At 46.3% G+C, this 71831-nt stretch overlaps 2 protein-coding genes and 2 long non-coding RNA genes across 6 annotated transcripts; 2 read left to right on the top strand and 2 right to left on the bottom strand.

Annotated features, from left to right (window-relative positions):
- Positions 1-46602: 46602 nt before the first annotated feature.
- On the bottom strand, positions 46603-47951 carry LOC134462539 (uncharacterized). Its single transcript, XR_010037540.1, has 3 exons — positions 47462-47951; positions 47175-47377; positions 46603-46792 (listed from the first exon to the last, which is right to left on the bottom strand). It is a non-coding gene; the product is annotated as an uncharacterized LOC134462539 (long non-coding RNA).
- Positions 47952-53664: 5713 nt separating this feature from the next.
- Positions 53665-55249, bottom strand: LOC134462531 (uncharacterized). 2 transcript variants are annotated; one of them, XR_010037538.1, is made up of 3 exons: positions 54760-55249; positions 54473-54675; positions 53665-54090 (listed from the first exon to the last, which is right to left on the bottom strand). It is a non-coding gene; the product is annotated as an uncharacterized LOC134462531 (long non-coding RNA). The 2 variants fall into 2 exon arrangements; XR_010037539.1 differs by having other exon boundaries at positions 54473-54831; positions 54916-55249.
- Positions 55250-56754: 1505 nt separating this feature from the next.
- LOC134464518 (uncharacterized) lies at positions 56755-58643 on the top strand. The gene is made up of 3 exons (XM_063217955.1): positions 56755-56939; positions 57463-57571; positions 57891-58643. Exons 1-3 carry the CDS (start codon positions 56755-56757, stop codon positions 58641-58643), a joined length of 1047 nt encoding a protein of 348 aa, XP_063074025.1.
- Positions 58644-68790: 10147 nt separating this feature from the next.
- LOC134438969 (monocarboxylate transporter 7-like) lies at positions 68791-71455 on the top strand. Of its 2 annotated transcripts, XM_063188736.1 has the most exons (4): positions 68791-68807; positions 68994-69087; positions 69293-70135; positions 70919-71455. In XM_063188736.1, the coding sequence occupies exons 2-4, from the start codon at positions 69054-69056 to the stop codon at positions 71197-71199; spliced, it is 1158 nt and encodes a 385-aa protein (XP_063044806.1). In that variant the 5' UTR covers positions 68791-68807; positions 68994-69053; the 3' UTR covers positions 71200-71455. The 2 variants fall into 2 exon arrangements, with proteins under 2 accessions (XP_063044806.1, XP_063044797.1); XM_063188727.1 differs by having other exon boundaries at positions 68799-69087.
- The last annotated feature ends 376 nt before the right edge of the window (positions 71456-71831 follow it).

The following is a 71831-nucleotide window of genomic DNA, read 5'->3' as shown; positions in this document are numbered from 1 at the left end:
GACAGCCTGGGTGAGAGGATGAGATCTTCCTCGGCTGGCGAGCGCTCAGCATGTGTGCCCACGCGTTATCTTCTCTCCCAAGACCCGCCAGTTGCTTACAAGTCAATTTGAGCACGAAAACAGCAAAGACAATGTGATATTTCATTCAAATAGGGCCTACACACTCCAAATAAAACATTGGTCGGAGGGATTTTCAACCGGACCGCAGCGCGAGCAGACAGTCAGTGTGAAAAGCCAACTCTACCGGGAAAATCGCCGCTCGCTTACTATCAGTGCGCGAGCCCTGAAAATCGCAGCTCGCTTACCATCAGTGCGCGAGCTCTCGAAACAGTGAAGTGGCATATCGCAACAGCACATGCGGATCAGCCAAATCATATGCAACAAAGTCGCCAACAAAGCGAGGATTTAACGTTTAATAGGCCTATGCCAACGTTGTGTGAATACGGGAATTGGACAGCCATGCACTGTCCTTTCAATAGGTATAGTAGAATAATAGGTATAAGACCGCTTCGGTTTCTTTTCACCTAATGGGGAAAGCATAATTTCCATGCACTGCACGAAACTACTAAGCATAAAGTTAGCGATCAAACAAAAAATATTGGTTGTTGTCATTACAGCATTTAATAGCCTATGCTATGGCTGTTGTTTAAAATAGGCATTGGATTGCCAACCGTCCCTTGTATTAAGAAACAAACGTATGGATATGAGCTGACATGGGACTCAATGTCGTTCAAATGCAGGGAATTGCATCTGTTTTTTTTTCCCTTTTGTATTCGTTTGCGTAATTAGGCTATAGTTTTTCTGTGCGTTCCGGGACCTCTGTCCAACTCACCGTCGCTGTGATGTCATATGTTTTTTGCGTTCCGGTACCTTGTGATTTACAAATTAAGCATTGATTACGGAAGTGTAGGTTAGGTTATCGCCCCAGCTGTTGGCGATGTAAGATAAATAGCCAACGCTTAAACACTCAAACGCGGCGCTGTAGGTTACTGCAGTGAGGTTTAGGCCCCCTATTGCACTCTCCATAATTTTTACGAAATGAAAAAAGTATCCACATCCAGATAACAAGTTTGAAGTTGCAATATTAGACGTTTCAAATCTTGCGATGCGAGAATCGGTATCGGGGCTTGTGGCTTCAATTTACGTCTACACATAGGCTAGAGCTTGCACATTAATAGCAATTCATCCGATCATCATAAAAAAAAAGAAAAGAAAATTCATTAGGCTATTTATTCTTTTTATGACTCTTCTTACTTCCTGGAGGTGTTCTCACACAATTTAATTAGGCATGTCGTTATCCGCTGAATCGGTGCGTGCTGGTGAATATGAGCATATTAATATGCCGTCAACATTGTCTAAAATATTCCATATGGTAATAAATGTTGCCAACACATTTGCGCTTCTTCACCACTCTGTGCTATGGTTATCTGATATGAACAAGAGAGAGAGAGTGAGAGAGAGAAAGAGAGAGAGTGTGTGTGTGTATGTGTATGTGTATGTGTATGTGTGCGCGCCCGTGTGTGCGTCTGAGTGAATGGGTATTGAGCGAGCGCTCCCAAGTGCCACCCGGCGGTTGTTTGTGTACACTGCAGCTAGGCCCGGTACGTACCGAGGTGGATGACGTGGCATTACCTCGGTAAAGGGTGTGCATTGTAGGGGGACCGACTGTATGTTTAGGGTCATTGTAATCATGGAAAGCAACACAATGAAAATCAATGGAGTTCAATGAGAGATGGTGACATATTCGCTATTCGTAGAGCAATACATGTTTAACTTCATGATTTAATCAATGATAAAAGCCCTCAAACACCTGCAGCATGCATGCAGCTCCTCATAAGAGCTGTATCTGTACCATGGTTCACTTTATGCACCATTTCTCTTTTTTCATATTCTTCATCTCCAACACCATATAGTTTTGATGCTATCAGTTCTAAAATGGTTGATCTTGGGATCTTGACTTCAGAGTATGAGTCCCATTAGCCTTCATTTTTGTCAGAATTAGGCCTGACATACTCTTGGCTGGCTTTTTTGAGACAGGACAGTGGGAGAGACTTCTTTGGTGTTAAAGGTGAAGAATTTGGAAAAATACATGGTGCCTAAAGTCAAACATGGGAGGGGATACAGCTCTTATGTGGAGCTGCATGCATGCTGCTAGTGTGTGAGGGCTTTTATCATTGATTACATCATGAAGTTAAAAATGTATTGCTCTACGAATAGCAAATATGTCACCATCTCTCATTGAACTCCATTGATTTTCATTGTGTTGCTTTCCATGATTACAATGACCCTAAACATACACCTAAGGCCAAAGTTGATTTTCTGGAGAGGTGTGCGTGAATCAGTGATTAAGTATGACACCCGATCAGCGTATTTGAAGTGTTTTGAAGTGACTTATCTGCTCATTTTCACCTTATGTTCGATAGGCGACAAAACTTTTGTCTTGTCAAAATCTGCCCTGTCTGTGTTCATTAAAGGGTCAATCTTTCTTAGGTGCATGAAATTTATTTTTGTACATTCATTTTCATTCGAGAGGGTTGTAGCTTTCATATGAGTGACTTCTGAAGCCAAGTGATTAATTGAAAGTCAGGTTATTAGCTGTTATTCCAAACAGATGGGTAGGCGACAACTCTTTTGGAGGCGAGTGTATACCCCATCACTGACTAATCTCAAATAGTCAGTTTGAGGCGCAGCCAAGATGGCCGCCGAGTGATGGGACTTATGGGAACAGACTTTGCCATGCGCACCGTGTCCGCAGGCACCGCCCCCGTACTACACCATGCACAATGCATTTTAAAGTGAGTGATTACTCTTATCCAATCTACGTTTTTTGGGTATTACTAGCCTTCTTGAGCCACTCAGGAGTAGTCCATTCAGTGTTGCCAATTTAGCGACTTTGTCGCTATATTTAGCGACTTTTGGCCACCTCTGGCGACAAAAAAAATCATCTAGCGACTTAGCGACTTTTCAGGCTCATTCTGGCCAAATCTAGCGACTATTTCGCTTGTCTTGTGAGAGGCAAAACAGTCTCCCTCCCCACAACACCACCCAATGCATTTTCAGTGGCGGGTAGAGACAGACGTGACACATGAGGCAGTACGGTGTGGCAGCTTTTGTGATACGCACAGGAATTCTCATGCGCATGTACATCTGCTTGTATGAGGCTACGGCAAGCGATATGGGACAAAGATATGGCAGGAACCGAATGTCAACAAACCGAGATAGGCTACACAATCTTCGATATGGTCACCAAGTGTTTTGGGACTGTCATTTATGTTATGCCTACACTTTGGAATTAGATCAGAGTCTTGTTGTTACACAGGTATATTTGATTTACCTCAACTGTACCCTGTACTTAACTTTACTCGGTCTACCCTACAAGCCGATACATCCGGTGCGTATCACAAAAGCCACCACAACGGCTCCTTATGTATATGAATTTAAATGAGCACTAGCAGGCTGGCCGCACCGACCGCAGTGAATCCCGGGCACTGGCGACAAAAAAACCCCTCATCTAGCGCCTTTAGTTGTCACGGACAGAAGAGGACCCAAGAGCGCAAGTTCAAATTCAGAGTTCTTTATTGAAGGGTTTCAGGCGGGAAGAGGAGTGAGATGATCGTGAGGTCTTGGGAGGTTCCGGTTCCAGGGGTGCTAGGAGTGCCAGGGGTGTCAGGGGTTCCAGGGGTGCTTGGGGCTCTGGGGTTCTTCAGGGTCCTGTGGGTTACCTGGGCTCCGGGGATCACCAAATGTCCGGGGGTGTCCAGTCCAAAGTGCTTAGTGTGTGTGTCCCCCAGTGATCGAGCGGCGTATCGGGCTGAGGGTGGTGAAGCGTCTGGGCTCGCTCATCTGGTGGTCGGAGACCTGGGGGAACACACACACAACAGCAATATGAATGGCAGGCAGAAGTACAGATCAGGGCTGGGCAATAATCGTGGTGAGAGACAGAAGGCAGAATCGAGTTACCGGAGGGGCTGAAGATTGGAGAGTAGTCGAGATCCAGAAGGCAGGTCGGGATAGTCGGGGCAGTAGAACAAAGAGGCAGTCAAGAAAGGTTCGGTATCACAGACAGGAGTCAGAGCGCAGACAGGCAGGTTACTGGTCCGGGTTTGAAGACGATCTGACAGGGCTTGGCTGAAAAACAGGGCTTGATATACTGGGAGAGGTTAGTGGGGAAATGCAGTGCAGCTGGCAGAGTAATTAGAACAGAGTGAGGCAAGGTGAGGATGGTGTGTGGGAAATGCAGTGCAGCTGGCCAGGTAACAAGAGCAGAGCAGGGCGGAGCCAGGTGGAGCTCGTTAGGCAGAGTAGGGAGAGAGTGAGCAGAGTGGCAGAGAATTGAATGCAATTAAGGTTGTTACCAAGGAGAGAGAGTGCTCATGACAGGACCCCCCCTCCAAGGGACGGCCCCAGAAGTCCCAAGAACAACATCATGCCGGGAGGGTGGAGGGGAGCAGGCGGCGGGTCAGAACTCCTCCGAGCGGTCCGAGTGAATATCCTCATCCTCAGAAGGAGCTGGAGGGTCACGGTCGGGAGACAGGACAGGCACTGAGACAGGAGCAGGGTCAGGCACAGGACAGGAAGCCGGGCGGGCAGGACGGCTAGGGACCCCTCTTGGACGGCCCCTGCGGATTGCAGGTTGATCAGGATGTAGTCGGTGGAAGTCAGTGATGAGGGTCCGGTCCACTATCCTCCTGGCCGGGATCCAGGTCCTCTCCTCCGGACCATATCCCTCCCAGTCAACGAGGTACTGGAGACCCCTACCCCTTCGCCTAGAGCGGAGCAGCCGCCGGACGGTGAAGACAGGACCGCCATCTACGAGGCGCGGAGGAGGTGGCGCCGGAGCTGCAGGGACCAGGGGACTTTCATTGACCGGCTTGACCTTGGAGACGTGGAAGGTGGGGTGGACCCGCATGGAAGCGGGCAACTGAAGCCGGACCGCCGTTGGACTGATGACTTTCTGCACAGGAAAAGGACCAATGAAGCGAGGGGCCAGCTTTCGTGATTCAACCCGCAGCGGCAGATCCCGGGCAGACAGCCAGACCTTCTGACCAACCCGGTAAGTAGGTGCTGGGGTCCTCCGTCGGTTGGCACCGGCGGCGTAGCTGGTTCCAGACTTCAGGAGCACAGTGCGAGCCTGGGCCCAAGTGCGGCGGCAGCGGCGGGCATACGCAAGAGCAGACGGACAGGTGGCATCCGCTTCCTGGCTGGCAAACAGTGGAGGTTGATACCCGTAGACACACTGAAAGGGGGAGAGCCCGGTGGAGGAACTGGTGAGTGAATTATGGGCATATTCCACCCAGAGCAGGTGTTGAGCCCAGGCCCGGGGATTTTGGGAGGCCACGCACCTCAGTGCCTTCTCCAGCTCTTGGTTCATGCGTTCAGTTTGGCCGTTTGACTGCGGGTGGAATCCAGACGATAGGCTGGCGGTGGCCCCAAGGAGATGACAGAACTCCTTCCAAAAGGTTGCTGAGAATTGCGGGCCCCGGTCTGACACTATATCCTGGGGTAGGCCATGGATACGAAACACATGTTCCAGGACCACCTGGGCGGTCTCCTTAGCAGAGGGTAGTTTGGGAAGGGGCACGAAGTGGGTCATCTTACTAAAGCGGTCAACAATGGTAAGGATGACTGTGTGTCCGTCAGAGGGCGGAAGACCCGTAACAAAGTCCAGTGAAACGTGGGACCAGGGCCTCTTGGGTATGAGTAGGGGTTGCAGCAACCCAGCAGGAGGCTGGTTTGGGGACTTGTTTCGGTTACAAGTGGGACAAGCTCGGATGAATTCTCTGACATCCCGTCTCATCCGCCGCCACCAGAACCGCTGGCGGACCAGATGAAGGGTGCGAGTGATGCCGGGATGACAGGCCAAACGGGATTCGTGCCCCCACTGAATCACAGGTGACCTGAGATTTGCTGGAACAAACAGACGGTTGGGGGCGCTGGTGCTTGGGCCTGGCTGGTCCCGAAGAGCCTCCATGACCTGCTTCTCGATCTCCCAGGTGAGGGCCGCTACGACAAAGTGGCTGGGAAGAATGGGGGCTGTCATGGCGGTGGTCTCGTCCTTCTGAAACATCCGGGAAAGAGCATCAGGTTTGATGTTGCGAGATCCCGGGCGGTAGGAGAGCGTGAAATTGAAGCGCGTAAAGAACAGAGACCACCGCTGTTGACGGGAGTTCAGCCTCCTGGCTGTTTGGATATACTCCAGGTTTTTGTGGTCTGTCCACACTACGAATGGTTCCTTTGACCCCTCTAACCAGTGCCGCCATTCTTCAAGGGCGAGCTTGACAGCCAACAGCTCGCGGTTCCCAATGTCGTAGTTGCATTCGGCAGGGGTTAGCCGACGGGAGTAGAAGGCACAGGGGTGCATCTTGCCATCCTCAGCTGCTCTTTGAGAAAGCACTGCACCCACTCCCACGTCCGAAGCATCTACCTCCACCACAAACTGCCTTGCTGCATCTGGCATCTGGAGGATGGGAGCAGAAGTGAAACATGTCTTGAGGATATTGAAGGCCTTATCAGCAGCTGATGTCCATTGGTACGGTTGTTTAGTGCTGGTTAGCGCAGTGAGGGGTGCAGCCACTGTGCTATAGTTTCTGATGAATCTCCTATAAAAGTTGGCAAAGCCCAGGAACTGTTGCAACTTTTTCCGAGACTCAGGAACTGGCCAGGAAGTGACAGCCGACACCTTCGTGAGATCCATCTGAATGCTGCCCTCGGTCACCACATACCCCAGGAATGAAACGGTTTTGGCATGGAACTCGCACTTCTCTGCCTTCACGAAAAGAGAGTTCTCCAGCAGGCGGCGCAGGACCAACTGGACGTGGTGCGTGTGTTCTGACAGAGTCTTTGAGAATATTAAAATATCGTCAAGGTACACAAATACGAACGTATTTAGCATGTCCCTGAGGATATCATTCACTAGGGCTTGAAAAACTGCTGGGGCATTGGTGAGGCCGAAGGGCATGACGAGATATTCATAGTGGCCGGTTGGTGTGTTGAACGCCGTCTTCCATTCGTCTCCCTCCCTCATCCGCACCAGATGGTAGGCATTGCGAAGGTCCAGCTTTGTGAATACAGTGGCTCCCTGCAGCAGTTCGAAGGCAGACGAAAGTAAGGGCAGTGGGTAGCGATTCTTAACCGTAATGTCGTTCAGACCCCGGTAATCTATGCATGGACGAAGAGAACCGTCCTTCTTGCCGACAAAGAAGAATCCCGCTCCTGCGGGGGAAGATGACGGTCTAATTATCCCGGCGGCAAGAGAGTCATTAATGTAGTCCTCCATGGCCTTTCTTTCCGGGGCTGACAGTGAATACAGACGACCCTTGGGAGGTGCTGTGCCAGGCAGGAGATCAATCGCGCAGTCATAGGGTCTGTGTGGGGGTAGAGATGTCGCCTTGGATTTGTTGAACACCTCTTTCAGGCTGTGGTAACAGGCCGGAACATTGGATATGTCGGGGGTAGCGCTAGGTCTTTCCCGGTGAACGGGCAGGGTGGCCCCCCCTTAAACAGGTCTGGTGACAACTCCTTCCCCACTCACGGACTGTTCCTGTCTCCCAGTCGATGTGGGGGTTGTGCTGACGGAGCCACGGGTATCCAAGAATGAGTGGTTGGCCAGGTGAGTGTAGGAGGTGAAACTGGATGGACTCCTGGTGGTTTCCTGACAGCAGGATTGTCACAGGGGTGGAGATATGAGTGACAGTGCCAAGATGATGCCCATCCAGGGCTCGTGCAGGAATGGGTTGTGTCAGTTGATGATGGTTCACGCCCAGTTGCCGTGCAAGCTCAGGGTCCATGATGTTTGCTTCGGCTCCGGAATCCACAAGGGCGGCCAATGTATGAGTCTTGTCAGAAAGCTGAAGGCGGAGATGAAGCAGGGTTTTTCGGATGGAGGGAGACTGAAGATTTGTTGAGCTCACCCGGATCTCCCCTACACCTGGTGAGCTGCGGCTTTTCCCGGACAAGTGGCGACACGGTGATTTTCACCACCACAGTAGAGGCAAAGGTTGGAGCTTAGACGGCGCCGACGCTCCTCGGGAGTCAGAGAGGCACGGCCAATCTCCATGGGCTCAGGCTGATTGAGTTGGCTTTGGGACTTGACAGGCAGGGGCTGGACAGAGGCGGTATCGACCTGAGTGCGGATGGCAGGTTGACTGAGACGGCCCTTCTCCCTCCCCCGGGTCTGTATGCGGCGGTCAATGCGGACGGCAAGGTCAATGGCGGCATCAAGCGTTGAGGGCGGGTCATGGGAAACAAGCGCGTCTTTGATATAGTCCGCCAGGCTATGGAGGAAGGCTTGCACCAGTGCCTCTGGGTTAAACGAGCTTTGACTGGCCAGGGTACGAAAGTCAATGGAGAAGTCTGCCACTGTCCGATTGCCCTGACGGATGGTGAGCAGAGCTTGTGACGCTTCGGCTGTTGGCGAGCCTAGGTCAAAGACCTTTAACATCTCCTCCTCAAAGGCACTGAAGGAGGCACAGGCTGGGGTTTGCCGGTCGAATTCCGCCGTTCCCCACAACCGAGCTCGACCGGTGAGATGTGTGATGACATACCCCACCTTGGCTCCCTCTGTTGAGAAAGTCCTGGGCTGTAGTGCAAACTGGATTCGGCAGCTGCTCAAGAATGGTCTCACTTGCTTCTGGTTGCCATCAAAACGTTCCGGGTTCCCAATCTTTGGTTCAGGAGTGTGGGGATCTGGTGGCAGCACTGCCGGGCCTGCAGCATTGGGACCTCCAGCGGAGGGATGAAGGAGTGTCGGTGGTACAGGAACAGAAGGACCAGGGGGGGGTGCAGGTGGAGTAGCCGGGTTTGAGAGTAGTTGCAGGGCTTGGGCTAGCTGTTGTTGCTGCAGTTGGAACTGTTGCTGTTGTAGCTGAAACTGTTGCTGCTGCTGCTGAAGCTGTTGCTGTTGCTGCTGGATCTGTTGTTGCTGCTGGTTGAATTGCTGTTGTTGTTGGTTGCCTAGCTGGAGAAGGGAAGCGATGTCGCCAGCCATCCGATTTATGTCTCCCTCAGAGCGTTCCAGTCGCTGTAGGGCAGTCATCTCTGGCTCTTCTTCCATCGTGGTCAGGGAGTGCGCTGGGTCCATGATGGTCAGATCGTTCTGTCACGGACAGAAGAGGACCTAAGAGCGCAAGTTCAAATTCAGAGTTCTTTATTGAAGGGTTTCAGGCGGGAAGAGGAGTGAGATGATCGTGAGGTCTTGGGAGGTTCCGGTTCCAGGGGTGCTAGGAGTGCCAGGGGTGTCAGGGGTTCCAGGGGTGCTTGGGGCTCTGGGGTTCTTCAGGGTCCTGTGGGTTACCTGGGCTCCGGGGATCACCAAATGTCCGGGGGTGTCCAGTCCAAAGTGCCTAGTGTGTGTGTCCCCCAGTGATCGAGCGGCGTATCGGGCTGAGGGTGGTGAAGCGTCTGGGCTCGCTCATCTGGTGGTCGGAGACCTGGGGGAACACACACACAACAGCAATATGAATGGCAGGCAGAAGTACAGATCAGGGCTGGGCAATAATCGTGGTGAGAGACAGAAGGCAGAATCGAGTTACCGGAGGGGCTGAAGATTGGAGAGTAGTCGAGATCCAGAAGGCAGGTCGGGATAGTCGGGGCAGTAGAACAAAGAGGCAGTCAAGAAAGGTTCGGTATCACAGACAGGAGTCAGAGCGCAGACAGGCAGGTTACTGGTCCGGGTTTGAAGACGATCTGACAGGGCTTGGCTGAAAAACAGGGCTTGATATACTGGGAGAGGTTAGTGGGGAAATGCAGTGCAGCTGGCAGAGTAATTAGAACAGAGTGAGGCAAGGTGAGGATGGTGTGTGGGAAATGCAGTGCAGCTGGCCAGGTAACAAGAGCAGAGCAGGGCGGAGCCAGGTGGAGCTCGTTAGGCAGAGTAGGGAGAGAGTGAGCAGAGTGGCAGAGAATTGAATGCAATTAAGGTTGTTACCAAGGAGAGAGAGTGCTCATGACATTAGTGACTTTTTGGTGCACCTGGCGACTTTTTAAAACGTGCATTTTCAGTGAGAAATTCATCATTTTTCTGACTCTGCGCTGCCGTCAGAAGCGTTTCCCACGGTTAAGCAGGGCTGCAGATTAGCTCTGAGGCCTAAGAAAAATAAGAGTTTGGTTCCGGTTGGTTGTCAGGTTTAGTCATGGGTCGGTCGGAATTTTTTTTTTTTTTCAAAACAATTTTTTTCCCTTTTTTTTTAATGTCCGACCCACCCAACACCCCATATGCGCCAGATTTCGTCATAAACTTTGTTGAACAATGCCAAGGACGATAGTGGAGTGTGGCCTGCTAAAGCTACAATGAAATATGTAAGGGATAATGTATTGTCCACACGTGACTATAGGAAAATATTTTACCGACGAGGCGAATATTTCTAACACCCCCGACGCCGAAGGTGGAGGGGTGTTATTCCGCTTCCAAGGGAAATATTTTCCGATAGTCACGTGTGGACAATACATTATCCCGCTTATTATACGGCTTTTACCAACATTAGAAAGCATAAATAGTTAACCAGTAGTTTAAAACATGTTTATTGCCATTTTATAGCGTGCACAAAGAAAGATAGTTCGTGGAACGCTCATACTTTAAAAAGGTTACCAAGCAACAGAGTTTAGCTACTTTCTAACTTGTTACAGCCACGTTGCGCTTCAACCTGTTTGCAGGCTGCGTCGTTCACTGCGTGATATCTTCATAACAGGAATATTTCTATCTAATCGGCGACAGTATTCCAGAAAAAAGCATAGCAACCCAAGCACTGCTGTGCGCCCTGACCATCATTATCGATCCTGCTACAGGCAGAGAACTGTGCGCCAGATGGTTGGCTGAAGTTGGCAACTTCTACCCTACAGGCTGCACCCTGTCAACGAACTCATCACTTATAACTTAAAGGCTAATAAGAATTAATGAGCCAAGATAGCCTACTGACCGTCACCGAAATGAGGATATGATCATACAGCCTACCGTTTCTGGCAATACCTGTCCAGCTGCCAGTTGCCTGACACTGCTATTTTAGCTCCTGTAGGCCTAGGCTATGTCCCGTTTTCTTTTTTTTTTTATTCCTTTCCATCATCGGTTGTAGACCATATTTTTCTTGGGATGAAGGTTCTGGCTTGGAAACATTCTATTTAGCCTACACACTTTTTGTTTTACGCGAGGATGTAGACCCCTGAGGCGATATGAATGTGATCGAGGGGCAACATCGTCATTGCCATTAAATCATTATTGTAGGCAACTGTAGTAGTCCTAGGTCTTCATCGAACAATCGTATTTGTGGCGACATCATCGTTAATTTCTATTTCATTATTTGGAGGAGGTGCGGAGAGTGAGACCGAGCTGCTGCTGCGCGATGGTGGAGGGACAAGCAGAGAGAGGGCCAGAAAATAACGGGCTCGGGCCAACGGACTTCTTGGTTAACAAGGCCTTGTGGTAAATGAAAGAATGAAGGGAAACTTGGGCAAAACATTTCCCTTCTCTCGTATTAACTTATTTTACAATTACAAGGTATTGATACAGTGCTACTTTAGAATTGCTGTAACAAGTTATGCATCTCGTCCAACATGCAGCGTGACTGAATGGAAGCCCTTTTCTAATACGACGAGACAATATCAATACATTCAAAAATCGTGGATGCTCATAATGTTTTCTGTGTGATGCATTTCGAGGCAGGTGGTCAGGCTGTGTCCGTGTCGGGTGTTGAGGTAAGGCGATTGACTTATCATTTGACAGGCATTTTCGCCAGGTTCCCAAACTACATCGCAGCCTATTAGTCTGCAAGAACGCTGTGAGGCAAGTTATTTAAAAACTTACGAGCTACGACTACCAATTAGCATGTTGTTGTAGCATAATAATTAGCCAACAACGTGACCGATAGATGCGCTGCGCAACTCTGCAGTGACATTTGGGGTTTTCTAATATCAAGCCGGGCGGCACTTGTGGCATTTTCGCCAGGTTCCCAAACTACATCGCAGCCTATTAGTCTGCAAGAACGCTGTGAGGCAAGTTATTTAAAAACTTACGAGCTACAACGACTACCAATTAGCATGTTGTTGTAGCATAATAATTAGCCAACAACGTGACCGATAGGTGCGCTGCGCAACTCTGCAGTGACATTTGGGGTTTTCTAATATCAAGCCGGGCGGCACTTGTGGCGCGCGCTTATGTTGCTCCTATGTGGATAGTCATGCGATGCAAATTCAGTAACTTGCAGGCAGGTAGAAAGTGAGAGATGGCGAGTTATGGGAATGAAGAAACGTGTTGTGTCTTGTCTATATGAACAACCCTCCAAAAAACATCGATATTTTTTTTGAGGATTCCAAAAACTCAAAAAAAAAATTTTGGGTCGCACAAAAAATGATAGGGTCGGTCGGCAACTGGAACCAAAACATTATTTTTTTTAGGCCTGATCTCCAAAAAGTAGCTAGTACCGCCTATTTGTACTGTGGACCAAGGCATGTGGGCAGGGCTGTACGTTAAGCTTTTTCACTAGGAGCACAGGTGCTCCTAAATGAAAAAATTTAGGAGCACGGATAAAAATTTAGGAGCACAGATACAAATGTAGGAGCACTCTAAAAATGTCGCGACACTTTTGTTATGGGGGGTTCATCTTCATGCACAATAGCCTAGGCTAGCCTATATGGCAGTGTTTTTTTGTCCAACACTGGGGTATGGGGTCACCTGGAATTCCAATGGGCTCCCCTGAAATGTCTAGGTGTGAAATAAAAAAATACCAATAAATATCACTAATTAACAATCCATAGCTATTGTAGTCTTATACTGTCAGAAATATCCACTGTTTTTTTTTTGTATAGCCAGCAAGTTTGCTCAGTCATGGTTTTGGTTGTGAAAAAATGGGGTCCCCAGAAGTTTAGGATAAAATGGCCCCAGTGCAAAACTTGTTGGGAACCACTGCTATATGCCATAAATCACAGTTCCCATTGCTATTACTATTATTAGGCCTATTATTATTATTATTATTATTATTATAACTTAGTGATTAAAAGCATGTAAATCACATGCTTACTGAACTAGATAGACTAAATCTTAAACATAGCCTACTACACGTTAATCCAACGGGCTTTATTATAGCCTAGTTTTTGTTTCCTCAAACGCATGGGTTGGAACGATGTGAAATGAAACTGGGAGCAGCAAAATATCTCACTGTGTTGGCTGCTCTTTTTGATAGCCTACAGCACCGGTAGCTAATGGAACAACTAGACTTTAAATTTGCGCGCACTGCACACTACTTGTGAACGCTCCTCGAACTATATTTTGACTTGATTACTTTGATTGCGATTGCATTTTTTTGCGGTCACTGCGAAGACAGCGGTTTGGGGAACGCCAAAACAGCTCAAACAACGACGTCTTTTCAATCACATGAGCTAGCAAACCGAGTGGCTATTTCACTATCGGATTCAAGAGGTTTCCTGTCAGCAATGCAAACTCCCGCATTTGAACGTTTTAAACAGCAGTCCATTTCGAAAAGCTGTAAGAAGTTTTGACACAGAACATCCGACTGGGAGATGAGGCATGCGCGCCTTGTAACTGTTGCCACCGGGGAACTGTGCGAAGCGATTCAGTTTTTTTTTTTTGAGCTACGGGAGCAGAGATGGCTCAATCTTAGCCAACACGGAATTCAAGCAACATTGACCGTCTTTTTTGAAGTGCGTTCCCAATGAGTTTGATGCTGTCTATCAGACAGGCTGTGGAAAAAATGAGCAGCTCTCGCAATCATGCACTCGAACTCAGGAGCAAAATGCGAATGAAAGGGTTGAAATACATACTCGCACAAGTGCGACCGTTTTATTTTTCTTCCTCGCACAGTCCAAATTTTAGGGGTAATATGCGACCAATTGGTCTTAATGTACAGCCCTGTGTGGGCACGTTTTCTGTAGATCAGCGCGCCGTGCGTGACATTTTGACGTCATACGTAACGTCATGACGTCATCTAGCGACTTCTAGCGACTTTTCAGCAAGCCCATAGCGACTTTGGCTGATTTTCTTTTGGCAACACTGAGTCCATTGTGCACACTTAGAGCTGGTTTCTAGAAATAGTAGTCTTTGACGGGCCGCTGTAGCTGGTTCCTGCCTGCACACTCGTCCACACAGTACTTCATGACCTGTGCTCAGAGTCATCCTGTAGCTGTTCACGAAGATCTTTCAGGAATCTGTCGCTGGTCAGGAGGTTTTCCAGCAACAATTCAACATAGATTTTAGTGTCCTCCATCAGGTCACTGTCACTTCTGTTCACTGCTTTTTCAGTGCGGGTTGTGAGAGACTTTTGTAACCGGGCTTTCCTTTAAGAAAGTGAATTACAATTAAAATAAATAACAATGATACTAGGACCTGGATCAGAAGATCTAAGTAAGAGAGAGGAGCGAGTGTTGAGCACAATAAGGAGTCAGACAAGATAAATCCTTTTTGAGTGAAGAAACTCGTATATTGTTTACAAATTGTTAAAAAGTGTATAAAACCCAAACAAAATAAAACAGTGTGTACACTTAAAATAAACAATGGTCCCCGGGACTTAAACAAAATAAAAATGGTAAGAAAGTGGAAAAAGGGGGGGAAAGTTCCTTTGTAGGGTACTTAAGGGTATCCGTGGTCGCTCTGGGAAAGGCTCTGGGATAGGCTCGCCATCAGTGTCCTTGACCAGGTGAAGTCCTGGCCCAGTCGTCTTCTTTAGTTTCGATCCTTCCAAAAAACCTGACCTGATAGGTCACATTCATCCATCCATACATTTCAATTAGTACAATGTACAATAAATCTAAGATGCATCATATTATCTAAATTATCTAATTGTCATACTGGGATGACAAATCACATATCTTCTTAAATCTTCTCTAATCATTAAATTCAAGTGCATGAAAACAAGTCGTTCATGTGCAACGCCTTTCTACAAGACGCAGGTAGCAATGGGTCCAATAAAACTACATTCAAAATGTCTCAACAATAAATACATACAACATAAAACATAAAATACACATTAGAATCTAAAGCTTAGAAGGGATCACTGTCAGAGACGTGCTTAATATCCTCTTACACTAATAGGCCTATTCATGTAAGAAGAAACTGCACTAAAAATTACCCTCTATTTACTTTAAATCAGGGCTTTGAACCGGTTCAAGGAACGAAAACGAAAACCAGGAACTTTTTGTATTTTACAGGGAACAGAAACGAAACCGGAACCGTTATTATTTTTTATGTTCTGGAACGGAAACACTTATTTAAAAATAATGGTAACCGGTTAATACTGGTTAATACCGTTCCTCAAACTAAAAAAAAAGTAATTATTTTCCTGTGACATTCTCTGACTGAATGGAGAGAGAGCTGTGGATTACAAAGTCTCCACTCCACATCTGAAATAAGAGAAACCATTGTCATACAAAAGGGCAGAGTTTCCATTGTATCATTGTAAGATATTGCAGAGAACCGCGTGTAAAGCGCACCGAGAATGTTCAACATTATTGGACATCCATGGCCGCTTCAAATATGCATAAACTCACAATGTCCATCATAGCGCTCCCCGTGACCCAAGTCAGTGTGGAGCTCACATTTTCATCATTGAGGTTTATTCTCCGCTTAGGTCGTCCCTGAAAGACAAAATTCTGGAGGATATTCTTTTCATCCGCTTGAATAAACAGTTTGGAAGTAGGCTGACTCATTTGCACTTCCGTCTTTCTTGGTTAATTACCGTCAGTTAGGCCTATGGGGAGTAATCAGCTGACAGGAACGAAATTAACCGTTCCGGGAACAATATTTTTTTGTTCTAACCGGTTCGGGAACATCAATTTATTGGTGGAACTCATAACCGGAAACGTTATAATTCCGTTTCTGTTTGGAACGGAACATTTGGAAAAAAATAACGGTTCAAAGCCCTGCTTTAAATTAAATACTGTGAAAGGCTTCAATAAATTGCATAGTGCAATGAAACATTACATTCATAACAACAATGAAATTATCCTCTTATCTTAGTTAAATCACTATTAAATAAATAGTAATAAACTTCTCTTTGTGTAGAACCCATCAGTAATAATCACTAGTGTATGTAAATAATAGTAACTACTGTAAGGCTAGTGTAACTAGTGTAAGGCTGCTGATGGTTATCAGCATCAGTATCAGTAATGGGCTAATGATGGTTATAAATATCAATAATTAGTGGCTACTAATGCTTATCAGTATCAGTAGTCAGTATCAGCAATATCAGTTATCAGTATCTGTAATATCAGTCATCAGTATCAGTAATCAGTATCAGTAATCAGTATCTGTAAAGATCGTGAAGATCGTAAACATATTCTTTTTTCAGCAGTGACACTTACAACGTTAGCCTGGTCAGAGCATTGGGAACGTTCGGGACAACCGTTACTCTTGTCGGGCATTGCTAACATTTCTGTGGCTGACCATTGATATAGTGCAGGAGATGGGACAAGGGCACTAAACGGCTAAACAGATGTTATTCCTCACCGTTGCTCCTAATGATGTGCTCAAGGGGATGAATCCGGTGAGTACACTTAGACACAGCGGTGAATGGTGAATGGTGCCTGGCAGTTCTCGGGGGTTAGCCTTAGGGGTGGGCGGTATGGCCAAAAATGTATACCTCGGTATAATTTTAGCCACGGTATATATCACGGTATATATCACGGTATTTTACATTTGTGTAAAATTTAAGCATTCCGTCGCAAAATGTACAATGTGTGTGAATTCTTCCTATTCAAATCTTTTGAAAACAAACAAAAACTATGTAAAATGCATTTTGCAATGCAATGCAATGCAATAGGCTACAACACTGTCAATTTCACCAAGTCTAGAAGGGGTTAAACTAGGGAAGGGAGGGGTGTCAAACTGAACATGGATTTTATCCAATAAATCGTTCATTTGACCTTTTTTTCTATTTCTGGAGTTGCTGGGGGTAATTTGGAAATGTGTGCTTGCATCTGTGATTATGCCAAGCCTAATGGTTCAGCTGTTATTGTTAAAGTTAAAAAAAACGAACTTTAACATGAGGCAGCTAGCAATGCATTGTAGGACTAATGAATTTTAATGGCAGCTATCACCAAAGAAACTGGATCTAACCAAGAAGCGTCATTTTGTTTCTTTTCCGGTATCCACTTTATGTCGGGTGAACGCCCCTTTAGGAGACCTTCGGTTAGGAGACCTTCGGAGTCCTGAGGTTGAGAATAAATGAAGTCCCCTTACCGCTGTAGATGGCGGTAGCGCACGTCTTGAGCAAACACCTCAAAAATAGAAGAAGAAGGAGGGGACAACGCCCCCTTAGGAGACCCAACTTGAGCCCACGCTTTTGCATTGAGTGGGCGTGGTTTGCGTAATCTTTCTCTTATCCAGTATTTTTGCTATCACTGCAGCAGCGGTTAGCGTGCTGATTGTAGCGAGACGCACTGAGTCAAGTGCTCTGTGTTGGGCTTAGCCAATGGCGTGCGTCGCCACCCTATTTATTTGTGGGTAACTTTGAACTCTGGAGGCGCGACAATCCGTCCCCCCTCACCTTGCTGGTTCCTGTCACACCCCTTCCTGTTTGCTTGTGGCTGGTAAGCACGATTGCGTTTTGATCTTCCTGTTATTCTGCTTACCTTTTTCATGTATTGCAATCATGACCGAATCTGGTTACTTTCTCAGTGTCCCCACCGTTTGGCTCTGCGGTCTCGGTCAGCAAATGCTCAACTTTGCGAGGCGACTTCTCTGCCAGTGATTGAACCTTTTCTATGGTCGTGCCCAGCGGTGCATGTCGTGCACGGTGAATTCCCAAATGTGCTTTTGCTGTCGCTAATGAAGCACTGATGCTCTGAAGTCGAATTTCGCTGGGAGTAGGCGAAGTTGTGAATCACCTGGTACGTGCCATCCTTTCGATTTTTCCCTACTCCGCGTTCATTATGCATAGTGTTAATCAGGCGTTTCATTGTACTCTCTAGGTGTTGCCGGTTTTGCTCTGTTGCTGCTGCTGTTCTTGCCAACGACAAATTCTACTAAGTGCTGCTTCTCTGGCTGGTGTAACCTTGAACTAGCCGTCTACACAACGAGAGCCGTGACTGAAGCACCAACCACTAAAGCACTTTAAACGGCCTTATCGCTTTTTAACATTTGCGGTGTGAATGTGTGTGTGTGTGTGTGTGTGGATGTGTGGGCGTGGTCGTCAATTTGTGTCTGTGTGTGTGTGTGTGTGTGTGTGGGGGGATCATTTCCTTTTTGGGTTACTAAATTGGGGGATTTTGTTTTGTTTTTGTCCTGCTTAAGTTCCACCATTGGCAGGAGGCCCTTTTTGCCATAGCTGTAGATAGCCAGTGAGTTTATTTTCGGTAAATCGCTTTTCTGTTGTACCATTTGTTTATTTCATTTAAGGCTACAAGCGCCTTATTTATATTCATTTTTGTTTGAGACCAATCACGCCTACTCCTTCCCTATGTGGTAGCAAACAATTGTTTGTTTGTCAAGTGCATGTTAACTCTGGTGGGAGGCTTAGGTCAGCTGCGGATCATCAATGATCCAGTTTCCCCTCCCCTTAGTCTGTAACTGGCGTGATTGAGTAATTTCTTTTTGTTTATTTGTGTTGTATTACTCTGACCTTACCTCTCCTTTTCTTCTTTATTTTACAGGTGCTGAGTGCCCAAGGCAGGGTGGCAGTAGATCCCAAAGGTGGTGGTATTTCCTGCGTATGTATGTGATCACGTATGCCCGTTTGAATTTCTTGTAGTTTAGTGTTTGCAGTGATTTTGATTTATTTACTTATTTTTCCTTGGTTTGCTGTGCTTTTTGAGTTTTCTTTATTTTCTTTAGTTTGATTGGTAGTGAGTGTGTCACGTGTGTTTGCATGGTGTAAGCCCCCTTCATTTCTCAGTAGCTGGCCCCCTGCTGGCAGGCCTCAGCCCTGTTCATTTTGGTCCTCCCCTCCTAGCTCCCATACACGTCTTGTCAATTACTGTGTGAGTGAAAGTGTTGAGTGAGTGATTTAATGTTGTGAACGGTACCTTCTTTTTAAAGACATTGGCAATTGTAATACAAATAAAGTATACCATTTTGTATTTTTCTAACTTTGGTCTCTGGTGTCATTAGTCTACGAACCTTGCGTGTCCACATTGAAGTGTGTTCTGGGTAATACTCTAGGGGTGAGAGTCCCCTGGTGGCGTAGTCGTGCAATTGTCCTCTCTAAAGAAAAATCAAATTTTATTCAACCCTTTCAACTTTACGGCCAAGGCTACACTAACGTTAGCGAAATCACTAAATCCCATTTTAAACAGTGAACAGTCATCTAAGTTACTAACACCCAGCCAGATATCGTGAATGATATTATCTCACCTGGACACAGTAACATACAGTAAGGCTGGCGCAAATGTAAAGCAACCAGTAGCACATAGATTTAGCACATTTCTGTTGTCAGACACCAGCATTGACATGAATGACTTGGGCTGTTAGCTTGCTAACTTACTTTTCACACACCACTGTACATTAACCCTATCGCGCCGGATGCATCATATATGTCTCATCAAATTCAAAGCCCTCTCCACGCTGACACACAAAAAAATCGATCTGAAAAACATCCTGCGTGTCATTTCCAAACGTCCTGCAGTACACAGAAACCGCCACAAGAGAGCAGCGGTCGACAACAAGTTGACCACAGCTCGGCGAAAAACAGGAAAATGGGGTAGAAGCGGTTTCCCTGACCGACGCTGAGATTTCGTCAAATTGCATAAGGTTTGTGTACAAATTTCCGAAATATAACTCTACATCCTTTAATTTGAACACTTGCTTTGTGCAATTAAGCAAGGAAGAGTTTATATTTTTACACCGTGTTGCAGAGAGATCTTGCTAAAACTGATGAGACATATAAGCACCATCCGGCGGTGGCAGGAAGTCAGCCATCAATGCATTTGCTCCATAGGGAAACTTACAAAGCATACCACGACGATCGTTTAACAAAACACACAAGTTGTTTTACTTCAAGACAAAGATATTGCCTTAAGAAACAGGTTTTACTTGCAATTTTGAAAATGCAATGCAAAATGTTGAAATTATGATCTCGTAAAAAATGCATTGAAGTGAATGGAGAAATGGTCCAATTGTAGTAATGGACCCATATATTCAAATTACACATCAAAAATGAATAATGATCTATATTATACTCATAAATAGGTTGTTGAGCATTCGATCAGCTATGCTTTTACATAGATTTTAAAAAATTACCCAACCAGGCTGTGGGAAATGTAAAATATGGTCCTGCTAAAACAAGGATAGGCTTTAAAAAATGGCAGGATCTCACTAAATATTTAAAGATAATCCTCAAATTAAATTTTCTGACAACTTTTTTAAATTTTAAAAAAAGTTGTAAATGCATTAAAAGCCATTTTTCAATGGTCATGAAATTGGAATTTTCATTCATTAAAAGCCTGATGCATCATATATGATGCATTAAATATCTCAGCGACCTTAACAAAATTTTGAATTTTTTTTTTACATTTCTTATAAGGGACCAATATTGAAGCAAATTCCAAAAAATTTGAATTTTCTCTCATTGCTTTCATGGTTCAGGTTTCACAGGGTTAAATTGTGGAGACCAGAATCGAAATCACATACAGTTTAAAACAATAGTTCACTACACTAACTATACATTTTACACTTAAAGCTTAAATGAAATTGTGCTTCTGTTCTACAACCACATTCTTTTGCTACTACGAGAGACAGTCTTGTGGATGTTCAAAACGTTGTCTATTACTGCCATCTGCAGGACGCAATGCGCTATGGCGGTAGAGCGGTATGGACAAAATCCATACCTTGGAGGAAAAAATACCTCGCACGATAGTATACCGTCCATACCGCGCACTCCTAGTTAGCCTGTTAGCAGAAATGAACGTTCGGGGCAACCGTTATTCTTGTCGGGCATTGCTAACATTTCTGTGGCTAATCCATTCACACAGTGCAGGAGATGAGAGGACAAGAGTTAAATACAGTTATTCCTCACCGTCGCTCCTGAAGATGGTGATGTGTGATGAATACGATGGTGGAAAGTTGATGCCTCTGGTGGTTTTCGAGGGGTTAGCCTGTTAGCAGAATCAGTGCTGGAGGTGGCGGTAAATATCAGTGTTTCGTTTGTCACATAAGAGAGTTGTCTTACCGACGTGGCTGTCAGCTAACATGTGGCTTTTGTTGATGTTCTGTCTCTTGTTGATGTACTGTCCGGTGATGCTCAAAGATGTTGATGTTGTTTGTGATGATAACGGTTGATAACGATGATGGTAACGTTTCAAACAGCAAGTGGCTGGCTCAGATGATGGCTGTCAAAGAGACTGAAACAATCCTTGCGCCTCGGTTTCATTCATCGGCTCGCGTTCTTAGGGCTTGCGTGACATCTGATTGGCTGTAGTAAATCTTGCGTGTATGTGTAGCTGTTGTCATATTTCATGGGTAATACAGATAGAACAGGGGTCACTCTGTTTCGTGTATCTTGCATAGTATGTAGTGGATGCGAGTGGATGGTGTGTAGGTCGTGAACTGTGTTGTTTACACTGTGTACGTGAGTGTGTGTGTGTGTGCGTGCGTGTTCATGTCTTTTGAACTCCGGGTTTCACTGTCAGCTAAGGTGTAGATGACAGAGACTCATTAAGAGCATCCTGAACCTATCTATTCATGTTGGCAAAGCATTCAGGGCCTGGTCCGCAAGCAGGTTCATCAGAAGCTCATGGCCAGTTTCTAGCTTGAAGTGCAATCCAAGGATAAAATCACTCGACCAGTACTTCTTATGCAGCAATACGGCTCCCAGTCCATAATACGAGGCATCCGCTGACATCTTGAGTGGACTGATGGGATCATACAGCTTTAGGACGGGCACAAATGTCAGTTCATGCTTTAGACTGCAGAATGCACATTGCTGGTGGTCGTGACCCCAGCACCTCATGTTCTTCTTGGACAGAAGCTTTCTTTGCGATTTTGAGATGAACCTCCCAAGCTGGTTCACCATTCCAGTGATGCTTGGTGACTTTCTTGTGTCTTAAACCACCTTTTGTTTACTCTGGGTCTGTTAAAACCCCTTCTGTCGAGATGATGTGTCCTAAAAACTTCACCTCTCGTCTCCAGAGTTCACACTTCAGAATGTTCAGCTTTTCAGTCTTTCCCTTCTGCTCGAGGACTGCATGCACTTCGGTCAGAGACGGTCTTATACGAGACGAATCACTCATGAAACCTTCCATAGGAATGAACGAGAGCATTTGGCTACGCGAATATGGCGTTTGCCGGTGTCACTCCCACCTGTCCGGTAACGAGAGCCAATTGCTTGCTGAGCTGCGCTGTCACTTATCCAATCGTCTCGACGCAAGTGCAAACGTAAACCTTTACGACTGCTCGTACCTAATCGGTTTGTTTGCTGGCGGCCATGTGGTTTGTTTGCCGTCCGTGGAAACTTCATTGTGAATTGGGCAGAGAGCGCAACTCGACCATTAATCACTTTTCTGCGCCCATCCAAAATGCTGGTGCAAGACAAAGGGACAGATATAATCACGGAAACAAAAACGGCCGTGTGCATGTGCACACCACTTGTGGTTTTTCTTATGGTTGAAAACAAAGAAAAAGCAAAACGGGAGCAAGTCTGCACTTTGATCAGTTGAGCTTTTTTTTCTTAGGCCTATATTTTTCACAGCTATTATCAGTTTAGGCAACAACGTGATATCAACACCAATTTTGAGGCAGGCTAGCCTACATCATTAATTTATTCAATAGCCTATTTTTTTATTACTGATGAGCAGGGACGACCATTGTGCTTACTGCTTTGGCTATCAGAAAATAAATCCAGTGTCTTTTCTGTACGATGTCCGGAGAATGGATGCCCGTTTGACAGCCGGCCGGAAGAGGTGAAGTCCACGCAACTTGCTCCCACCTGCCGCAAAACAGAACGTTGTCGTGGAATGTGGCGCATGCGCAGATCAAAAATAGCATAAAGAAAAACGCTGTTTTAAAGTGTTACTTTCATGTTTCGGTCATTCTAAGACGGCCATTAAACCCAGTTTTTCATTGTGATTCCAACCATATGAATTGTGTATCGCTGTGCTGTCCCACTGTCACACAACATTATTTCCCCCATTCATTCTTATATACCCCATCACTGACTAATCTCAAATAGTCAGTTTGAGGCGTAGCCAAGATGGCCGCCGAGTGATGGGACTTATGGGAACAGACTTTGCTTCGGTGTCATGCTACTTCTTTGTGGCCCCTCAGATGAGGATGTTGCCAATGTGGCAAATGATGCCATCCAGGCTTGCTGTGACCTCTTATGCCAACCTTTTCTGGAAGTGCTCGGAGCATAGAGGTAGAAAATAACACTAGAGAGGACACAGCAATTTGCGACAGCACTGGGAAATGGCAGCTGGAGCTTCCTAACTTCCGTAGGTAGTGTAGGTACCTTCGGGCAATGCAAGTCAATGGAGAACACGCCCACCCCTGTCAAAAAATTGACTAAAACTGTGTGAATATGAAGTAACACATTAATCAAACACCAGATTTGAAATGGCAGGCTAAATATCTACTAAAATCATATGAGTCGATAAAATACATTTAAAAATCAAATAATATCTTTTATGAACATAGTTAGCAACACACTTCAACTATTGTCCTTGTATAGTGTGTTGGTGGACATTTTCACATGATTAAGCCATTTTTGACAGAGGTGAGCCTCGTTCTCCGTTAATTTCCAGTTCTCTGATCTACCTACAGATGATGGCCGCTACAGATTGCCGTAAAAGGGGGGGCGGGGTCCATAGGCGCCGAAACCGTGGGTGCTCCAGGGCCCGGGCACCCACGGGAATCGGTGGGCACCCACGGTGAATCTGTGGCACCCATCGAGCACCCACGGACAAACCCGAGCACTAAAGCAGTAGGCCTATTATTCGCGAGAGAACTTTAAAGATGAAATGGCGTTTGCATTAGGCCTATAACTGTCATTTTGTAACGTAAGGTATTGTAATTTGTCATCTTGTAACGTAAGATACTTCACGCGCCGATCCTTTTTCCCCTCTGTGGCGCGTTGCTCTTCTACACAATCAGACAGTAACCATAGAAACGGTGTTGGATTGACCATATGGCATACAGGGCTTTTGCCCAATGGCCTTGATGACTCCCCTCAATGGTATCAGTCCTTATGATGATAGCAGACCTCTTCGAGATAGCAGACATTGATAAAACATGATGTTAGATACATTAGTAAAATCCAGTTGAAAGCCTTGGGGACTAATCTAGACTGAAAATGCCCGACATGAATTTTCAGAACAGTTCAGCGTCTATGCAAACGGTTCAGAAGAAGAGTTCTAACTTATCACAGGCTGTGTTGGGCTGTGTGAAGCTGTTTGGTTATATTGCGTTATTTCACAAGTTATGGAAGTTATGGAAAGATCTAAACCTGCTTTTCAGTAGGCCTACAAGCTAGGACTTCTTACAGACAATTGGTTTGCAGTCGGAAAGTTTAGTCTTCAAAATGGTAAGTCGCTGTCATATCATCCTGCGATATCCCATGTGTAGCACCGCCGTGTGCCGTTTTATCTGTTATGGTCATTTTTCTCTGCTCTGGGTCTAAGTGCTGGGATGATCAAGTCGAGTCTACTCTCGACATATCCATACTTTTGTTGTGCGCTGTTGGATGATTTTGCCATTGTATTTAGCTTTTCTGGCTTCTAGCATTGTTGGCTTTAGTCATGATGACTGAGTAGCCTAGTTTTGAACATAGCTAACATGAAGTGCATGGCCACATGCGGCATTGTTGGACTCGAACCTAACAACATCTTTCTTTGACACGTAATAGGCTACCTAGGCTAAGTTAGGCCTATTTGTGTGTAATAACGCTGAATCTAAAGTGCGTGGCTGAACGCCAGTCTGAATTCCATGTGGACGCCTTGCTGTTGTTGTTCCTTATGATTATTTGATATCCTGTTTGGACGCAGAGTCTGGCTACTGCTATGTTTGGTAAAAATGTACTTAATACAACACTTACATCATGCATGGTTTCATTTTATTGAGGAAAAGGATGATTGTGTGATCTTAGGGTCCGTGTAGGCAGCTGGCACCTTTCATAATGCCGACTAGTAACTTAGGCCTATAGAAAGAGGCACCAGCAAACGTGGCCTGGGCTTTGCGTTCAATTTATAGGCCTACATGATTGTAATGTTCAATTTTCAATTCAAATATCAGGCCCTAGGCGATTTTATTTTAAACATATTGATTTGACACCCACAAGGAAAATAAATAGGATAGGCCTTTTGTTATTATTTTGCCTACCCATACAAATAAAGTAACATGAAATGGTTATGTTATTGGGAAAAAGCAAGGCATGGCAAACAAACGGGACATTCTGTGGGTCGCGACCCCCGGTTGGGAACCGCGAGCACCCACGGGCAAAAACAAAAGTCGGCGCCTATGGCGGGGTCCTCTCTAGTGTTATTTTCTACCTCTATGGCTCGGAGACAGAGTTTGAAGAAGTTTGGCCCCTGTCAGCATGCCTACATTGTTTTCAGCAAGTGGCCAGATTAACTTTTCCCTGCACACTGACTGGTTCAACGGTGTCTTGTCCACGCAGATTCTCACTTTAGCTTTTTTTCTTTGTAGGAGCTACCACCATACCACAACACTACTTCGTTGCTGCCTCAAGGCGACTGATGACACCCAGACTCCATCCTCTCAAACTCCTGCTTCACCTTGTCCATGAGTGGCAATGGCGACCGTAGAGCTTTCAGAGAGGAGGGTTTGGTGGGTTTTGGCATGGTGACTCGAGATAGTGTAGGGTTTCTGGACCAGCCCCAGTCCATCACAGAGCTTAGGGTAGCTTGTGGAGATTGTGCCTGTTCGTTTCTGTTCTCCACACTCACCCTCTCTTTTTATAGATTTCCCCTTCATCGTCGGTTACGGTCTATGAGATAATGAGTGAGATGACTCCCATGCATTTCAGATCTTAAAATGCTCAACTGAACGTTGCATTGCCATACATCACATAGGCGTTCCCCTTGAGGCGTGGACAGGTACTTCTCATGGTGCATGTTGCAGTGCTGAATCCTGCAAATGGTTCATGGTGACTACTCGATTTCTACTGTTGGATGCAGTGAATAACGACATGTTCACAACAGAAGGAAAGGACACGATAATTAACCTGAGCCAGGACACGTGAGATATGATCATTGTTTGGGTCCCAATTTTGCACAGCAGCAAAGCGAGGTTGTTACAGACTACTGACAGCGGGAGATGTTCTTGAGCCAGAAAACATCAGTACAGCACTGCGATGTGACCTCCAGGATGCCACGCAGCATGATAGCAGTGAACAGTGGACGTTAACGGCATTGGCTGAGCAGTCCTTTTACACTGTGCACCAGGGAGAAGATGTTGCCCTGAAATGATTGTGTGCTGAACCACATTCAGGAACTGTGATGCTTAGCAGTGAATGCTAACATGAAGAGGTGGCATACAAGTTAACTCTTAGATAACGTGACCTCGATGAATGATACTCTTCGCAGGCGTAGCAGGAAATGGCTATATGTCACTGACATGACACATCTCAACAGAATAAGAGAAGTGCAAACAGCCTTCGGTCAACACAGAATCAGATTCTAAACAAAATCACACTCCTGGTGCCTGTACTGCTAGTGTTAGCTTGCTAAGTTAGACTGCAGACAGAACAGTCATTGGTAGCCTCCAACAGAAGCTGGGCACAATATCAACGTCAGAGGAAATGAAATGCACACTTACTTTGAGGTGTTATGCTGTGGTGCTGTCGGAACAATAGAATGTAGGTAGCCGCCAGGTAACCCAAATGCCATATTTGCCATAAGTCATACAGTGCATTTGTCCGGTGGACTGCCGATGATTTTGGCCTGGTCCTCGCCTCAATGTAGTGGTATCAGTCCTCACGCCTCTACAGCTTAGCAGTCAGATTTAAATATTCATTTTGCCTATAAAATAGCCCATAATATATGACTTACAAACATTGTCACAGGCTTCAATGTCTCAATGCCTGACAACATGGGTGCCACGAGGGGGGTAAGGTGTTACAGATTCTAAGGGCCCGACAACTCTGACAGGGCCCTGGACGGATGCTAATAATTTGTCATTTTGGGGGCCCAAAATTTTAATCTTCCATGGGGCCCAGAACTTTTATCAGCGCCCCTGCCTGGCAACGTCTCAATGCTTGTTTGTCCCAGTCCAGCCCTGGATGCAGTTATACACTGGGCTTCAGGGCAGGTTGTCGACATTCATTTTGCCCCATACTATAAATGCCACCTAATACCACCTGTAAATACCACTATAAATACCCCCCCTCCCATTAAAAAACAAAACAAAAACAAATTTCATTCATTAACCCCCCCACACACTCATAAAAAAACCTTACATTTACCGTAATACTTTGTCTACCCCAACACCCCCACCCCCATCCCATGCATCAAAAAAATAAAAAAAAATACATTTAATGCTTTGTCTCCGTGGTCATGTTATAAAATGAAAATACATTACATTTGGCAGATGCTTTTATGCAAAGTCAATTACATTCAAGGACTTAATCATACAGTTAAGTACAACATTTGCAGATATGAAGTGGACTGGAAAAAGACAGAACAATAAGAGTGGATGCCAAGTACTGTAGGGTGAGTATATTTTTATGTAGACAGAGTACATGCACACAACTAGCCTTGAGTCTATCCCTGGTCTGGGCCAGCTCAGGTATCAGTAAATAGTCATGAAAGAGAAGAGTCTACTTGGACAACACTGGTCTGCCTCTGGGGTCAGCTCTATGTTCCCACCCATTGGTCCCACGGCCCATTGGTCCCACAGCTTATTCCTGCTGCTCCATGTTCCCACATTTTTAAGAAATTATTCAAATATAGCCCTTACTGTATGTTCTACAACTCCATGTTCCCATATTTCTGAGTACACTAAGAGAACGTTCATTTGGAACATAGAGCCTAAATTTCAATACATTCTTAGAAATGTTGGAAAATGAAGCAGCAGGAATATGCAGTGGGACCAATGGGCCTATAAAATGATGTTAAATGTCTTAGTGATGTGGGACCAATGGGCTGTGGGACCAATGGGCCGTGGGAACATAGACACGCTCCCCTGCCTCTGCCTCTGAAAGTTCGTTCCACCACTGAGGGACAATGATGATGGACAATAGTCTTGACTGAGATTGCGTAGAGCAGTGGTTCCCAAACATTTTCGTCTGGGACCTCCTTTTGACCTAAGAAAATATTGCGACCCCCTCGCCTCCTGTTTTCCACCTTCAAAAACATATTTAGAGCAAGCAAGCAGCATGGCTAGACGATTTGTGTTGGAGGAAAGTAGCTCTCAGGCAGGAGCTACTTAACGGACTACTTCAGCCAATTTCAACATGCAGTTGTCATGCTCACACTTCCTTGGACTTGTCGGTACGTGAGATTTTTTTTTTCTTCAGCCCTTTCCGAGATCCTGGTCATTGTAATGGGGGCAGGTGTTTGTTTACATTTCAAAAAAACATCTTGATTTATTCCCTAAAAACATACAAAAGGTTAGGCCTATGCAACATCAACAGACAACTAGCAAACAGTGATACCTTTTGGGAAAATATTTGGAGTAGGCCTGTGTTAATAATTTTTAAAATGTAAACAAAAGCTGCCCCGATTACAATAGCTCATATCTCGAAAAGGGCTGAGCCGAAAAATGTGGCATCACCGGGTACTGACAAGTCAAGGGTAGCGTGAGCAATATAACAGCATGTTGAAAAGGGCTGAAGTGGTCCTTTAAAGGATAGTTCCGGCGTAAAATGAAAGTTTCACCATCGCTTTCTCATGCCACATAATAGAGTTCTTCAGTAACGCGGAAGCATGTAGTAGATTGTAGTCTTTCATGTTAGCATTTAAGGACTTCCTGGTTCGTATCGGCTTCCGGCCTCCATTGGGAATGAATAGGGGTAAATTTCAAATAAGCTCCGAGTGCAAGCACGCGCTTAGCGAACCCCCGCAAACTGTCGAGGGTGTTAAAAATAGGCTGTAGGTATGACATGGTTGATCATTTTGTGTCAAACTTCGACATAAATACGATGTTGCGTCCATATGCTAAACCCGGAAGCTTTTGGCGACTACAGAAGCGGCGCCTGTATCTAACGGCATGTACGTGCGGAGGGTTGTACCCATGGCAACCAAAGGAAAGTATGTAGTTCGGAAGTTTTAACGATCAGAAAGGGGTTAGCAATATTGAATTATAATCGTCATGATTTAACATGTGAATACACCAACATGATGATACAATCCGTTCCACTAATGAGAAAGGGATGCGGGGACACGCTAATGTTCGTTGTTGCCGTGCAACTTATATTTTTGCCAAACCTGAATCTCTATGGCGTTTTGCAATGTAAAAAATCGCCATCGAACCGGTAGTCCAAATGCCGCATACAAGTTGACGTCAATGCTGAAGAGCTCTATGTATCTGATGATGAGCCATTCTGGGCAATGCCGCGCCGTTATGGAGTTAGCTATTTTTAACCTTTTTGGCGAAAAACGCAGCCAATGCATCACGGCGGGGCCAATTATAGGCCTATTATTTTCTGATGTTTCCCCGCTATAAACAACTTCAAAAACGCTACACACTTCATCACAAAGGTCTCGTCAATCAAACCGAGGCACAGAGAAGATCATCGGACCACACTGACCACACTGGCCAGTGTTTTCAGAGGTGTCTGACTGTTGCAACTCTCTGACCCGGATGCAGGCTACTCAATCAGGTGGCTAGGTAGGCTAAACATGGTCCGCGGTTCTTACACCGGCTGCGACCGTAAATGAAAAGCTGGAACCCCGACCGTTTTCACCGACTGCCACTGTCTTAACCAGCCATATTACGGGAATGGCTAATAGCATTAGAAGTGGACGAAACTGACATAAAAACCCTGAGGGATCGCTACTACCGTGTATGGAGGGAGCATTTCGTCACCTTCTTAAAATAATCGCCTAAGTCATTTTTTTCCAGGTTTGTCAGGGAACACAAAAACTCCCTCAAAATGGGGGAGGACATGAGTTAGGCGAAAACGTGAACTTGACCAAAAAATGACTTAGGCGATTATTTTAAGAAGGTGACGATTTCGAGGATGATGACTACAAGAAGAGTAAGGGAGATGGAACACCTAAACGAAACCGTCTAAAGATGAATGCTGTACCAAAAAGGCGCATGGCTATGGAGGTATGTTTGAAGAGAGAGAAACATGTGTAAATGTGTCTGGCTCATGAATCTTGAGTGTCTGTGAATCTGTGAAACTGGTTGCAACACCGCGCGTCTTAGCCAGCAAGCACTCTGTTTTGGGAAGGCAGGTGCAGTAAATGTAGCCCACTACAGGAGATAAATAAACTGTCAAAACAAACTAGCGCGGGATGGCAAGTGAAATTGTGAAATTGTGAAATTGTGCGACCTGAGGCATTCGATGTGGTTGATGTCAAGCATGCTAGAGTAGTTTCAGTGAAGTAGACACTAAATTGACCAGGGCGCGCGAGGTCAGATGGACCATTACGCAACGGAGGAGGGCTGGAATGTAGTACACCACCAGTGGTGTGTTATTACAAAGTTGAATCCATGTTATATTATACCGTGTTGCAATTACTTTGTAAGAGTAGTCTGCCTACCTGATCGAACGTCTGGGAGTGATAAAACCACCTGGGGCTACACGTCCGGGAGTGATCTCAGTTGGGAGTGTGTGTCCATCTGCCACCGGTACTCTCCATACAACTCTTCAAATCTGCTGCCTGCACACACGGTAGTCGCGATCCCTCCGGGTTTTTATGTCAGTTTTGTCCACTTCTGATGCTATTAGCCATTCCCGTAATATGGCTGGTTACAGTGGCCGTCGGTGAGAACGGTCGGGGTTCCAGCTTTTCATTTTACTGTCGCAGCCGGTGTAAGAACCGCGGACCATGTTTAGCCTACCTAGCCACCTGATTGAGTAGCCTGCATCCGGGTCAGAGAGTTGCAACAGTGAGACACCTGTGAAAACACTGGCCAGTGTGGTCCGATGATCGTCTCTGTGCCTCGGTTTGATTGACGAGACCTTTGTGATGAAGTGTGTCGTTTTTGAAGTTGTTTATAGCGGGGAAACATCAGAAAATAAATAGGCCTATAATTGGCCCCGCCGTGATGCATTGGCTGCGTATTTCGCCAAAAAGCTTAAAATTCGCTAACTCCATAACGGCGCGGCATTGCCCAGAATGGCTCATCATTAGATACATTATGTGGCATGGGAAAGCGATGGTGAAACTTTCATTTTACGCCGGAACTATCCTTTAATATGTCCTTCAGATAAGCCAGTGTTCTGATAGCCGGGGAGCCAAAGTCCCAAAATTGGGTTGGACCTGACATGGCTTGCCATACTTTTTATTTGTGATTTTTTGGATAGTTCTATCCAGGGCTTTGAACCATTATTTTTTTCCAAACGTTCCGTTCCGAACAGAAACAGAATTATAACGTTTCCGGTTATAAGTTCCACCAATAAATTGACGTTCCCGAACCGGTTAGAACAAAAAAATATTGTTCCCGGAACGGTTAATTTCGTTCCTGTCAGCTGATTACTCCCCATAGGCCTAACTGACGTTAATTAACCAAGAAAGACGGAAATGCAAATGTCAGCCTACATTTCAAACTTTTTATTCAAGTGCATGAAAAGAATATCCTCCAGAATTTTGTCATTCAGGGACGACCTAAGCGGAGAAGTGGAGAATAAACCTCAATGATGAAAATGCGCGCTCCAGGCTGACTTGGGACACAGGGAGCGCTATGATGGACATTGTGAGTTTGTGCATATATGAAGCAGCCCTGGATGCCGAATAACGTAGAATATTCTCGGTACGCTTTACACAGGCTTCTCTGCAATGTCTTACAATGATGCAATGGAAACTCTGCCCTTTTGTATGACAGTGGTTTCTCTTATTTAAGATGTGGAGTGGGGACTTTGTAATCCACAGCTCTCTCTCTCCATTCAGTCAGAGAATATCTGATGTCACACAGGACGTGAACCTTAGCCGTCATGGTAACGTGCGCAGGAAAATAATTACTTTTTTTTTTTAGTTTGAGGAACGGTATTAACCGGTATTAACCGGTTACCATTATTTTTAAATAAGTGTTTCTGTTCCAGAACATAAAAAACAATAACGTTTCCGGTTTCGTTTCTGTTCCCTGTAAAATACAAAAAGTTCCCGGTTTTCGTTTTCGTTCCTTGAACCGGTTCAAAGCCCTGGTTCTATCCCTTAGGAAAAACAATTGGAGGGTCTGCTCGGGCGGAAATATCGCGAAAAAAAGTTGTGACTATTTCAATGTATGTACCCTTCATTTTTTGAGAGACATTTATGAAAAATGAAAAATGACCTGAAATCCTTGGTGGCTTGGGTAAGCTGTCAATAAAGGCTTTCCAGGTGCACAGGACATACATGCTGACAACATTCAATAGAAAAAATATTCTTAAACCACATTTCAATAGGATTTTTACTCAATTTTGTGCTTAACCCTTGTGTTGTGTTCATAAGTTGCATACACCTGTGGTGTTAGGGTCATTTTTGATCCGTGATAACAAAACTCAACCATAATATACCTAAAAACACTAGATATCATCAAATATTGTTTTTCATCTTATGGCTAACTTGGTATGTATTCATATCCATGGAAATATTACTTGATGTATTCATCTTTTTGACTTTAAATATCTTTTATCTTACATTATGCAAATCGTTTTTGATGACCAAAACTATCAAAATCTGCATAAATTCACTATTAATACCTCCCAAAGTGATACAATTAGTGATTATGTTGTCCATGTATTACAGCTGATATGAGAGTACAACAATCCCCAAATTTATTTTATTAGTTTTTCTCTAATATTAAAAAATATCATCAAGAGTGGAATTTGTGGTGTTCGGGTCCAAACCAACCCAAAGAGATTTATAGCAGGATAAAGACCAAATGTCAACTAAATAAATTTTTCAGTGCATGAAATTAATGTTTAAATATGTTGACTTGGTGTTTTTCAATATTTATATGATTTTAGTGTGGTAAATATACAAAATAACAATTCTGTCAGAGTCACAGCTATTCCGCCAATCTAATGCAAAGGTATTGGAAATGAACACCTCAATGAACATGAAAAAAGTCACACTATTCATCTGAATCCCCTATGCCATGAACATGGACCATTATGTCATTGCCACATCAACTTTATGGAAAGTATAAGACCAGGGGCCTCATGTACGAAGCTCACTTACGGACAAAAAAGCTACTTAAGTTGTTTTCCACGGCCACGATCAGATGTACTAAAACAGACTAGACGTGGAAAACTGCGGATCTCCACGCGAATTTCAGGGCTGCTGTGGAAGTTTCCGTAAGCGTGGAAGTTGCCGTAAGTGGTGCATTGCGTGTTTTGGCGGCACACTGAGGCATGCAGCGCAACTACATGTGTTGTACACAGTCGGAAATATTGCAGAGATGCAGCCAGTTAAACGTGGATTTTAATGTTGAGGCCCGTGATTTTTTTTTTTAAAAGAAGAAGAAAACCACCTCAACCATATTATTGTTGAGGCAGCTGATTAAAATGAAGTGGACTCTGAAACTATTCTGGAATTACAACGAAATTGGATGCCCATCGGCAGTAATTATTTCAAGTATTTGGCAGCTATTAAACATTGAATATTTTCTGGATCTGCGATGTGTCTTCTCGCATTTGTTGGGAACGTCCTCACCGTAGTGCTTGTCTTTCTCTTTTACTGTAAAATTAGTCCATCAATGAACAGGTTATTTCATAGGCTAACTGAGTATTGGCAGCAAGTTATTCATAGGCCTACATATGGCGTAGCCTACATGTGTCATCTTTCATATTTATACCCGACATAAATGTTTATTTCTCGGAAGCCTTGGCGACTGCCTCATCGCAATGTGTTTTGATGTAATGCCTTGTAAATATCAATTGTTGGGAAACCTGCATTGTACTGCAGTATAACATGACAATTTTTTCTGCAGTCCTCACATTGAGTAGCCTATTAGGCTACCGATGCCTGATTTTATACACGCCAAAGTAATTTTGTTAGGCTATTGCGCGCAGCCTTTTTCCTTTTAAATTGGCTACCTCCGAAACAGCGCCTTCACCTCGCATCATGAAATAGGCACATTTCCCGTGTTCCCCTTCCCGCGTTCCCTTTCCAATTCTTTCAACCAATGAATGCACATGAATGGGTCTGTTCATACTAATTAGAATATTCATATTGAATATTTAAGGGAGGAGGCAAGGCGGAGACTTGGGCCCGTGTGTGCTCGTGCATGTGCGCAAGATTTCACGGCAAAACCTGGTTACGCACTTATTGATACATCCGGATTTTTTTGTCCGTAAGTAACTTTCAAGATTTTGGCGCCCGCACTTTCTTGGTAGGAAATCCACGCACTTCTTTGTACATGAGGCCCCAGTTCTACAGGTTTGGGTGCCATTATGATTTTTTGATACGTTTTTTGGAAAAAATAATGTGCAGCAATGTATTTTGCAAACAAATGTGCAAAAAATCTCATTATATAATGCAGAAATGGATTACCTGACCATGAAAACATATGAGTAGACACCAGAAATACATCTGTACTCCTTTCACAACAGGAGATATGACATATTGTAGTGTATGGGACTGTCCGGCGGCCATATTGGATTTGTAATATCAAAAAGCTGGCCAAAAAAAAGTTCAGGCAAGAAATATATTTTCCTCACCATAAATCACCAAACTGAAGACAAAGGGCAACCAACAGCTTTTCAGAAATGCATAAAACAACCAAAAATCTATACCGGGTCAATTTTGACCCCCGAACACCACAGATGTAACTTTTTTTTTTTTGGACCTTTAAAATTTACTAAAATGATAAAACATATTTTTTTGTGTAGAAATGATTGTGACTGAGGATTAGAAGAAGCCTTATTCCAAGAAAATAAAGGAAAGTGTGTTTTTTTCACACTAAAACTTGAAAACGGGTCAAAAATGACCCGAACACAACATAAGGGTTAAAAAATAGGCGTTTTTTCACTTTTTTGCTATATTTTCATCTTTACCTCATTGGCAATCAAGTTTTTCTTCATGTTTTGACATTAAACAATATGCCATTCTTTTTATTACGAAGTATAGTGATACCACAACAAAAACTATGAAAATACAACCAAAATCAATGGATCTGCGATGACTGTAGTGTATGTACCCTTCATTTTTAGAGAGAATTTTCTGAAAAATGAAAAATGACCTGAAATCCTTAGTGGCTTGGGTAAGCTATCAATAAAGGCTTTCCAGGTGCAAAGGACCCATCTACTGATGATATCCAATAAAGAAAATATTGTTAAACCACATTCGTACATGATTTTGGCTCAATTTTATGACCTAAAATTAGTCGTTTTTTCACTTTTTTGCTATATTTTCATCATTTCTTCATTGGCAATCAGGTTTTTCTTCATGTTTTGACATCAAACAATATGTCATTCTTTTTATTAAGCAGTATAGTGATACCACAGCAAAAACCATGAAAATACAACCAAACTCAATGGATCTGTGGGGACTCCAACTCTAGTTGGTGATCAACAGGCCCAGAAAGTCAATAGAATTTCAGCCTACAATCAAAATGCTGAAATGCATGCTGAATACTGAGCAATATGACACACACACACACAGACACAGACACAGACACAGACAGACAGACAGACAGACAGACAGACAGACAGACACACACACACACACACACACACACACACACACACACACACACACACACACACACACACACACACACACACCTAATCTGGGGATCCTACAATGATCTCCACCCCAGGTGACACCCTGCATACTGTACATGCTTCGTACATACCCCACACATACATAGCCCTACTTCCTGGATGTGACACAGTGAACTATTTACACAGATGGGGGCAAAGGCGGAGCTACACAAAGCCTGGAAAGCCTATATTTTCAGGAATCACATAACCCATTGCAGTTCGCACACAGGGCAAACCGTTCTACATAGGACATCATCACCAGCATGCTTCATACACTACTGGAGAACATGGAGCTGAGGAACACATATGTACATTTTTGGACCACAGTTTGGCCTCCAGCACCATCCAGCCATAGAGTCTTTGTTCTAAACCCCACTATCTGAGACTGTACAACCATCATGTACTGTGGATTTCCTCTCTAACTGCTCCCTCTTGTTATCAACACCAGCACACCTCAAGGGTGTGTGCTAAGCCCTCTGCTCTACACCCTATCCACCCACAACTGCCTCTTTCTCCTCATTTGCTGACACGTTGTCACACTAATTATGAATAAAGACAAGACATACTACAGGAACAAGACAAAACATCTTCCGCCGTGGTGTAACGACAATTACTTCGTATTGGACTCCAAAAACAACAAGGGAATCATTGTGGACTTTCACAAAAACAATCACAGAAGTCACAGACCCCTCTGGTGACTCATACAGTGGTGGAGAGGGTCAGCAGCTTTAAATCCCTGGAGGACGTGTCCTGGAGTATTCACATGGCCTCAGTGGTCAGCAGGGCCCAAACATGTCTCTTCTACCAGAAGAAACTGATGGGCTACCAAATCCTGAAGCCACTGTTGATCAACTTCCACATCTGTGCCATCAGAGGACAAAAGTAGGCACTCCAGCATGTGATGACAACAGCTCAGAAAATCCCTGGGATGCCTCTACCAGAGATTCTATCAACCACACGCACTGTCAGGATGTGGACACCAAAAGCAGAAGAAGTGCTGAAATACTGCTTTGAGTCCACTGGTTGGTCTGTTCTGCAGCTGCTGAAACATCTGCATGGGGGAGTTCCCAGTAGTTTGGTACAAATTTCTGTATGTGCATGTTAAATGGGCAAACATCCTCTCTACACGTTTTAATGTCATCAACGGGGTATGACGGGGGGAAAATTTTATCTCCAGCCTTATTCAATGCTTATATGGATGAAATGAGGTTTGACAAACAAGTTTTATAGTTGGTGATAGTTGGTGTTGACTAATCACTTGCTATATGCAGCCAACCTTACCAATCTATCTCCAAGTAAGAGTTAGTTCCAACAGCTCCTTTATATCTGTTCTGATTATGAGGTAGAGTTTGACATTAATAACAATGTTAGGAAGAGTGTGATACTGTGATTAAAGTTCCCTCCTGTCTATCTATCTAAGAGCTGGGAGTAGCAAATGCCACAAAATATATGTGGTGCATCCTGTATCCTGATGGCTGAAACTGATAGCGCAATTAGTTGATCCAGGTCATAGCTCTGTTAGGGACATGTCTATGAGCTGGGAACACTGGTATAAGTGCCTTCATTAGCTTCCCTGTTTATATGTACTGTATGTAGGCTACTGTATGAAATTGTGATGCTGTTGTGAAGTATTGGTGTACTGTGTATTTCATGTATCCCTTTTGGTCCTCAAGCCTGTAATATTATTTAAAACATGTGCAAAAGAGGTAGCTGAGCCACTGCAACACATCTTCAACAAGAGTCTACAAACGGGTAAGGCACCTGTAGATAGTGCCTACAGTAGAAGACCTCTTCTCTCATACCAGTCCCCAAAAAGCAACACAACAATGATTACAGACCAGCTGCTCTCACATAATGAGAACATTTGAGTGGGTACTGCTGCTCAACAGAAAGAAAACCCAGGTTTGCCATGCTCTGGATTCCATACAGTTTATTTATCAGGATAATGTGGGAGTTGTGGACGTTATCCTGTAACTGCTACATAGGGAACATTCTCACTTGGACAAAGGAGACAGTGAGAATAATGTTCTTTGATTTCTCTAGTAGTGCCTCAAACATCCAGACACTTTTGCTGAGAGACTAACTTCTGCAGATGGTGTATACAGCTCTGGTGACCTGGATAAATGACCCCAGTACATCAGACTAAATGACCTTACATCACAAACTGTGGTCAGCAGCACTGGAGTGCCACAAGGAATGGTGTTCTCCTTGGTGTTGTTCACCCTATACCACCTACGTTTGCTACAGCACTACCACATGCTTTTGCTATACCTACCACATGCAAGTTTCCATAATGACACTGCAATTGTGAGGTGTATCAAGGGTGGGTAGGATGGGGAGTACAGGCGACAGGTGGATAACTTGGTGCCGGACCAACTAGGGAATTCCTTAAAAACTAAGGAGACGGTGCTTGACATAAGGAGAACCACCCCTCCACTCTATCAGAAAGGGTTCTACACAGTGTGGTCTAAAACGTCAGCATCGGAAAGGTCTCACACACTGTTGTGTTGTATGACCACCCTTTTCTTAAATTATGATACAAATTTGGTGTTGTATTGTCTTAATAAATGTATACAATGTCTGGACTTACTTTCACCAAGTTTTCACCAATGCAAGATCTTGTATTGATGATGGTAGAGTCTGGACACTATGTAACGCCTTCTCCAGCATATCCCAAAGATTCTCAGTGAGGTTGAGGTCTAGACTCTGTGGTGGCCAATCCATGTGTAACAATGATCGCTCATGCTTCCTGAACCATGATTTTATAATTTGAGCCTGATTAATCTTGAAATATGCCTGTATTTTTTTTAAATCCATTGATATAATTGCATATTGATTCAGCTTTCCAAATACAAAGTATTTCAGTGACTGTTGATGGAAATTATTTAACCCCTCAAACAGACTAGCATATTTTATATGACCTTATATGGTCATTTCTTTGAAGAAGTTTTAAGAAGTTAGAAACAAGTTGTTGCACCTATGGGGCACCTAAGTCACACCCTTCTACTTCCGATACATGGGGCAGGAGCTCGCAAAATTTTGAATGCGAGTCAATGGAGCGAGTCAAGCTAAATCCTCATCCCGTTTGGCATGTGCTCTGGATTTCACATATGATGACAGTGAATTTGAAAGGTTTGGATTTGCGTCGTAAGACCACTCATTTTCGGCACGCAAGAAACGTTATTTTAGCTTTTGTGCAAAACTGTGTTGGAGACTACACTTGCGCCTCGCATATCTGACGTGAACCGAGGCACAGCCAACCCTACCGCTGCACCGTGGCTTAAGTGGCTGCACGTCGGACATGCGACGTCTGTTGTGTAGTCCAAATAATTACATATTTTTGCACATTCACAACTCAAAAATCGCTTGCCAAGTGAAGTCAACAAGCACACCATTGGTTGTTATTAATTCTGAGGCACAGCATATGTGTGATCCACGGGGAAATGCGAGGTGGGTCGGAAAATAGCTTTGATCAGTCCATTACAGCCCAGTCAAAAGTTTTTCCGTTGCCAGCCCCAGAAGCCGCCCGGAAGGGGTGGAGACTTAGGTGCCCCATTGGTTCAGGGAACACAATTGGTATTAACCTCCTCAGAGTTTAGATTCTTGAGGTTGGTCGGAGAAGGCTTTACATAGTGTTCAAATTCTACCATCATACAATACCTTGGTAAAAACTTAAAGCAACACTAGATAGAAAAAGTCCAGATATTGCAGATTGAGTGTGACCTTATAATATGCACCATGCATTTTTTGCCTGCCTGAATTTGATACATATTATTATGGTTACCCCACCCTCTGGAAGATGAGGCCCCACAACTTTCAAGCTATAAGTGAGCTTATTCCTGGTAATGAATGGGCATTTAATCGCTAGAACCTCATTTCCATGGCATACTGCTGTATGTATATGTAACAGGTTGGACTAGGTCCCCTGTTAGTGTGCATGTTGTAATTGAAAACAGCTGCCCGTGTGGGCGAGGGTGGAGCCCTTCCGGTTAGTATAAATTGCCTACTATGTTGTTTGTTAGCGAGGTGTGGCTAACCTCAGTACCGGTTGGCGCTTGGGGAAGCCCTGTACGCTGGGTGAAGTAGGTGATGTTGGCGTGTTGGGTGTTGGACCCACACTGGAGCGCGTAGAGCGCAGCTGAAATGCGGACGCCAGGTTGCCGCATGTAGCCTAACCGGCTCGAAGCATTGCATGGTGAAGCAAGGGTCAACCGTAGACTTCCAAGCTCGGTCCAGTGCTTCCCAATTGCAACTGAAGGTTGAGCACATTATTGTCAATTGGCTGGGGTGGGGGGACGCCGCCGTATTTTCCCGGTGTTTGTGTTTGTTATTTTGCCTTTTACCACCACGAGCTCTTTTAGTAGTGGCAGCTGTTGTTCCTTTGCGCAGGTGCGCGGCGCTTTCGTCTTTCAGCCATACGGTCTGACACGGTCAGCTCCAGTCACCCACCCCTTAGACAAGGGATGAGTGATTGGGGACTGGTCGGTTGAGATTTGTAGCAGTATCGTGTAAACTTATTGGTGAGGTGTAGATCCCCTGAGTGGTATAGTAAACTCTCTGCCAAGAGGCCTGATTTGATAAACATAGGCTACCTCTTCACTGTGAATCACTTCAGTGTGCTGTGACTTATTTTGTTTATTTTGATTATGTTTTGTGTGTACAGTTTTGATTGATTGCAGTGTTATTTTGCATTCGCAGTGCAGTGTATAGTTAACACACTCAGTAAATTACCTGTACTAGGCCTACTCAGTGCTCTCGCACTTAAGCCGTCACCGTTTCACGATATGTACCTGTATTGACTTCAGTAGAGTTAAGACTCTGTTTGTGTATATGGACTCAAGTGAACTGCCTGCTCATTTTGAAAACGAATAAGACTGAAAGCAGAAGAAAATAAAAACTATTGTATGTGCAACAGCTGTGTCATCCTTGTCATCTAGAACCTGTCGGGGAAAATTGTATTTTTAACATCTGGGTTGTCTCACCCTTAACGAGACTGGCGTAGTCACCTTTTAAAACCTAATTGCTTAAAAGTTAGTAATCCTACCAACCTCCACTCTGCTACATATAGGTGCTGTGTGTATATGATGTGTATTACAGAACAGTATGTGTGTGGTTGTGTGAAATGCCTTATGGCTAAATGTATGTTATATGTTAAATATGTTGTGCAATAATATGTATCATGTTTTGCAAGCTATTTATTTATACTGCTAGAGACCTTAATTTCCTTCAGGATTGATAGTTATGTACTCTACTCAACAGTACACACAGTGTATCTTTCAGAATTTTGAGAGTAGTCTAAGCTTTCCTCTGGGTTACTGTGCCTGCAGATGGCAGAAGGTGTTGAATGGTAGTTGTGTAATTCTGCGGTCTCCCCCTTCTGTGAAAATAGCTCACTGTTACATCCACAAAGTATGTACAGAGTGTACGGGTGATGTACTGTACGTAGTAGTACATACGTTGTGGGGGGTGTCACCTGGGATGCAAATCATTGTAGAATCCCCAGATTACTTGTGTGCGTGTGTGTGTGTGTGTGAGAGGATGTATGTCATTGCTAAGTACAGGGCCGGTTCTGGCTTATTTGGTGCCCTAGGCGAGTTTGATTTCTGGCGCCCCATCCCCCCACCCCCCCTACCTTTGAAAGAAAAAATAAATCTTTCTTATACCTCACAGAACACAAGACTAATATCCTTAGTAAGCTTAACTAAATAGCATCAAGAACAATAACCGTTTTTCATCAGATGGATTTGTGGTTCTTTTTGACAGGCGACCAACACATCAGATTGAGTCGCATGAAAGTAGCTTCACTGTGTGGTGTGTTGGATGTGATGGTGGTGGGGCCCCCAACCCCAGATGAGAGGGAGGTTATCAATGTGTTTGAATTGTAACGTGAAATTGAAATGCCAGGAGAGTGATACAGTACATTTGCATGTAAAATGCATGTGTAGACAATAAGCCTACCAAGGAGGTCTGCATTGATCTACACTATCTACAGCATCACAAAGCATGGCAGCATAACAATTTTAATAAGCTACACATTTGTGCTGTCTTCCAAACCAATTTCATTTCTGGACTGGAAATAGTGGTGCATTTGTGAGTAGGAGAATGAGAAGGGGGCTATCTATGTGTTTGGAGGGACAGGGTGAGAGAAAGGGAGAAGAGCTGTCACGCTATTGAATTTCATAATATACAAAATATAGTAAATAGCCTCACTTGTCTGCTGTGCATGGTTCTGTTACATGATTAATGTAGGCTATGTCATTCTGGTCTGGAAATTAATGTTTTTTAAGCTTACAACAAGCAGGTAGTTCATGTGGATGGAAGGAGATATGGCAGCTAAAATTGTTTTAAACATTGCACCAGTCTTACTTTACATTGCTTGTCAACCTAAGCAAGTAGGCTATTATGATATCAGGTGGGTGTTAGTGAGTAGTGAGTAGGCTACTAACAGCTACTTTACTGGATTTCATTGCTTGGCATACTTGGCTAATGTTAGCATGCTAACTAGCGATTTCTCTGATCAAAAACAAAGCTCTTTTTCTCTCTAATTCCAAATAGTAACCTCATAACTATTAGGCTTTTCATAATCACAAACGGTTGCTGATTAAATCACATAGTTCCAAAACACCCTCTGAAACTCCTGCATCATGCAATGAGTGGTTTAATGAGAACATAATAATCTCCATCCAGCAGAGCAGCACTACTGTTTGCGCTTGCCCCCTGTAGCAACCCAATGTAAGTAGGCGGCTGGATGTGAGTGCCCGGATATCCGCCCGAGTATTTGCATGCATTTGCATTCATTTCCGCCATCAGGAATGCTTTGCGGTACCACAGCTACCCTATGTGAGTCGCGCTGTGTCGCCTGACTGTCCCTTCTATAATATGACTGTAGCCTACCGTAACAACTCGGCCTCGGTCCCCGCGGCAAATATCCACCACACCACCACGGGTCCTCTGGTGTTGTGACCGTTTTAGGATCTTTTTTCATATCCAATACTTGCACATTAAGAGTGACAATTCCATCATGGATGTTTAATGTGCGAATGCAGTCATGTTGAATTTAGGGTGGCCAAACCATGCCATGTCATGAAGAACGTGCATCACATTATTTAAACAGCTCGTGTAAACGGTTATCCTGAGTGCCCGTGTCTTTTTGGAGATCGGAGGCTTGATTAGCAATGGGAGAGAAATTAGTTGTGCGTGCGCACACGTCTGCACAATAGGCTGTCCACCGGACACGAAGTTACTGGCTCCAATATTTCAGCGTCCCGCTTGATTCTGTACTGACACTTTTAAGTTTACGTAGCACAATCAAATGAATAGGCTATGTCTAAATTATAGGCTCTAGTCTCCAATGTGCCTAGTTTCACGTGTTCTTGGCATCAATCTGCACAATAGGCTAGATGCGGCATAACTTGGCAGCATGGTCTGTCCCTTCAATAATATTAAGAGTGTCCCGTAACAACTCGGTCTCGGCCCCCGCCGCAAGTATCCTCCACCACGAAGGTCCTCTGATGTTGTGACCGTTTTAGGATATTTTCATATAATACAGAAATAAGAGCGTGCGCGCGCGCCTCTGACTGTATCTAGACACGGAGGGAGAATGGCTCCAATATTTATATTCAGCGCCCAGTTTAATTCTGCACTGACACTTTTAAATGCTATGCCCAGATATTCTTTTAACTTGTTGGATATCCTGATATTATGTTTCACTAATGTAAGGAGTAAAACTCAGAAACTTCCCGGGTGCTAGCTACATTTAGACTGGGTAAACTCGTGACTTTAATGCCTTCCGAAACGGACTATTCCAGTGTCTATTTTAGACTATAGCCTAGCCTTGTGCAAAACTTTTTATTTAACATTGCGAATGGGCAGGATGATTTGCTTAGACACGCACGTGCTTCAGAGCAGCTAGAACTGTGCAAGGTGACTGCTGCAGTTTTCAGCTCAGTCCTCCTGGATAATAAACACAAAATAATGCCGACGAGAAAGTAACGCCGTTATCTTTTGATGAATTCCCTTTGGGTGCCCCCTTTGGGTGCTCCCTTTGGGTTGAGACAGAAAATGTTCACACCCAAATCAATTCGGTTTTAAGTTATAATTTCATTGTATACTTTTTTATTATTATTTTGATGTCACAGGGTCTATTCCTTTGATTGGGAGATCAAGGAACTTTCTGGTGTGATGTGCGGTGGGCTCTTTACGCACGGCACCTATGTCCCTCCTTCAGTCAGACTCAAATCGGACCGAAATCAAGTAGCTGAGGTTAAACTGTCGTAAATACACGACCGAACGCGAGTAGCTGAGGTAAAATAGACGTAAATACTCGGGCGGATATCCGGGCACTCACATCCAGCCGCCTACTTACATTGGGTTGCTACACCCCCTCTGTCTCTCGAGTGAGTCTCCAAATTCAAAATAGACCGCACGCTGTCACTCGTCCCGCCCCCTTTCTCAGAACTGTCTGTTTATTGGTTCACAGACTTCCCAGAGACAGTTGGAAGAGATATTACTATTGGCTGAGGGGCGCTTTGCCGTGAGGAGCGCTTTCGCCACTCTTTGTTGATTGCGACTTCATAAAAAAACTTCATATCGCAAAATTACGCATAGGAGAGCGCCATTTCGGCGCCCCTTCTTCACATGGCGCTCTAGGCGACCGCCTAGCCGGCCTATGCTAAAAACCGGCCCTGGCTAAGTATACAGTGTGCTCTTCAGCATTTTGATTGTAGCCGGAAATCCTATTGAGTTTCTGGGCCTATTGATCACCAACTAGAGGTGAAATCGCACAGATCCATTGATTTTGGTTGTATTTTTTATATTTTTTTTGCTGTGGAATCAGTATACTGCTTAATAAAAAGAATGGCATATTGTTTGATGTCAAAACATGAAGAAAAACTTGATTGCCAATGAAGAAATTGTGAAAATATAGCAAAAAAGTGAAAAAACGACTAATTTTGGGTCATAAAATTGAGCCAAAATCATGTACAAATGTGGTTTAACAATATTTTCTTTATTGGATACCATCAGTAGATGGGTCCTTTGCACCTGGAAAACCTTTATTGACAGCTTACCCAAGCCACTAAGGATTTCAGGTCATTTTTCATTTTTCAGAAATTTCTCTCTAAAAATGAAGGGTACATACACTACAGTCATCACAGATCCATTGATTTTGGTTGTATTTTCATAATTTTTGTTGTGGTATCACTATACTTCTTAATAAAAAGAATGGCATATTGTTTGATGTCAAAACATGAAGAAAAACTTGATTGCCAATGAGGTAAAGATGAAAATATAGCAAAAAAGTGAAAAAACGCCTAATTTTGAAGCATAAAATTGAGTCAAAACCCTATTGAAATGTGATTTAAAAATATTTTTTCAATTGAATATTGTCAGCATGTATGTCCTGTGCACCTGGAAAGCCTTTATTGACAGCTTACCCAAGCCACCAAGGATTTCAGGTCATTTTTCATTTTTCAGAAATTTCTCTCGAAAAATGAAGGGTACATACATTAAAATAGGCACAACTTTTTTTCGCGATATTTCCGCCCGAGCAGACCCTCCAATTATTTGTCCTAAGGGATAGAACTAACAAAAAAATCACGAATAAAAAGTATGGCAGGCCATGTCAGGTTCCTCCCATTTTAAAGCACTTTTGAGAGTTTGGCTCCCCGGCTATGACAGATTTTCCTACATTGTAATATTTTCCTACGTAGTATTGTTTACAGTAAAATACAAAACAGTAACACCAAACAGGGTGTTAGATTTACGAGATGAAAGATATGAAAATAAAATCACAAGGTCATGGATACAAGTACTACCAAAAACCTGGCTTCTCATTAAACGAACAAATAACGATAATAAACACACACCTGTAGTGTAAATTGTAAATGAAAGTACTTTATTTATCTGTCCTTCGCTAATACTGCACAGTAGAGGATCAGCTGGTGTTGACATTTTGTGACGTTTCATGGTATGCGCATGCCCAATTGAGCTTTGTTGGATTATATTGCATGTAGTAGGATTTTACAGAACACCGGCTGTTCCTGAGGTGGTTTGGTAGGTAAGGGTCAAGGACTTGTGCTTGATCAGGGCTGCCAGGCCCAGCAGTAGCTAGTGCAACCCGATAAATAGAGGAGTAACAGGAGTCCTTTTGGGCTGAGTGAACACCGTGTTACTCTTTCCAGGGGGCTATATTACAAAGCTGATTCAGGATAAGTTAAGGTTAAGCTCATAGGTAAATCATCTAATACAAAAGCTTTTCTTAAGAAAATGAGGACTCCAGGCTCTTTTATTAGATGATTTACCTCTTAACTTAACCTTAACATATCCTGAACCAACTTTTTAGCATAGGTCCCAGACCATCTGCATAATAGTGTTGTAGCAGCCTCCTGGCTGGCTCAGCTGGAGTCGGTTTGATGGGAGTATCCAGTTCTGACACGCGTTCTTATTTCTCAGTGCTCAAATTAATTTTCTTCCAGGTCTTTTTACATTAGATTTTCTTGTTCCTTCTTGTAACCAAGTGGTAAGGACAGGAGAGTTTTAAACTCTAAATTTCACAGTTTTTCTTACTAAATAGACTACGCCACCCTGGGATAAGAATGGAAACTACAGCCCAGGGACTGTATGAAAACCTTAGATTTGACCCCCACACAAGTTCTGTTGCATTAACGAGGAAACGTGGATTCCGTAACAAAATAATCTCTTTATTAACAATTTCACATATAAATATAAAAATCCGGATAGTTTAAAATATTTCCCACCACAATGCACACACACACTCCCACTCACATACACACTCACACAAATCGGTACAAAAGGGAGGGTTCTCAAATACAGGGCAGGTGTACCCAAGAGGGGGGAATTATACTAAGCCCCCTGTATAGGCCTTGGATAAGTACACACAAACACTCGTGCCCATGCACACACTAAGTGAAGGTGAATTATTGCACTCACACACAGGTAACACTGCACTGCACTGCAATTCACTGCACACCACGTGACCGGACCCACCACCAGGGGGGAAGAGGACCTCCCTCTGGGATTACCTGCACCTGTTAACAGAAAAGAAAAGGGTAAATAAAGGGGTAATCAAGGGCCTGCCACTTGCCCAGCAAATAAAGACAAACAAAATGAAATAAACTGAATTGCAGGGCCCACCAGCAAAATCTAACTCGCCACAGAAAGAGGTTGCTACAGGCGAGAGCAGGACTGATGAGAATTAGTAACAACAATCAGGCCCGGGGCATTGGTTTAGGCTATAAGCCGTGCACACTCAGTAGTTACAGAAACAAAAGAAAATAATTCAAATTGAAGTTCCCAACTAAAGTCAAAAGAAAATAATCAAACAGAAGAAAGAAACATCCCTCAAAGAAAATGTACAAAATAAACAAATGAATCGTGCTCTCACCACGACATAACAGGACACTCACTCACACAGACTACATTCACGCACACACTGAACTCGGCCACATGCGCCACCTGCGCAAGGTAACTTATGCTGGGCTGCTGAATGCTTTCGGAGTAATAGCCCTCGGATGACCGGACACTGCGACGCGTCAGTCCGAAGCACGTATCGAGGGGGGACAAAACAGCAGCAATTCAGAGCGAACCGGGAGTCTGCAGCTACACCCAGGCGCCTACAAATACAGATGATAATGCGATGTAACTGGGCTATTGTACCAATTTTACAACGTGATGAAAAGTTGAAGCGGTATACTCACGTTCCACAACAGCAGAGGAGGCGAGGAGGGAGACAATAAAGGCCGACGAGTCAGAGGAAACTCAAACCCACGCTACAACAAAATACATCATCGGTTAGACCCGAGTCAAACAAATCAAAACTTTTGCGAACGTGTGGCGTCATTTGGGTGGCCTACCTGAGCCAGAAGGAGAGAGCTCTCGGAGCTTTGGTAGATGAACAGGGTAGCCAACAAACAGCTGATGGCACCGGTAGATACACTTGTACGAGGCGGAGAGCGTGTCACGCCAAGTTGAATTTGGCAACAGATCGGAGTGCAAGGAGTAGACCAGAATGCACGTTTGGATGGACAAAGGAAAGCACGTTGACCGACAGCTATTCCTCCTAGCTTGTGAAAAGCCGGCGTCTCAGCTGGAATGAAATCAGCTGTGAGATCAGCTGATAGGTCGGTGTGACGTGATGACGCACGCACCGCAAATGAAAAAGGAACGTCAAAGCCCACTTTGCTACAATCTACCCCTGGGATTTGCATCGACGTCCCGGCGATGAAACACTTCCCTGCGTAAATACTATGACTCCTTCAAACGGCGCCTCCTGCTGGACATGGAAGATGGTGAGGGTTAGAGTGCTGACCTGCGGTTGCTCGAGCAGTTCTTCGTACTCCACTGGTACAGTCGTTGGATTGGGTGGGTAATAGCGATTCATCCTCCAGAGAAGGACCTCCAGGGGGCCCCTCGGAGGAGGTGACCATGGGTTCATCACTGCCTTGGTCCAAGGGGGGACCACCCTGATTGCGAGACGGAGAACATGGAAGCGCTAGCGAGTCCATCTCTGACTCAGCAGGCGACAGTGGGAGCTGGTCGTGGTCACATGGTTCGGAAGCCCCACTGGGACTAACAGTAGCAGGAGGCGGTAACAAAGAAACTGTCGCCGGTGCGGGAGGTAAAGCCAGAGGATTTCTACTAGGCCCAGGAGCCATCAACAACCCAATGTCCTCCATAGAATCCTCCTGGGGGGCCCTTCCAGTCGGAGTAGGGAGCGGTGGATCGCTCACAGGTTCGGGGCCACGATGAGGTTTCAGCATAGTGCGGTGCACATGTTTGGACCGATCCAGGGCATCAATTGGGGCAACAGTATAAACCACTCCCCCTGGCTGCGGGGCCTTAAGTACCTAATGCAACACCGTATGCCATAGATCCTGAATTTTGTGACGACCACGGGAACTATGGTCCCGGACGTAAACAAGTTGTCCCTCCTTCAGCGGCAACTCCCGCACACGTTGGGCATGAAGCTGGTGGCGATATTCAGCTGCAGTGGCCAGATGGTCCCGTGCCTTGCTAAAGGCAAGATTGAGTCGCCGTTGATGTTCCACTATCCAGTCATTCACGGTGCCTGGGGAAGGGTTGGCCACTCTACCCAGCATAAAGTCCACAGGCAGTTTGGGATCTTGACCGAACATAAGGAAGTATGGAGACTCCCCAGTGGACTGGTGTGGGGTCGTGTTATAACAGAACACCATCTGGGGTAGTGCAGTAGTCCAATCGCTTTTCTGGGCCGCCGGCAAAGTCCACAATAAATTGTGCAGCGTGCGATTGAACCTCTCGCACTGGCCGTTACCGGCCGGATGGTAGGGGGTCGTACGAGACTTTGTGATGTCATATATCTGGCAGAGCTGCTGTACCAACGCACTTTCGAAGTTGCGGCCCTGGTCGGAATGAATGCGACTGGGGACCCCAAGTTTGTAAAACCATTCATTGACCAGGACTTGGGCCACGGTGGCGGCGCGTTGGTCTCGGGTAGGGATGGCCAGGGTGTATTTGCTGAAAACATCAGTCATCACTAAAACATTCTCAATGCCACCACGAGTAGGCTCCAAAATGGTGAAATCTAGGGCCACAATTTCATTGGGGCGGGAAGCCAGCAGATGCCCCATAAAGCTATGAGCCACCGGCTGAGTGTCCTTACTACCTTGGCTGCGCTCACAGTCCTGACACCACTCCTTAATATCAGTGAACATTCCCGGCCAATAGCACCTTTTCTGCACTAACCGGCTGGTCCTGTCAATGCCTTGATGGCCATGATTCTGATGGAGTTGAGTCATTACCACTGAATGCAGAGAGGGAGGTAGAACTAGTTGAAGAACTTCCTCTCCATCATCTGGATGAAAGATCCGGCGGTGTAACACACCATCCTTTTTCACCAAACGATCCCATTGGCGCAACAACACCAGTGCCCTAGGTGACAGCCGACTCCGCTCGTCCTTATCAGGGCGTCGCTTCTTCTCCCAGAAGTTCAAAATCGGCCGGATAACAGGATCAGCCCTCTGCAGTTCCTGCCAATCAGAAGTGGAGTGACTTGGGAGGATCGAGATTGACGATTGGGCTGCCACCACGGGGCCCTGACCTACTTCCACTTCTTGCAAGGGGATGGGGAGGGGTGTCCCACGTGCTCCCTCTGGTCCAATGCTCGACTCCTCAAGCCGTGATAGCGAGTCACAGTTCCTGTTTATGCGTCCTGGCCGATATTTCAGTTCGTAATCGAAGGCGGCCAGCTGAGCGGCCCACCGTTGCTCTGTGGCCCCGAGCTTAGCCGTGGACAGGTGACGGAGAGGATTGTTGTCCGTTAATACAGTACACTTCTGACCAAGAAGGTATTCACGGAACTTCTCCGTCATAGCCCACTTGAGCGCTACAAACTCAAGCTTCATAGAGCTATAATTTGACATGTTTCGCTCGGTGGGCCTCAATCCACGACTCGCATAGGCAATGGGCCGAACCTGACCGTTATGCTTCTGGGAAAGAACCGCGCCTAAGCCAACGTGACTAGCATCAATCTCCAATATAAATGGCAATGAAAAGTCGGCATAAGCAAGCACAGGTGCCTGTGTCAGCTTACTTTTCAGGCCTTCAAAACCAGCTTCACATTCCGCTGTCCACACCGATGACAAGCTCCGACCAGAGGCCTTCCGTGACTTGGTGCCCGCCAACTCTGCTACTACCTTATGCAAAGGGGCAGCCAACTTGGCAAACCCCTCAACGAAACGCCGGTAATAGCTTGCAAAGCCCAAAAATGAACGGAGCTCAGAAACATGGGTTGGGCGACGCCAGTTAGCCACCACGTCAACCTTCTTGGGGTCAGTGGAGACACCCTTGTCCGAAATCACATGACCGAGATATCCTACCTCCCTCTGGAAAAATGCACACTTCTCTAGCTTCGCTTTTAATCCCTCCTGCTGCAACCGTTCAAGCACCACTGTTAGCCGCTGCAGATGCTGGTCGACAGAAGAAGAAAACACCACCACGTCGTCTAAGTACAGCAAGAGTGATTGGCATTGCTGATCCCCAAAGACCCTCTGCATGAGCCTTTGAAAAGTGCTCGGCGCATTGCAGAGTCCGAAAGGCATTCTGTTCCATTCAAACAGGCCAAATGGAGTACATAAAGCTGTTTTTGCCTTGTCGTGCTCTGCAACAGGGACCTGGTTGTAACCGCTGGCAAGATCTAACGTTGAAAACCACCGGGCACCAGAAAGTGCGTCCAAAGTCTCTTCAATGCGTGGATGTGGAAACGCGTCTTTGCGGGTTTTACTGTTCAACTGGCGGTAATCCACGCACAGTCGGGGGCTTCCATCTTTTTTTCGAACCAGGACGATGGGGGATGCGTACGGGCTGCAGCTGTCACGGATGATTTGGGCCTCCAGTAACTGCTGGATGTGTGATTTAACAACGTCATATTCCGAGGGAGGTAGTCGACGGTACCGTTGTCGAACTGGGACGTGGTCAAGCAAAGGAATCTCATGGGAGATGAGGCTAGTACACCCAAGGTCTCCGTCATGGGCAGCAAACACAGAGCGGTGTTCGGATAGGAGGGAGCGGACCTTGATCTGTTCCTGGTCACTCAAAGCTGATAAGTCCAGAGCCTCAATCTTAGATAGAATAGGATCCACCATGTCCTGTGCCTGGACAGATGTGCAGGTAGCCCTAACTTCTGCAATGCCTGGTGGCATGGAGGTGACATTAACGTCGGCTAAACTGCCCAAAGCAGTCCGTGGATACAACAGGACATCATTAGCGCCGACATTGACCACAGGAATATACGCAGTACCCTGGGACACAGAAACTAATGCAGGAGAGGCCAACAAACCAGTGGACAGCGGCTCAAAGAGTGAAGATGGGCCAAGACCAGAAGTAGAACATGTGGCGGCAACAAATTGAAGTGTACCCCCCTTGATGCGCTGCGCCCTCCTACCCCGCAGACGAACAGTCCGGTCGATTGTCATGGAATCGGTTACATGTGCTTGATGGCATTGCTGCAGAGCTTCAACAACGGGGCTTGGGACCTGGGCCGACGAAAGAGATTCAACTGAGAATGCGATGTTCCCTCCAAATAACTCGTGGTAGCACTTGCTGATAATATTCATCCCCAGTACACCAGGGACCTCCAACATGGGCCCGCCAGGGGGGTCACTCACTACCAACACCCCACAACCCGGGATGACCTTGTCACACAGTGTTACATCTAACTCCAGGTAGCCAAGGTATGGGATCGCCAACCCATTGGCGGCTCGTAGCTGCAGCCACTGGCACTGCTGGAGGCGGTCCTACCCCCAGGGCTCAAAATGCTGTCGAAAGAAAGACTCTGTAATAGTGGACACCATGGAACCGGTGTCCAATAAGCACAACACGTTTACACCTCCCATGTCTACCTGTATGTTCGGGCATGATGACAATAAATGCGACAAGACCCCCGCATTGCCCTTTACCTTCGTTGAGCCCTTAGAAGCCCCATCCGAACTGCGACTCAAGAGGTCGGTGGGTGCTCGTTTCCCTGCACCTGAGCGGATGATGAAGGACCGGAGTGTGACATGGAAGAGGTGGAGGCTGCCCGGGAACGGGGTGGGCGACCCGGGCCATTGCAATCACGTGCAAAATGTCCTTGTTGATGGCACCGCCTGCAGATCAGGGGACCATGGTAAGAAGGCCTAGCAGGGGCCACAGCTTCCTGGAGAAGGCTAATGCTACGGCTAAGAAGGTCCAACTGTTCTTGCTGGCGCTTTAGAATCTCCTTCACATCATCCCATTCAGGGGTTGGTGCTGGCCTATTAGCTATCGGACGGGAGTCACCCTGGACACCGTACACCAAGCCATACGCGGAGGGTACAGACTGACTTCTGGCCCTCATGGCCACTGGCATGCCTTCACGCTCCCACCTAATTGCCTCCCCTCGAACAGTAAGTAATGTAGCATCCGGGGTGCCTCGAACGAACTGCTTCAAGTCCCTACGCAATGCTCCATCCATAACGTATTCTATAAATTGGTCTCTCAACAGAACATCTGCATTTGGTACTGCATTGGGTGCAACCTGCTTGATCTTCCCCATTAAGCTCATCAACGCCAAAGAAAATTCCAGCAAGCTCTCTCCCTCCTGTTGTTTTCTTGAAAAGAAAGCTTCCTGTAGTGCCACATGTGACTGTGCGCAGCCATACTGCTCACGCAGAATTTCCAAAATCTTATCAGGGTCTTTCCTCTCTCCTGCAGGCCTGTATTTTATCTCCTCCTTTGCCTCTCCCTCGAGATGGTCGAATAAAAAGTACGCCTGGTCAGCTGGAGCTAGATGACGGGCCCTCATGCACGCCTGCACTTCTTCCTTCCACTCATCGTACCCCATACCGCTCTTTCCCGAAAACGTAGGGCACTTTTTATCGCGAGGAATAAATACAAATCTTTTGGCTGACATGCTTGTGGACTGAGAAGCAGATGCTGAACCTGACCCACTATTCTGCTGTTGCTGCCAGCGATTTTTCTCAGCCTGAAGCTGTGCAATCTGGTCTCGCAGCTGCTGCATCTCATCCACGCCTGCCGCATTACCGTCGCTATTCATATTACTGACACTTACCGGGGCTTCACTGGCGACCAACGAATCACTTCTCTCCTCCAACAAGTATCTCTCTTGGACTGCTGCTGTTTTGTCCCACGGCCACTGAGCGCAATCACACAAACACACATACATTCATACACCCACTGGGATGGAAAACAAAATTATTAAGCAGGGAACAAAAAAAAAAAAAAAAAGGAATCCACGTTTTCTATGCAATCCTGCCGACTACGCCAAAATGTAACCAAGTGGTAAGGACAGGAGAGTTTTAAACTCTAAATTTCACAGTTTTTCTTACTAAATAGACTACGCCACCCTGGGATAAGAATGGAAACTACAGCCCAGGGACTGTATGAAAACCTTAGATTTGACCCCCACACAAGTTCTGTTGCATTAACGAGGAAACGTGGATTCCGTAACAAAATAATCTCTTTATTAACAATTTCACATATAAATATAAAAATCCGGACAGTTTAAAATATTTCCCACCACAATGCACACACACACTCACACTCACATACACACTCACACAAATCGGTACAAAAGGGAGGGTTCTCAAATACAGGGCAGGTGTACCCAAGAGGGGGGAATTATACTAAGCCCCCTGTATAGGCCTTGGATAAGTACACACAAACACTCGTGCCCATGCACACACTAAGTGAAGGTGAATTATTGCACTCACACACAGGTAACACTGCACTGCACTGCAATTCACTGCACACCACGTGACCGGACCCACCACCAGGGGGGAAGAGGACCTCCCTCTGGGATTACCTGCACCTGTTAACAGAAAAGAAAAGGGTAAATAAAGGGGTAATCAAGGGCCTGCCACTTGCCCAGCAAATAAAGACAAACAAAATGAAATAAACTGAATTGCAGGGCCCACCAGCAAAATCTAACTCGCCACAGAAAGAGGTTGCTACAGGCGAGAGCAGGACTGATGAGAATTAGTAACAACAATCAGGCCCGGGGCATTGGTTTAGGCTATAAGCCGTGCACACTCAGTAGTTACAGAAACAAAAGAAAATAATTCAAATTGAAGTTCCCAACTAAAGTCAAAAGAAAATAATCAAACAGAAGAAAGAAACATCCCTCAAAGAAAATATACAAAATAAACAAATGAATCGTGCTCTCACCACGACATAACAGGACACTCACTCACACAGACTACATTCACGCACACACTGAACTCGGCCACATGCGCCACCTGCGCAAGGTAACTTATGCTGGGCTGCTGAATGCTTTCGGAGTAATAGCCCTCGGATGACCGGACACTGCGACGCGTCAGTCCGAAGCACGTATTGAGGGGGGACAAAACAGCAGCAATTCAGAGCGAACCGGGAGTCTGCAGCTACACCCAGGCGCCTACAAATACAGATGATAATGCGATGTAACTGGGCTATTGTACCAATTTTACAACGTGATGAAAAGTTGAAGCGGTATACTCACGTTCCACAACAGCAGAGGAGGCGAGGAGGGAGACAATAAAGGCCGACGAGTCAGAGGAAACTCAAACCCACGCTACAACAAAATACATCATCGGTTAGACCCGAGTCAAACAAATCAAAACTTTTGCGAACGTGTGGCGTCATTTGGGTGGCCTACCTGAGCCAGAAGGAGAGAGCTCTCGGAGCTTTGGTAGATGAACAGGGTAGCCAACAAACAGCTGATGGCACCGGTAGATACACTTGTACGAGGCGGAGAGCGTGTCACGCCAAGTTGAATTTGGCAACAGATCGGAGTGCAAGGAGTAGACCAGAATGCACGTTTGGATGGACAAAGGAAAGCACGTTGACCGACAGCTATTCCTCCTAGCTTGTGAAAAGCCGGCGTCTCAGCTGGAATGAAATCAGCTGTGAGATCAGCTGATAGGTCGGTGTGACGTGATGACGCACGCACCGCAAATGAAAAAGGAACGTCAAAGCCCACTTTGCTACAATCTCAAACTAAGTAAATAACACTAAGTAAACAGAATGACACGGTCAAAAAACTGTTTCCCTTCCCACACCCGCCATCAGAAATCCAATTCATATACTTACTGTGCTCTGGTTAGATAGGCGAAAGCAGAGCCATAGAGGAGGAGAGTTGCGCTATTGGAGAACCAGGAATTAAATTGCAGCCCCGCCTTTCAACGAGATCGAGGTTGTGCCTAAAGCGGCTGTCTTTCCATAGACTCAACATAGAACCACCACATAAAAAGCCAAAAATAAAGACTAACGAACTATACTGCGGGTTAATCAACACAAATATGTAAACTATCAACTGTCTCAGTAATGATAATCACAACAGTTTTACCATCTGTGATGTTTATCTGAAGTTATTTCTACAAACAGCAAGTCTTGTCATATTCCCTGCATTGCATTGCATTGCAGTTGCTGTGTGCTACGCCCACTTCTAGGAACTAACATTCGCAACGCTGAGCAGTTCTGAGACGCTAAACAGCTAATTTCGCTAATGCTAAAGTGGGCCCTAGCACACAGTGGAGATTGCCCGACTGTTTCTATATGGCTCTGGGCGAAAGTAGGGAGGAGCAACCAATCAGAGCCCACTATTGCCCAAGCACCAGTGCCGCTCCCAAATTCAGAGTAAATATACTAAATATTACGTATTAGTAATTATCATTATGCAGACATAAAACTAACTAAGGAAATATCACCAAAAAGTAAGGAAAATAGAAAATATAGAAAAAATAGCAAAATGGCTCCAACATCCCGGCCCCTAATTGTCTACACTATCTGACAATTACAGAAATAGACATGGAGCCATCAATTGGGTTTATTCACGAAGCGTTCTAAAGAACTTCCGCATTTCGCTACGCCAGTGTCTACATTTCCGGTAAAGAATGTTGATACATTGTGGCTGTCATTTTGCACTGAGGTAAACAGAAGCGAGCGATTTTGAAAAGTGTATTAGCTAGTGAAGTCGTCCGAAATAGGACTATATAATACGCGTATTGTAATTATTGTTCTTAATTATTATTACTATTGTCATTATTATTATTATTATTATTATTATTATTATTATTATTATTATCATTGCTGCTGTTGAAGTAATACCGATAAGTTAATGTGGCGGCTCAAGCTTCAGCGACGCGAGAGCTCAACAGCTGAGCACTGTTGTGTACCATTATGTACGTCGTCAGCAAGGTACAATTCTGTTATCAGTTTCCACACTTTCCCCACGGACGACCAGCTGCGAAGGCGATGGGTTGCGAATATAAAAAGGGACGCCTTTGTCGTCAGCAATCGCACCCGGATTTGCAGTCGACATTTCGTGGCTGAGGACGTGAACGAGCCGTCGGCGGAAGGGGGGAGAAGGAGGCTGAAACCGGGAGCCGTACCGGTGTTGTTCGAATGGAACAACTTCTCTCTTGGAGAACGGAGGCTTTCCGTATGGGAGCGTAGGCCTACTGCTAGACCTGCCCTACCTGTCCCTGAAGAAGTCATGGCTGCACCGCCCGAACATGACTACGACGACCGTCCATATCCGGGTTTTGTGGACGCCTTACTAGATGAGCTGGAGTGTCTACGTAAGGAAAACGCCAGGTTGAAAGAGGAAAATGACAACATCTCCCGTTTCTGGCTTCAAAGGATGGCTGGATCTGATGATGATATCAGATTTTACACCAGGTAAGGTGCTATGTGCACAGTAGGCCAGCTTTGGCCTTACTTACAATATGTTCTTTGTCTGTGTCTATTAGTTTGTCTTAACTATAACATCAACACTGCAGTGCACAAGTGCACCATTTGAGATCCAGCATGTCTGACCCAACTACCCTTTACACTAGGTATAATTATTATTATTCTTGCTTTGACCTGTATCTCAATGCGACATCTGACATGTACACTATCCCTTTGGTGACTTGGGTTAGGCTCAGTGGTGGAACAATTGCACACCTGGCCCCAGGACAAAACACTGATAGGGCCCCCTATACAACCTGCCAAGGTCACAATAGGCCCTCACTATCAATACCGGAGGGCCCTGGGCCCAGCTACAAATGCCCTGATTGACCCTCCAATAGCTCAGGCCCTGGTTAGGCTACTGCATGTGAATAATATAATTAACTCAGAATATAGAAGAGGATACCACACACATTGGAATTCTTGTTTTTTGTCTCATGGAGAAATGTTTTGTGCTTTACTCATTTAACAGGTTTGCATCTTATGACCACTTACTGCGCTTCTGGAGTTTCATTGAGCCATCAGTGAAGTACATGATTCGGTCCACCAGATCAACTACTGGCTTAACAAGTCGACCCAAGGTGTGTCTGACATTTGCTTTTATGTGATCCCTCAAATTAAATGTTAATGTTGCTTTACAGAGGAAACTGCCACTGGAATCAAGGTCATATGGAATATGGAGTACCCTTGACCTTGATTTCAGTGGCCGTTTCTTCTGTAAGTTTCACCAGTTTACAGACGGCTTACATACATGTTTATGTCTGTTGGTTTAAGCAATATTTTCCATAAATTATTTGTTTTACAGAAACCTTCATAGTGACTGAGTTATAGTCTTCTATTTGACTGTGTAAAACCCCTTATTTGTCATTGACCCTTACACTTCAAATTGTGCTTTCACAGGCGCAGGCTCTTCACCCGGTCGATGAACTGTTCATGTTCCTTTCCTACCTGGCCCTTGGAGAGAAACAGAAGGCCCTGGGGAAACGCTTCAACGTTAGTCAATCCACTGTGAGCGGAGTCATAATCACCTGGAGTAATTTTTTGCTCTGCACCCTAGGTTCCCTCAAACTTTGGCAGTCTCAGGAGCAGATTAAAGAATATCTGCCTGAGGATTTCAAAAATTATGCAGACACCACAGTGATCCTTGACTGCACTGAGTTCAGATGTCAAACCCCCTCCTCACCTCTTGTACAAAGTGAGGTATACTCGCAATATAAATCATACTGCACCGTTAAAGGCATGATTGGCATTGCACCCCATGGCGCAGTGACCTTTATTTCCCCCCTCTTTGCTGGCTCAATCAGTGATAAGCAACTGTTTCTAGAGTCAGGAATTTGCAGAATGCTTACGCCAGACTCCGCAGTAATGGTGGATAGAGGCTTCCTCATTGACAGTCTAGTGCCCTGCAAGGTGTATAGACCTGCTTTTCTAGCTGGAAGAAATCAAATGCCTGAAAATGAGGTTGGGGAGTCCCAGGAAATTGCACAACTCAGGGTCCATGTGGAACGGGTGATTAGGAGATTGAAAGAACACCAGATATTTCACTATGACATACCACTTAATATGTTTGGTAATATAAATCAGTTGTTTATGGTTGCATGTCTTCTCCTCAATTATGAGAATCAACCCCTGGTTAAAGCTTGGGCAAAGTAGATTATTTCTAGTCATTTATGCAGAAAAGTCATCTGTGGTGTTCATTAATGTCATTCAGTTAATTGTTGTTATATAAATGTAAGTACAATAAACAGTCATAGATTTAAGCATGAAACAGTGTATTGTGGCATTTCTCAAACATTGCAAAGACATAACATTGTACAAAGTAGTGTGCGGAGAATTATGATACTTCTACAAAGTTGTAGGTAAATATACATAAAAAAGAAGTGGTCAGCCTTTTCCTTGATTGCTGCTAAAATCTCCTCGTCCCTCTCAATTCTCTGGATGAACAGATCATCCTCTGTGTACACAACAAAATCACACCATTTCAGTCCACTAATCAAAAGTTGGCCCTGAACTTGCCAGTAATAGCAATGACTTTTCTTGAGCTGTAGAGTGCCATCTACACTCTTCAGGTAGGCGCAGTCGACGTGGCTCCTCACATTGGGGCACTTTACCTCTACCAGCCCAAAGAGGGGCTCCGCTTTTGGGTCATAGATAACACCGTCAGGTGAGGATCCCAGCCATGGTGCCTCAGGGTGTACTAGGAAGCCGCAGGGGTAATGGTTAACGTCTCTTTCCATGCAGTACATTTCGATTGCCTTGGGCTCCAATTGAAGGCCTCTCTTCATTTCTGCTGTCTGGCAACCTGGCCGCGAAATCCTGAGAGCCAGGCTCTCGGCAGAGGACACGCCTCTCACATGACAGACTTCTCTGAAGCACATAGAAAATAGAATAGAAAGAACATGTGAAATATAAAAATATAACAATTTGGTGTCCGTACAGTGTGCATGCATACACTATACAGTATGTGTAAGTACAGTCATAACATTAGCCATGAAAACATCACATACCTAAACCTTGACGATGTCACTCTTTGCCTTCTTAAGAGGTGCCATTCCTGCACGGACGTTTGCTGTCTTGTGCTCTCCTCAATTTGTTTTGCCATGCTGTATGGGGTTTCCAAAGATGCCATATGGAGTTGTTGGTGGTGTGTGAAGACATAGGAACACTTTCTGGGTTGCAAGTGGTAGTCCTCCAAAGGTAGGGATGGTCTTGGTGGTGCAATGGCATGCAAGGCGGTTTTTGGAGGGTTTCCTAGTGGGAGGAAGTAGGAGAGGAGACTCCCTTCTTGGACCTTTCCAAAGGTGCAGTCTACCAGAGGGACATCGCTTGAGACCTCCATGGTGGTGATGAGGGGAGCAGTTTCCCTGGGCATCCCTTCATACGCAGACTTCAGGTGTGAAAGGGTCATGTCTGGAAGCTCGCAGGTGATGTTGCTTGCTGCTTTGTACAAGTTACTCCTGAAATCACAACACATATTCATGTACATGCCATGTACAGTTAAATAATTTGTTTTTAATATAGTTTAAGTTTATATTAAATATCAAACTTATTTTTTTAACATTCTAGTTGTTGCATGTCTTTACCTTATTCCTTCAGTCAGTCGCCTATCTCTCGGTGTTGCTGATATAATTATCATTTCATTGACTGGACCAGGTTTGAAGCCCTATATGCAAAACAACAGTTACAATGGTGTTTCTTAGTTGTGTGACACATGATGAGTGCAACAATCAAGAGTTTGTGAATATATTTGTGGTCTAAACCTGAGTCCGAGGCTTATGCCACTGCTGTTCCGTGTCCGTGCAGCTTAATGTGGGTGGTACAGCAGTCAGTCTCCTCTGGCAGTAATCGGCGGACTGATACAGCAGGGCTCCAACATGGTTGCACAAGGCAAGGCCGGCTACACATGAGCATGTGTGGGACACCAGCTCCACAGGCTTGCTGTCTTTCAGAACAACCTGGGGAAAACATGTTGTTGCACTTAGGCCTGGTAGTATAATGTATAAAGTACACCAAAAATGTAAACTATTTAGTGATACTATTTAGTTATACTATGCCTATACTTCAGCCAGGTTTTCTTTATAGATTATGGCCTACATAATCTACATTTTACTTATTTAAGTTTATATTATACACAGTCATGTACCTGCGCTTGCAGTCATACATTCAATGAATTTTAATTTGAATAAATCATGACAACAACTATGTCCTTTCACCGCAAAGCCAGAAGCAGCCTATGCTACACCTGCATCTACAACACTGGACAAAATAGCAAAAACGCCACCAGGTGTCGCAAAAGTTACTGCCGTTTAGGGGCGTATTTATTCAAATAGGAAACATTTCCTAGTATTTCCCTACACTCAGTGCATGTGGTGCCTCCCTTTTCTTCATAGATCTGAAGCAGTTTGCCCTCACTGACACCTCTCCTGCCTCATTCTTGTTAGACACTGGGGAAGACAAGTGGCGTCCGTGTTAACAAACACAAATAGCCAATTACGTTTAAAACTGTCAACAATGGTAGCCTATGATTATAGGACACAAGTACACACAGACATTACTGCGTTAACTCGAGCATTCAAACAATACATCACGTAGTCTACCATATTTGCCTGAGGTGCGCCGATGTACAATGTGAGATTAGCCACGTAGCCTACCTTCGTAATTATGAATGAAGTGAGTCACATAAAGTCTGAATCCCTTGACTCTGTTGCTGGTTTTTGTTGCACTGTGCCGCTGGAAAATGCGGTGGACATCGTCCACGGTGATTCGGAGCATATCTTGCAGACATCGGGTGTAAAACGACATGTTGTATACACTTCAAAAACGCAGTAGGTTTGTTGACACTTCGGTTTGTGACAGACAGCTGAGTAGACTTTATAAATAGAACGCTGCGACCGGAAGTTTTAATGCTGGCTAACTGTAACCAGGAAACGTTCGTGAATAAACCGAATTAATTCAGTATCTTAAGTATTTAGAGTCTATACTAAGTATATGGGTGGTTGACGTGATGCCTTGTTTTTACGTAACATCGGTTAAACACCTCTTAAAAACAAATGTAAATAAAAGAAGATGTGGTGCTTTATGTTTCATATTAGTGTTAGATGAGAAGAAACATTTCTGTTAAGATGTATATACAAGTTCAATTTCGTAACACAAATTGTGTCCTACGGGGTGACATGTATGTCAGATTTGTGGACGGGCAGCTGCAAGGCCAACTGCAAGGGTCTTAAAGACAGGCTCCTCACCAGTCAGTACCTCAGTTATTGGAGAGTGGTGTGTAAGTTTAAGGTGAGTACTAACCTCTTATTATGTCTACATATTGCAATGTTTCTGTCACGCAATGCTTAGGTTCATTTTATGGTGTCCTGTGGTGTGACTGCAGCCCGAACGGGGGGTTGAAAGACCACTTGATCCCCTCGTAGGATAGGTCTCGTTGGATCTTGCCATGGTTCAGAAGCGCAAGGAAGTCTCTTAACTCACGTTCTGCGGCTACAAAGTTTGTGCTGTTATCAGACATCATCTCCTTGATTTGGCCCCTTCTACACATGAAGCGTCGGACTGCGGCAATGCAAGGGTCAGTGTCCAAGGAATGTGCCAGTTCCAGGTGGACAGCTCTGCTTAGAAGGCAGGTGAACAAGACTCTGTACCTTTTCCCCGTCGCTCTGCCTCGCTTCGCCTCTATAGGGCCAAAGTAGTGGACTCCGACATAAGTGAATGGAGGGTGGTCTGGCAAGGTGCGGTTTAATGGCAGGTCTGCCATCTTCTGTGCGGCAGGTGGAGTGTGCCAGCAGCAGTAGAATATGCATTTTCCTATGGTACGCCGTGTAGCTGCATTGGCTTGGAGTATCCAGAATCTTTGGAGTTTGGCCAGCGTCTGATTCCGACCCCTATGACCTGTCACGGACAGAAGAGGACCCAAGAGCGCAAGTTCAAATTCAGAGTTCTTTATTGAAGGTTTCAGGGGGGAAGAGGAGTGAGATGATCGTGAGGTCTTGGGAGGTTCCGGTTCCAGGGGTGCTAGGAGTGCCAGGGGTTCCAGGGGTGCTTGGGGTTCTGGGGTTTTTCAGGGTCCTGTGGGTTACCTGGGCTCCGGGGGTCACCAAATGTCCGGGGGTGTCCAGTCCAAGTGCTTAGTGTGTGTGTCCCCCAGTGATGGAGCGGCGTATCGGGCTGAGGGTGGTGAAGCGTCTGGGCTCGCTCATCTGGTGGTCGGAGACCTGGGGGAACACACACACAACAGCAATATGAATGGCAGGCAGAAGTACAGATCAGGGCTGGGCAAATATCGTGGTGAGAGACAGAAGGCAGAATCGAGTTACCGGAGGGGCTGAAGATCGGAGAGTAGTCGAGATCCAGAAGGCAGGTCGGGATAGTCGGGGCAGTAGAACAAGGAGGCAGTCAAGAAAGGATTGGTATCACAAACAGGAGTCAGAGCGCAGACAGGCAGGTTACTGGTCCGGGTTTGAAGACGATCTGACAGGGCTTGGCTGAAAAACAGGGCTTGATATACTGGGAGAGGTTAGTGGGGAAATGCAGTGCAGCTGGCAGAGTAATTAGAACAGAGTGAGGCAAGGTGAGGATGGTGAGTGGGAAATGCAGTGCAGCTGGCCAGGTAACAAGAGCAGAGCAGGGCGGAGCCAGGTGGAGCTCGTTAGGCAGAGTAGGGAGAGAGTGAGCAGAGTGGCAGAGAATTGAATGCAATTAAGGTTGCTACCAGGGAGAGGGAGTGCTCATGACAGGACCCCCCCTCCAAGGGACGGCCCCAGAAGTCCCAAGAACAACATCATGCCGGGAGGGTGGAGGGGAGCAGGCGGCGGGTCAGAACTCCTCCGAGCGGTCCGAGTGAATATCCTCATCCTCAGAAGGAGCTGGAGGGTCACGGTCGGGAGACAGGACAGGCACTGAGACAGGAGCAGGGTCAGGCACAGGACAGGAAGCAGGGCGGGCAGGACGGCTAGGGACCCCTCTTGGACGGCCCCTACGGATTGCAGGCTGATCAGGATGTAGTCGGTGGAAGTCAGTGATGAGGGTCCGGTCCACTATCCTCCTGGCCGGGATCCAGGTCCTCTCCTCTGGACCATATCCCTCCCAGTCAACGAGGTACTGGAGACCCCTTCCCCTTCGCCTAGAGCGGAGCAGCCGCCGGACGGTGAAGACAGGACCGCCATCTACGAGGCGCGGAGGAGGTGGCGCCGGAGCTGCAGGGACCAGGGGACTTTCATGGACCGGCTTGACCTTGGAGACGTGGAAGGTGGGGTGGACCCGCATGGAAGCGGGCAACTGAAGTCGGACCGCCGTTGGACTGATGACTTTCTGCACAGGAAAAGGACCAATGAAGCGAGGGGCCAGCTTTCGTGATTCAACCCGCAGCGGCAGATCCCGGGCAGACAGCCAGACCTTCTGACCAACCCGGTAAGTAGGTGCTGGGGTCCTCCGTCGGTTGGCACCGACGGCGTAGCTGGTTCCAGACTTCAGGAGCACAGTGCGAGCCTGGGCCCAAGTACGGCGGCAGCGGCGGGCATACGCAAGAGCAGACGGACAGGTGGCATCCGCTTCCTGGCTGGCAAACAGTGGAGGTTGATACCCGTAGACACACTGAAAGGGGGAGAGCCCGGTGGAGGAACTGGTGAGTGAATTATGGGCATATTCCACCCAGAGCAGGTGATGAGCCCAGGCCCGGGGATTTTGGGAGGCCACACACCTCAGTGCCTTCTTCAGCTCCTGGTTCATGCGTTCAGTCTGGCCGTTTGACTGCGGGTGGAATCCAGACGATAGGCTGGCGGTGGCCCCAAGGAGATGACAGAACTCCTTCCAAAAGGTTGCTGAGAATTGCGGGCCCCGGTCTGACACTATATCCTGGGGTAGGCCATGGATACGAAACACATGTTCCAGGACCACCTGGGCGGTCTCCTTAGCAGAGGGTAGTTTGGGAAGGGGCACGAAGTGGGTCATCTTACTAAAGCGGTCAACAATGGTAAGGATGACTGTGTGTCCGTCAGAGGGCGGAAGGCCCGTAACAAAGTCCAGTGAAACGTGGGACCATGGCCTCTTGGGTATGAGTAGGGGTTGCAGCAACCCAGCAGGAGGCTGGTTGGGGGTCTTGTTTCGGTTACAAGTGGGACAAGCTCGGATGAATTCTTGGACATCCCGTCTCATCCGCCGCCACCAGAACCGCTGGCGGACCAGATGAAGGGTGCGAGTGATGCCGGGATGACAGGCCAGACGGGATTCGTGCCCCCACTGAATCACAGGTGACCTGAGATTTGCTGGAACAAACAGACGGTTGGGGGCGCTGGTGCTTGGGCCTGGCTGGTCCCGAAGAGCCTCCATGACCTGCTTCTCGATCTCCCAGGTGAGGGCCGCTACGACAAAGTGGCTGGGAAGAATGGGGGCTGGCATGGCGGTGGTCTCGTCCTTCTGAAACATCCGGGAAAGAGCATCAGGTTTGATGTTGCGAGATCCCGGGCGGTAGGAGAGCGTGAAATTGAAGCGCGTAAAGAACAGAGACCACCGCTGTTGACGGGAGTTCAGCCTCCTGGCTGTTTGGATATACTCCAGGTTTTTGTGGTCTGTCCACACTACGAATGGTTCCTTTGACCCCTCTAACCAGTGCCGCCATTCTTCAAGGGCGAGCTTGACAGCCAACAGCTCGCGGTTCCCAATGTCGTAATTGCATTCGGCAGGGGTTAGCCTACGGGAGTAGAAGGCACAGGGGTGCATCTTGCCATCCTCAGCTGCTCTTTGAGAAAGCACTGCACCCACTCCCACGTCCGAAGCATCTACCTCCACCACAAACTGCCTTGCTGCATCTGGCATCTGGAGGATGGGAGCAGAAGTGAAACATGTTTTGAGGATATTGAAGGCCTTATCAGCAGCTGATGTCCATTGGTACGGTTGTTTAGTGCTGGTTAGCGCCGTGAGGGGTGCAGCCACTGTGCTATAGTTTCTGATGAATCTCCTATAAAAGTTGGCAAAGCCCAGGAACTGTTGCAACTTTTTCCGAGACTCAGGAACTGGCCAGGAAGTGACAGCCGACACCTTCGTGAGATCCATCTGAATGCTGCCCTCGGTCACCACATACCCCAGGAATGAAACGGTTTTGGCATGGAACTCGCACTTCTCTGCCTTCACGAAAAGAGAGTTCTCCAGCAGGCGGCGCAGGACCAACTGGACGTGGTGCGTGTGTTCTGACAGAGTCTTTGAGAATATTAAAATATCGTCAAGGTACACAAATACGAACGTATTTAGCATGTCCCTGAGGATATCATTCACTAGGGCTTGAAAAACTGCTGGGGCATTGGTGAGGCCGAAGGGCATGACGAGATATTCATAGTGGCCGGTTGATGTGTTGAACGCTGTCTTCCATTCGTCTCCCTCCCTCATCCGCACCAGATGGTAGGCATTGCGAAGGTCCAGCTTTGTGAATACAGTGGCTCCCTGCAGCAGTTCGAAGGCAGACGAAAGTAAGGGCAGTGGGTAGCGATTCTTAACCGTGATGTCGTTCAGACCCCGGTAATCTATGCATGGACGAAGAGAACCGTCCTTCTTGCCGACAAAGAAGAATCCCGCTCCTGCGGGGGAAGATGACGGTCTAATTATCCCGGCGGCAAGAGAGTCATTAATGTAGTCCTCCATGGCCTTTCTTTCCGGGGCTGACAGTGAATACAGACGACCCTTGGGAGGTGCTGTGCCAGGCAGGAGATCAATTGCGCAGTCATAGGGTCTGTGTGGGGGTAGAGATGTCGCCTTGGATTTGTTGAACACCTCTTTCAGGCTGTGGTAACAGGCCGGAACATTGGATATGTCGGGGGTAGCGCTAGGTCTTTCCCGGTGAACGGGCAGGGTGGCCCCCCTTAAACAGGTCTGGTGACAACTCCTTCCCCACTCACGGACTGTTCCTGTCTCCCAGTCGATGTGGGGGTTGTGCTGACGGAGCCACGGGTATCCAAGAATGAGTGGTTGGCCAGGTGAGTGTAGGAGGTGAAACTGGATGGACTCCTGGTGGTTTCCTGACAGCAGGATTGTCACAGGGGCGGAGATATGAGTGACAGTGCCAAGATGATGCCCATCCAGGGCTCGTGCAGGAATGGGTTGTGTCAGTTGATGATGGTTCACGCCCAGTTGCCGTGCAAGCTCAGGGTCCATGATGTTTGCTTCGGCTCCGGAATCCACAAGGGCGGCCAATGTATGAGTCTTGTCAGAAAGCTGAAGGCGGAGATGAAGCAGGGTTTTTCGGATGGAGGGAGACTGAAGATTTGTTGAGCTCACCCGGATCTCCCCTACACCTGGTGAGCTGCGGCTTTTGCCGGACAAGTGGCGACACGGTGATTTTCACCACCACAGTAGAGGCAAAGGTTGGAGCTTAGACGGCGCCGACGCTCCTCGGGAGTCAGAGAGGCACGGCCAATCTCCATGGGCTCAGGCTGATTGAGTTGGCTTTGGGACTTGACAGGCAGGGGCTGGACAGAGGCGGTATCGGCCCGAGTGCGGATGGCAGGTTGACTGAGACGGCCCTTCTCCCTCCTCCGGGTCTGTATACGGCGGTCAATGCGGACGGCAAGGTCAATGGCGGCATCAAGCGTTGAGGGCGGGTCATGGGAAACAAGCTCGTCTTTGATATAGTCCGCCAGGCTATGGAGGAAGGCTTGCACCAGTGCCTCTGGGTTAAACGAGCTTTGACTGGCCAGGGTACGAAAGTCAATGGAGAAGTCTGCCACTGTCCGATTGCCCTGACGGATGGTGAGCAGAGCTTGTGACGCTTCGGCTGTTGGCGAGCCTAGGTCAAAGACCTTTAACATCTCCTCCTCAAAGGCACTGAAGGAGGCACAGGCTGGGGTTTGCCGGTCGAATTCCGCCGTTCCCCACAACCGAGCTCGACCGGTGAGATGTGTGATGACATACCCCACCTTGGCTCCCTCTGTTGAGAAAGTCCTGGGCTGTAGTGCAAACTGGATTCGGCAGCTGCTCAAGAATGGTCTTACTTGCTTCTGGTTGCCATCAAAACGTTCCGGGTTCCCAATCTTTGGTTCAGGAGTGTGGGGATCTGGTGGCAGCACTGCCGGGCCTGCAGCATTGGGACCTCCAGCGGAGGGATGAAGGAGTGTCGGTGGTACAGGAACAGAAGGACCAGGGGGGGGTGCAGGTGGAGTAGCCGGGTTTGAGAGTAGTTGCAGGGCTTGGGCTAGCTGTTGTTGCTGCAGTTGGAACTGTTGCTGTTGTAGCTGAAACTGTTGCTGCTGCTGCTGAAGCTGTTGCTGTTGCTGCTGGATCTGTTGTTGCTGCTGGTTGAATTGCTGTTGTTGTTGGTTGCCTAGCTGGAGAAGGGAAGCGATGTCGCCAGCCATCCGATTTATGTCTCCCTCAGAGCGTTCCAGTCGCTGTAGGGCAGTCATCTCTGGCTCTTCTTCCATCGTGGTCAGGGAGTGCGCTGGGTCCATGATGGTCAGATCGTTCTGTCACGGACAGAAGAGGACCCAAGAGCGCAAGTTCAAATTCAGAGTTCTTTATTGAAGGTTTCAGGGGGGAAGAGGAGTGAGATGATCGTGAGGTCTTGGGAGGTTCCGGTTCCAGGGGTGCTAGGAGTGCCAGGGGTGTCAGGGGTTCCAGGGGTGCTTGGGGTTCTGGGGTTTTTCAGGGTCCTGTGGGTTACCTGGGCTCCGGGGGTCACCAAATGTCCGGGGGTGTCCAGTCCAAGTGCTTAGTGTGTGTGTCCCCCAGTGATGGAGCGGCGTATCGGGCTGAGGGTGGTGAAGCGTCTGGGCTCGCTCATCTGGTGGTCGGAGACCTGGGGGAACACACACACAACAGCAATATGAATGGCAGGCAGAAGTACAGATCAGGGCTGGGCAAATATCGTGGTGAGAGACAGAAGGCAGAATCGAGTTACCGGAGGGGCTGAAGATCGGAGAGTAGTCGAGATCCAGAAGGCAGGTCGGGATAGTCGGGGCAGTAGAACAAGGAGGCAGTCAAGAAAGGATTGGTATCACAAACAGGAGTCAGAGCGCAGACAGGCAGGTTACTGGTCCGGGTTTGAAGACGATCTGACAGGGCTTGGCTGAAAAACAGGGCTTGATATACTGGGAGAGGTTAGTGGGGAAATGCAGTGCAGCTGGCAGAGTAATTAGAACAGAGTGAGGCAAGGTGAGGATGGTGAGTGGGAAATGCAGTGCAGCTGGCCAGGTAACAAGAGCAGAGCAGGGCGGAGCCAGGTGGAGCTCGTTAGGCAGAGTAGGGAGAGAGTGAGCAGAGTGGCAGAGAATTGAATGCAATTAAGGTTGCTACCAGGGAGAGGGAGTGCTCATGACAATGACCTGTTGAGAGGTGAGCATGTCTGATGAGCAGTTTGGTTAAATGGCAGGCTTTAGGTAGAATCGCAAGGTGTATGAATTCTCCCGGCATTGCTGTCTTATTCAATCTCCCTTCTACTCGTAGCACTCGGTCAACAAACATGGGGTCAAGTTTGCAGAGTCTGCTGCCCTTCTTAACAGGTGTTTTTCCTTTCTCCAGCATTGAGATCTCCTCTGAGAATTGGCACTTCTGGACATATTGGAGTAGAGTCTTTTCAGCATGTGCAAGATCCTCAACGGTCAGACTTCGGTAGGTAAGTATTAGGTATGCAAACGATTAATCGATCAATGCGTTAATCGATTAAAAAACATTAATCGCAATTAATCGACAATTCAACTGACAAGAGACCCTGGTGAAATGAGCATGTGAAGAGTGTGTGTGAAGAGGGGTGTGAATACTGGGAATATTTAATTCTCCTTTGGATTATTTTTTCTGCTTCGTTATCATTAATCCCAAAGACACCAGTAGCGACAGCTCGTCCAGCTCCTCCCCTCTGAAGGGCCCTCTGAGCAAGTATACGGAGGAGAACGAGTTCACACGCACCTCTCTGGGCTCCGTGGACTCGGGAGTGCAGTCGCTCTCCGCCTCGCGCACCCAGCTCAACAACACAGGCCCACAGGAAGTGGCTGCAGCGGGTACAACAAAGCTCTCCTCAGCTGACAAGAAGAGCCTCGCTCAGGAGGAGCAGCAGGCCTGCTTGACCAAGGCCAAGGGTGATGAGGGACATGAAGGGAACAAGGCGGCCATCTTGGAATCATCCAAGCCCACCAGCACCACCACCACTGTTGCATCTCCTTCCACCACCACACCCAGCCCCAAGCTGTTAGACTTCTCGGTGCTTCGCGATGGCGGCTTCGTCTGCTATTCGCTCTTCGGCCTTTTCGCCACGCTGGGCTTCTTCGCGCCGCAGCTCTACGTGATGGAGCTGAGTGTGAGCTGCGGCGTGTCCCGCGAGGCCGCGCCCGCCATGCTCTCCACCATGGCCGTGGCCGAGATCCTGGGCCGCCTGTCGGTGGGCTGGCTGCTGGTGCGCCTGGCTCCCGTCCTGCGCAAGGTCACCGTGCTGCTGGTCTTGGTGCTGCTGCTGTGTGCGGTGTTGGTGGCCTTCACCCTGGTGATGGAGTTCTGGGGGCTGGCGGTGTGCTGCGCCCTCTACGGGTTCCTGCTGGGAACTGTCTGCTCCACCCATATCCCCATGCTGGCGGAGGACGACGTGCTGGGAATCGAACGCATGCCCTCGGCCGTCGGAGTGTACGTCTGCATCCAGAGCTTTGCCGGGCTGGCCGGACCGCCTCTGGGAGGTAAGTTAGCTGGAAACATGGATTTTGGAAAAGCTTTTTGACGGCTTAAATGTAATTGTGCTTAACCTGTGTAAACTTAATCTGCCATAAAATGAACAGCAGGTAGTGTTCTGGTGATATGTTGACTTAATTCAGGGTGATCGGTTAGTTGCCTTTCAGTGAAGAATGGTTGTCTTCTGTTTTCAGACAGGCTGTTTATGGGGCAGGGTGTGTGTAACGGGGCAGCTATGGACTAATGGTTTGAGAGTTGAACTGTAGATCACAGAGTTGCAGGTTCAATCCCCACCCTTACCAATCCCTTCCTCCTTCCATGACTGAAATGCTCATCAGCTAACCCCACATTGCTCCAGGGACTGTAGCCAAGGCCCTGTAATAACTGTAAACAGCTTTGGATAAAAGCGTCAGATAAGTCTAATGTAATGTAATATAATATTTAGATTATCAAATAAGAACTATTATTTAGGATAGTGTTTCTCAATGGGGGCGGTACAACCCCCTAGGCGGCGTTGAGGAGCTCTAGGGGGGCGTAGAGAAGGCTACAGCTGAAAGGGGGCTGTGCTTAGTTGCCATTGGGGAACATGAATCCTTTTTTATATATATATACTAAGGGGGGCGTTGTCAGGCTTATGATGAGGTCAGGGGGGGCGTTGGGAGGGTTGTGATGAGGCCAAGGGGGCGTTTGTTCAAAAAAGGTTCAGAACCACTGATTTAGAAGAACTGCTTTTTAAGTTTGCTCCCCTCTCAAATGTTCTGTCTGTCTGTCTGTCTGTTTTATGGCCGTAGGTTTCCTGGTGGACGAGACGCATAACTACGGCTCTGCCTTCTATTCGTGTGCGGTGGGCATGGGCCTGGGGGCCCTCTTCCTGGGCCTGATGAGGCCTGTCAAGCTGGGACTCTGCAGGGGCAGGGGCAGTGGCAACGCAGGAGACAGCAGTAGCAGCAGCAGCAGTAGCAGCAGCCCCTCGCAGAGATCCAAAGACGTCCCTGTAGACTTCCTGGATGTGGATCTGGGAGTGGAGGGCAGCCCAGCCAAAAGCAAAGCCAGGGACAACGGTGTGGTGTGAGGCAGCAGAATGGTTGCCTGACTATCATAGACTTGCAATCGCGATACGATTTGAATCCGCCGCCGAAGGTGTTCTGTTGCGTCACTAGGAGGGCGCAGCCTGGCTAGCAGAATGGAACAGTGCTTCATACTATGAGACATCCATAGGACCAAATGGTGAACTTGTGGCCAATGAAGAAAAGGCAGGAGGAGGTCTATGCTGCTGTATATTGAGAAACAGACATAAATAAAACACTGTATACGCGCTATTGAAGAGACTTGAGGTGACCAAGATATCTCATTTCAGACACATTGTCCCTGATCGTTTCAAATGCTTCTCTGTCAATGGACAGACTCACTCTAAGATGACCATGTGTGGTCCAACCCAATACCACAGATATTCCAAAGTGGTTTGCTTCAGCTTTGCATAAGGGGCATTCAGATGATGTTTTTTCTAGTGCACTCCCTCTTGTCTTGCCCTGCACTTCTGTGTTTCATTATAACACCAAAGTCTGGATACCAGAACTGTAACAGTATTCTCTGTTATAAATCAAGACATTAAAACGTATTTGTAAAAGTGCTGTATATTCTACTACTCAGGAATTCCCTGCATTGGGCAAGTGTGGGCCAAACTACTTATGAGGCCCCCACTTG

This window comes from Engraulis encrasicolus, chromosome 2 (assembly GCF_034702125.1).
Source record: "Engraulis encrasicolus isolate BLACKSEA-1 chromosome 2, IST_EnEncr_1.0, whole genome shotgun sequence".
In the NCBI taxonomy this organism is placed as follows: domain Eukaryota; kingdom Metazoa; phylum Chordata; class Actinopteri; order Clupeiformes; family Engraulidae; genus Engraulis; species Engraulis encrasicolus.
This window is presented reverse-complemented; position numbering and strand designations above follow the sequence as displayed.

Coding starts and splice junctions, on each gene's coding strand:
- LOC134464518 (XM_063217955.1), top strand. CDS start 56,755: ATGGCTGCACCGCCCGAACATGACTACGACGACCGTCCATATCCGGGT. Junction 56,940..57,462: donor GATATCAGATTTTACACCAG/GTAAGGTGCTAT, acceptor CTCATTTAACAG/GTTTGCATCTTATGACCACT. Junction 57,572..57,890: donor GCTTAACAAGTCGACCCAAG/GTGTGTCTGACA, acceptor GTGCTTTCACAG/GCGCAGGCTCTTCACCCGGT.
- LOC134438969 (XM_063188736.1), top strand. CDS start 69,054: ATGTGCAAGATCCTCAACGGTCAGACTTCGGTAG. Junction 69,088..69,292: donor CAACGGTCAGACTTCGGTAG/GTAAGTATTAGG, acceptor TTAATCCCAAAG/ACACCAGTAGCGACAGCTCG. Junction 70,136..70,918: donor GGCCGGACCGCCTCTGGGAG/GTAAGTTAGCTG, acceptor TTATGGCCGTAG/GTTTCCTGGTGGACGAGACG.